The sequence below is a fragment of the Panthera tigris genome, chromosome C1 (assembly GCF_018350195.1).
Source record: "Panthera tigris isolate Pti1 chromosome C1, P.tigris_Pti1_mat1.1, whole genome shotgun sequence".
NCBI lineage: Eukaryota > Metazoa > Chordata > Mammalia > Carnivora > Felidae > Panthera > Panthera tigris.
Window position 1 is genome coordinate 44,973,111 of NC_056667.1, and position 72,089 is coordinate 45,045,199.

At 41.9% G+C, this 72,089-nt stretch overlaps 1 long non-coding RNA gene across 1 annotated transcript; it reads right to left on the reverse strand.

Annotated features, from left to right (window-relative positions):
- Window positions 1-2,412: 2,412 nt before the first annotated feature.
- Window positions 2,413-57,684, reverse strand: LOC102971812. Its single transcript, XR_006221486.1, has 4 exons — window positions 57,596-57,684; window positions 6,491-6,650; window positions 4,228-4,338; window positions 2,413-2,584 (listed from the first exon to the last, which is right to left on the reverse strand). It is a non-coding gene; the product is annotated as an uncharacterized LOC102971812 (long non-coding RNA).
- Between the last annotated feature and the right edge of the window lie 14,405 nt (window positions 57,685-72,089).

Consider the following 72,089-nt stretch of genomic DNA (forward strand, 5'->3'; position numbering starts at 1 on the left):
TGGTGGTTTCAACATGAGTTCTGTTTTCAAAGCCTTTGCTGTTTCATTGCATCTCAGGGGTAGGTTAGCGATTTGTGTCAGTTTATACACAGACTCAGGGATCCCCTTTTCCAGAACTCTTCCTTCCATGATCTCCCACACACTCTTTGGTTTCCATGGAAACCAGAGGACTCCCTTTCTGAGTCCTCTGGCTAGAAAATCAGGGTTCTCCTTGTGCTATTGAGAAGTTCTATAGAGATGGACCTACCCTCATGACAAGGTGCTTTGAGAAACGAGGAGGGAAAGAACCAGGATTTCCTCTATGTTCTTTCGGCCAGGGGGGTCCTTTTTCCCGTTTATTTGGCCAGAAAGACAAGGGGACTCAGATGTCCACACCATGATCACCATTGCTATCATGCAGCTGCCCAAATGGAGCCTGCCTCAGGGAAGAACAAGGACGAAAGAAAAAAGCCAAAAAAAAAAAAAAAAAGTAGGACTATTCTCCTATACTCTCCAGCTCATAGGAGGCCCCTACTCTCAGTCCTTTGGTTATAACACAGGGGAATTTTTTCAGAATTTTGGTATAAGTCCCTACTCTGCAGTATGGAACTCTGACCTACCTTTAGGTCAAAACTGGGAGAGATAAGAAGGAAAAACCCTAACCACACCCCAATTATAGGTCATTATTCAACAATGGACCTCCCTCCCAATCTGCCTGCTGTTGTTAATGTTCAGAGTCTTTAAATCCTGTTTTTTTAATCTGTCACAAGTTATTAGCTGTAATCAGTGAAAAAGAGAGGCTAGAGTGAACTTACTCCATCTTGGCTGGTGCCCAAATCCATATATTTTTATACATTGAATACTACATAATACAATTAAAAATTTTTTAAAAATGGTCTATCCCCAGAGGATCTCATAGTTCACGGGAGAAGACAGACTCTAAACACACTGTTTTAGGGAATTTGGCTTGAATAAGGAGAAAAGAAATAGAGTCAGAGGTAAAAGGAGACAAAGAGTAACCCTGAATGAGGGAGGTGTTTTGTGGGTTCTTTTAATTTTTTTTTGGTTTTTTGTAGTAAGACTTCGCTAAAGCGGGGCTTATAGCTTCTCCTGCCCAGGAGTTAGCACACTTTAATTATTTTATATTTATTTAGAATAACTTATTTCTGCCTTCCTCCTCGGATGCTAAGCCACATGAAAGCAGGTCCATATCTGTGGTTCACCCTTGTGCTATTCCACACAGTAGGTGGTCAAGATACGTTTACTGACAGATTACGAAGTATTGGCACTTATGTGTTATACCACGTGCTATCAGGGCTCTGCCATATCCTCTTGCCCGTTACGTCAGTGTACTCTAACCCAACCTCTAATTGCCAGCTCCCAAATTTCTCCGCTTGAGGTCTTTCTCAGGCTTCTAAAGCATGTTTTGTCTACCTGCTTGCAGGTAGTCAGTGCCAAGAAATTACTATCTGCTAGGAGAAGACCTCAACCAATGACTGACAGAGCTGGTTTATAAACACTCCAGGCCCTCACCCCTTGGGAGGGTTAACTCTGTGTCCTGTATCCTACAAGGGCTCTCAGAATTTCCCCAGCAGAGTTTAGTTCCACCAGCCCACGGTGATAGCTGGTTCGATGATGCACAATTGATTGGCTGCCTTTTCTTCTCTGACTCCCTTTACCATCCTCTTTTGGTATCTCTTTATCCTCTGATAATAAACCACTTTCACCTAAACCCTAATTTCAGGGTATGCCTCTGGGGCAACCGACATTAAAACAGCTGCATATTCCACCTACACAGGCATGGTCTTTTATCAAGAAGTTTCCCCGTAGCTGGGAGAGTGGGCAGAGCACTGGACTTCACGCCCGACGGTCCTACTTCATCCACTTACCATCTAGGCAACCTTGAACAAGTCACTTGATTACTCTGAGGCTCAGATTTTTTTCATCTGGGAATGTGGAATTGATAAAAATCTACCTCATTATATTCTTGTGAGGATAAAATAAAATAATTTATGTGCAGAAAAAAATAATATAATATAGGTGCAGAAACTTAGCACAGATACCAGTGCACAGTGAGTGCCTAGTGCATTCGTGTGAGCTGGCTGAGTGTAAGTATAAAGAATTCTTTCTTGTGCTGTGAATCATCATGCCTGCTTTATTTTTTTTTCCTGATGTAGAGTGGGGGGTTATATTAACATGCCCAGTCAACATCAGGAATTGCTAATGGTGGGGAAATGTTGGAAAGCTTGTATTGTTTCATCTTGAGAAGCATGCTTCTAATTAGCCAGAGCCTGTTTTATTTCAACATAAATGAGCAATGGCTCAACGGATGGTCCCACTATTCCTGAGTCCCAACGTACTCCAGAGGAAATATACAACAAACACTTCAGAGAGAGCACATCATCTTTTAATTTATGTGGATTTCTCTTTTATTTGAGAATTGTTCCATGAAGTTTTCATGGCTTCATAGACTTTTAGGTCATAACGAAACCCTAGTGATCGAGAACAGTCGGACCCCATTGTTTTACAGCTGGGGAATCAGAGGCTCCAGTAGCTTCTTTTCTCTCACGGTATTTCAGAAACAATGACAACTGTCTTCAAATATCTAAAGGATTAATCAAGGAGAGAGGAGGTAGTCTTATTAAAGTGGCTTCAAAACTTAAAGATGGCGGGAGCATTCGGAATTCTACAGAAGAGGGAAGCTTCTACCAACGAGAGCAGTTCAGCAACAAAAGAGATGACTAAAGAGATAAGCTCACCATCACTGGACATATGCAAGAGGATATTGAACCTATATGGAATGCTCTACAAGGAATTCTTGCTCGTGAAAGGGAGAATTACCTGGGTATTCAAGTACCTTCCAACTTTATGATTCTATAGTTTTGGGTTTCCTACAGGAAATACTTACACAGTCCAGAGCTTTTAGTATATGCTCCGTGAAAACGACAATTGATTTCTACCAAACCCCAGTGGGTCCTTTTATGTTGCCCGAGAGATCATTAATTCTCACCTCACTCCTATGAGCCCCTTGTTTTTTTTTTCATATTGACACTGTATTCAGGGCCAGTTGATCTCTTTTCCAAGCAATCTGGAGGCTCAGGTTTGACACAGGATGGGGATCCAGGAGGCCCGGCCTGGCCCATGGGAATGAAGATGGCTACAGCAGCCATGCAAGTGCACCTCTCAGACCTCCCTTCAAGAAAGAACCTGCCATTCAGCTGTCAGGAGCAGTGAGCCGACAGGCTCCAGCCATTAGCACCTTTAGGATCCATCTTAGCTTTTAAGCTGAAGTCCTATCATTTCCAGGGAGCCCTCACTGCTGACTGAGCATGGCAAAGGTACCAGGGCCTGGCCATGTCAGCCTGGACTGGGACTCGTCTTTCAGGCTCTTTGCCCTGCAGCTCGCATTGGATCTGTGACTTTTCCGATCTGGATCTGCAGCTCTCCCAGCCTGGTCTTGTTTCTTCCCTTCTTTCCTTTCCCGGGTGTCACATCTACATCACAGTCTGAGGCTTTCCCTACCCAACGCTGCTTCTCTTCCTATTACCTCTCACAGACACAACCCTCAGTAAAGCTTTTATACTCCTAACCCCATCTCCGCCTCTGCTTCTAGAAACACCAGTCAACTCAATGGTTGCCCTGCAACTATGGAGACTATGGCAAAAAAGGGAACAAAAGTCCACATTCCAAAGAAGGAGAATCTGAATCATCAACACATCTGAGGAGACTGAGAAAGCAAGAAAGAGACCTGAAGATAGGGTGTGCCACAAAGACCAGAGGGCAGCACTGAGGCTTTAAGAGACAAAGCCTGGAATGATCCCTTGAGAAAAAGAGCTGGGCGGGGAACTGTGCCCATAGGGACCACCCCCCTCCCCGGCCACACTGTTGCTGCTCTTCAGACAGATACCACCTACTAATGTTTGGCATTTAAAGGGGCCACAGAAAGGAAGGTAAACTGTCCATGCTCGATCCATCGACACCGACTGTTCCAAAGCACAAAACACGGACATCAGCAATGAGCTTTATAGACGTGGAAGCGCCAGTTTTAAGGAAGCAGATGATAAAGACAGTCAATATTTATTGCATGCTTAGCATGCATCCGGCACTGTTCACTGTTGTAAGGGCACGGACTATCAGTTTCTGAGGCTCAAGCATCTGGGAGCAGGTTGCTGGATCATTTCGACTCAGGGTCTTTCTGGAGGTTGCAGAGAAGCTGAGAGCCAGGGTTGCAGTCATTTCCAAACTTACCTGGGGCTGGAAGATCCACATCCAAGATCATTCCTGTGGTTTTGGGCAGGCCTCAGTTCCTCACCATGCAGGCGTCTCCACGGGGCTACGTGACCTGGCAGCAGGCTTCCCCTGAAGTGAATGATCCAAGACAGAGAGGTCACCAAAGATAGAAGCCATAGTCTTTCATAATTCAATTTCAGAAGTGCAACGCCTTCCTTTATGCCATATGTTACGGCCACACAGCCCAACCCTCCTATAGTGTAGAAGAGCCTTCCACCAGGGCATGGACACAGGAGACAGGGGACACCCAGACTAGACTGTCTTGGAAGCTGACTGCCACAACCTCTAGAGGAACAGTGTGAAGTAGATATTTTACCAATGAGGCTCATTTACCAATGAGGCACGGAGAAGCTGTGAGACAAGTGATGGAGTCACAGTTTGAACTGAGAGTCTATGTGCCTCACCATTATGCATACTGTCTCCCCAAGAGGAAAACTGGGAGGCAGAGAAGGAAGAAGACGGATGTGGTTAAACTTGATCATTGTGGGTGGTTATGAACGCCATAGGCAGTTCTATACAGGAGTATAGAGCTATACAGAAGTATAGAGTAAAACAGAGCAGTTCCTCATTATCAAGGATAGTCTTTACTCCAAATGCACAGATAAAGACTTATTTTCCCATTTACCAGATGACACAATAAAATTCAAAAAGATTGAGTGCTTTTCCCCTAGTTGCACAATAAGTACACAGTGGAGTTAAATTCTGCTCTTCATTTCTAAGTACAGGGCTCTTGTCTATACCTCGGCTGTCCTTTCCACTATCCCAAAGGATAAATTGGTGTTTCAGATTCTCCGGAGTAATAAACAAGGTAACTAAAGTGGAGGAGAATACCTAGAAATCTATAAATTGGTTAGGTATGAGGTAAAGAAGGCCTGAAATAAAGAAAGAGCACTTATTGGGTCTTTTTCAGTGTCAAAGTATAATCTACATACAGAAAAGTGCAACAGAAGTGTGTGGCTAGTGGAATTTTATACACTGAACAAACCCAATGAAGAAGCAGCCATTACTATTCACCCCCAAATCTCCTTTGTTCCAACTCTCTGTCACCAGCCCTCACAGAGTGAACACCATGCGGACTTACACGATCATACGTTCATTTCACCTGCTTTTGTAATTTATATAAATGTAATCTTATACTTTCTGCAACTGGTTTATTTCGTTTGATCTTATGTTCATGACATTCATCCATACTGTTGCGTCTACCCGTCATCTATTCCACTGTGTGACTATATAATTTATTTATCCACTGTACCAGAGGTTGGCAACCTACATTCAAATTTGGCCCACCTCCTATTTCTATACAGCCTGCACGGTAAGAATGATTTGTGCATTTTTGAAGGCTTAAAAAAAAATCAGTAGCATTATTTACAACAGCCAAGATATGGAAGCAACCCAAGTATCCATAATCGATGAATGGATAAAGAAGATGTGTCACGCCCACCCATGGACGGGCACACACACGTGCGTGCGCGCACACACACACACACACACACACACACACACACACTGGAATATTACTCGGCCATAAAAACGAATGAGATCATACCATGTGTGACAACATGGATGGACCTACAGGGCATTATGCTAAGTGAGATAAGTCAGGCACAGAAAGACAAACACCATATGATTTCACTTACAGTGGAATCTGAAGACCAAAACAAATGAACAAATAACAAAAAAACTCAGGTACAGAGAATAAACTGTAATATAACCTTCTATGTTAATCACACCTCAATAAAAACAATTTAAAAAATGAGTGTGCTAAAAATGCAAAAAAAGAGAAAAGAAATAATAAATACAAAAAATAATATTGCATGACACATAAAAACCACATGAAATTTAAATTTTTGTCCATTGATAACATTTTATTGGGACAAACCATGCTCAGTCTTTTACCTAAAAGCTAGGGCTGCTTTCCCACCACCAATACAGGTAGGCAGTTGCAACAGAGACCTTATCATCGCTCTACTGCTTTGCACTGTTTTGGGGGCACTCCAAAGAGAAATGAAATAATTATAAGGTGATTTTTTGCCTCTTGGTCTGCGGAGTCCGAATATTGATGCCCTGGCCTTTCACAGAAAAGTTTTGCTGAGCTCTGGGCTACTCTAGCTATGGGCATTTGAGCAGTTTCCAATTGGATGCTATTATAAACAGTGCTGCTTTGAACATGCCGGTTGGTGTTTTTGCTGAACATCTGAGAGCATTTACTCTGGGCACATACCTAGGAGTGGACTCGCCAACTCGTTGATTAGGTTCAGCTTGCAGGGTACTGGCAGAGTCGCTTGTACTCATTTGGCACTCCAGCTAGCAGTGTATAAGAACTCCAAGTGCTCCATATTCTCATCAATAATTGATATTTTCTGTCTCGTTCATTGAACCACCTGGTGAATGGATAGTGGGAACGTGAGCGTGGCTTTGAAATAAAAATTACAACCTCTAATGGTTTAGGCTATGCCAAAAGCTGTGCCAATAATTTCACCTACGTTATCACTTTATAGACAAGCCCATTTTACTGACGTGGAAACAGGATTCAGCAAGGTTAAGAAACTTGAAGGTCACTCTGGTATTAAGTGGCAAAACCAAGACTCAAACTCAGATCTGATGGCTCCATAGCCTACATCTCCTCTACTGCACCACCTTGTCCCTCCATGTGACCATGTGATAAGACATTATGCCCTTGGAAAGTATCAGCCACTGCAGGGTCTTTACCTAGACCTTTGTTAGGAAACAGTTGTTAGGAAAAGGGATACAACAGAGACACAAAATGTGGATATGGGGGAAGTATGGGCAAATACACCCTCATTTCTGTTGCCTCCTGCTACAGTGGTTAACTGAACACTTTTTGCTTCCCTCCAGCCCTCTGGCTGGTTATGTGTATTACATGTTCTGACAGCTGAGGCCCGTGGTGAAAAATGATAACAGATTTGTATTCTCAAGATCATCTCCAGATGCTGACCAGGAGCACCTCTGGATTCATGAAATATTTGCCTTTAGTATTTCTCAAAGATGGATGTTTGGGGCGAAAAAAAGTTCTAGGAACATTTCAGTATAAATCATGGGGAATTCCTTCCTTCGGCAATCTGGAATGCATTTCTCTATTTCTTTAAGAAGAATAATGTGTGTATTAATGACTTGGTTGGAATGGAGTCTGGGCCAAGATGAGATGATCACGGAAATCATTATTGATGGTTTCTTGTAGCCAAACAATCTGTTCCCCAAACCTGGAGTCTGTCATCTGCAGGTGAAAGGCCACACTGGAGTCACACGCATGAATCCCCTCCCCTCTGTCCCTTCTGCCATTCTTCCACCCAGTTTTAGGATTTGGTTGTTATTGGGGTTTCGGGTTATGAATTGAAAAACGCTCATAATCAGGTTTATTAATGTGCCTGCTGCTTCTGCACAAGCACTGAAGCTGACACTAGAGCTGTCCCGCTGATCTGGTTATGTCATTGCCTTGATCGAATATTTCGGGAGACTCAATGTGACCCGTAGCAGTGCTTTCCAATCTTTTTTGTTTAACTGAGATATAGTCAATGTGCTAATCTTTTTGACTCTGCACTGCCACGCAGGAAAACTGCATTGATTTATGAATATATGTTGTTTGCACTTACGTATCAGATGTTAATTTATGAATTTATATATTTCACATATAAATTATGAAAATACATATTTCTCTTTTTAAATTTTTAAAAAATGTTTATTTATTTTTGAGAGAGAAAGAGAGAGGGGTGGGGGAGAGAGAGGGAAACACAGAATAGGAAGCAGGCTCCAGGCTCCGAGCTGTCAGCACAGAGCCCGATGCAGGGCTCGAACCCACGAGCTGTGAGATCATGACCTGAGCCCACGTCAGACGCTTAACTGACTAAGCCACCCAGGCACTCCTGAAAATACATACTTCTTAAAGGATGAGATAATACATACCAAGGGTCAGCAAACTTTTTCTGCAGAGGGACAGAGAGTAAATATTTTAGGCTTTATAAGCTATAAAGTCTCTGCTGCTGCTACTCAACTCTGCCACTATAACACAAAAACACCCATAGGTAAATGAACGGGCTCGGCTGTGTTCCAATAAAACTTTATTTACAAAAACAAGCAGCAGGCCAGATTTGGCCTATGGTTCATACCTCGCGGATGCCTGGTATACACCTTTGGCCACTCCAGATGTGACGCAAAAGTGAATTCAGCAACCAAATACTTCTGACTTTCTTGTTCTATCCCTGTCGTGCATCAACTCTGTTCTCCCTGGAACTACAGCGTCCTGTACTGCAGACGACCCCACTACAACTAAGGTGAACGCTGGCCCACAGCAAGGCCCAAGTTTGACCTGTACAGTCCAAGCACCCACACAGACAACCTTATTCATCTCTCTTGGCTCCAGAAGGAATTCCCTGGTAGGGAAGCACCGGCCCCACTTTTGTGTACCCCTCTCATTCCAATAACACTGTATTACATGGATCTGCTCCGGCAACCACTCAAAGGGAAAGAAAAGGGGAAGTTCCCCCCAAAAGCCGTATAAGCAAACAACCTCCTCAGGTATCATCTACCTTAAAGGTAGCACCAAGAAGGAAGTGATGAGCACAACCGCCAGGGTCACTTGCAGAAAGGAGAGCAGCTGTAGTTATAAAACAAACATGAGAGATACATTGTCATATATTGCGAAGCACCTACTATGCACACCGCACATTTTAAAGGCTGCCTCTTCCAAACTTCTTTCAGTACCTTTGTCAGAATGAAGGAGTTATTTTGTGCTGTGACAACAACGCTAAAAGCTCAGTAGCTGAGGGAAACAAAGACGAATTTCTTATTCACACTGCATGGCTATCAGGAGCTGGCCCAGAGCTCTCTGCTCCACCCTTTCCATCACGGGTCCAAGTAAACTGAGCATCCCCTGACTTTCCCCCCATAACGGGGAGAAAGGGAAGTGCTGAGTCATGCAATGGTCTTTAAAGGTTTCTTCCTGGAAGCGACACCCACAGCATTCACTCACATCTAATTTGCGTAAGCAGTAAACTTCAAAGGGTTTGATGTGTGATTAAGCTGTGTGCTTGGATTGTACTGCTGGTACCAATTACATGCCCCCCTCCTGTAAAAGGATTACACGTCCCCACCCACTGTCATCTGACCGCAGGTCAAGTGTTCTTCCCCCCCCCTTTCTTGATACGAGGCTTAGCCAATGAAACAGAAGCGGAAGTCATACGTGTCCCATTGGAGCACAAGATTTACAGCCACCCGCATGTTTTTGTTGTTGCTGTTTTCTCTTTGTCACAAGAATGATGCGTCCCAAATAGAAGCTGTTCCTGCAGCATGAGTTCTGGAATGAGGACGATGCCTGGAGTGGAGCCACGTTCTACCTATAGCCCACAGGTAACGTACACGAGAAATAAATGGTGGCTGTAAACCACTGACAGCGTGGGGCCATTTTGTTACCAGTATAACCTAGAAAAAGATGACAAATACAGAGAAGCACCAGAAATATCAATAAATAGCCCTAATGACTAACATGCCTGCCAAAAATTTTATTTTCCTCTTCTTTGTGTATACACACACACACACACACACTTTTTCAAAGGGTCACCCCAAAAGTCTGTCTAAACATTGCAGCAAGCAAAGTTCAGTGCATCTGGACATGCCTAGTTAGCTAGGGCGACCATAACAAACAACAGAGACTACATGGTGTGAACCATAGAAATGTATTTTTTGCACAGCTCTGGAGGCTACAAGTCCAGATCAAGGTGATGGTAGAGTGAGTTTCTCCCAAGGCCTCTCTCTTTGGCTTGTTGGTGGCGGTCTTCTCCCTGTGTCATCACATGGTCCCCCCTTTTGCCAGTCAGTGTCCTAATCTCTTCTTATAAGGATGCCAGTCATCCTCGATTAGGGCCTATCTATATGATCGCATTTTGCCTTAATTACCCCTTTAAAGAACTCATCTCCAAATACAGTCACATTCTGAGGTACTGGGAGTTAGGATCGCAACATACGACTTTTAAAAGGACACAGGTCAGCCCATAACAGTGGGTAATGTGCAGCGATCTCTTCATCAGAGGTGAAAGATGGTGTCTTTATTAGGTCCAGATGTGGCTTCTCTTGATCCACAGACCTCTGTACTATAAAGACAAATTATCTATCCTCCACACACCCAATATACAATAGGATAGACAAACCACAATACATAATCCCATTTAGAAAGGGAAATTACAGGAGACACAGGGCAGACAGTGTCCCATAGCAAATCTGAAATCCTACTGGGCAGAAGTCCCTGCTTGAAGGTCCCTGCTTATGAGTGGGGAATGTGCCTAAACTATAACCTGACTCCACACCTGAGAAGTAGATCCCTTGTACTTTGTTCTCCATTGTCCTTGGCTCGGACCCCTGCCGATTATTCCCTTTCTGTTATTCTTTTGGGCCACATCTGAAGTAGGTGTTGGGCAATATGTTCTGAGGTTGGTGAGGGGGCAAGGAGCCTAAGCTGTTTTTATCAGTCTACTGTCTGCCCCAAAGAACTTGGCGATCTCAGGGATTATTTTAAGTTCAGATAGTCAGAATCCCTTTTAACACAGGCAAGTTTGTTGTTGTTGTTGTTTGGGGTTATTTTTGCCTGTTTTTTGTTGTGTTTCAATTGGCAGCAGAATTATATCAAAAACTTTGTCAGTCTCCTATTTCTCTGATGGCAGTCAGCTTTATATGCAAGTAATCCACAGCCATCACACTTTTGGAGAATTTATTTTGCCTGCAAAAAGAACATGAATTCGGGGGGAGGGTCAAAGAGAGGACCCTTATGAGATGAACTGTGTCCCCCTCCCCAAATTCCCATGTTGAATTCCTAAACTCCTTGTAAGAAGAGCAGATAAAAACACAGAGGACCAACCAAGCAAAGACACTGGAAAAGGATGCTCCTCTACAAGCCAGGAAGAGAGGCCTGAGGAGAAACAACCTTACCAACAACTTGATCTTGGACTTCTAGCCCCTAGAACCGTGAGGGAAAAAAAAAATGTTGTTGTTGCTGAAGCCACCCAGTCTGTGACACTTTGATATGGAAGCAAACTAATGCAATAAAATATCAGCAGAAGATCTGAACAGACATTTCACAGAGAAAGAAGAATCAACATTACGTGCATGAAAAGATACTCAACATCTATTAGTCACCAGGGAAACGTAAATTAAAAACACAATGAGATGCCACTCCTCATGAATCTGAATGGCTACAGTTATAGACTGCCAATGTCAAGTGGTGGTGGGGAGATGAGAAAGGAGAATTCTCGAACATTGCGAGTGGAAATGCAAAATAATAATTCTACCTTGTTAAAGTATTGAGCAGTTTCCTAAAATGTTTAACACCTTCCATAATCTCCAGCCATTCCACTCCTAAGTATTTACTCAAGTAATTAAAAAAAATTTTTTAATGTTTATTTATTTTTGAGAGACAAAGAGTGCAAGAGGGGGAGGGACAGAGAGAGGGAGACACTGACTCTGAAGCAGGCTCCAGGCTGATGTGGGGCTCAAACTTACCAACTGCAAGATCATGACCTGAGCTGAAGTCAGACACTTAACAGACTGAGCCACGCAGGTGCTCCTTTACTCAAGTAATTAAAAAGGAGTGAATTGCTGATATACAAAACGACATGGGTGAATCTCAAAATCAATATGCTAAGCGAATGAAACTACAGACACAATAGAATGCATATTGTATGATTCCATTTATATAAATTTCAAATCAATCCATAGGGACAAAAATAATATCAATGGGTGCCTACGGTAGAGGGGTAGAAGAAGGGATGAACAGCAGAGAAGAATGAGGAATCTTTGGGGGATGACGTAGATGTTCTGTATCTTCATGGTTGTGGTTTCATAGGTTTATACAATTTTCGGCATTCATTAGACGACAAAGTTTAAAGAGATGCAGGGTAATGTATGTAAATAATTCCTGAGTAAACTTAGTAAGGAAAACATTGAAATTCTCCCTACAATTTGTCCAATCAATGTCATGAAGCTTTATTTCTATATTTTCACCTAAGAGTTTTATAGTTTTAGTGCTTGTTTTTAGGTCTATGATCCATTTTGAGTTAATTTTTGTATATAGTATGAAGAAGGTGTCCAACTCCATTCTTTTACATGCAGCTATCCAGTTGTCCCACTTGGGGAATTAACTCTCCTTTCCCCATTGAGTGGTTTTGGCACTCTTATCAAAATTCAATTGACCATAAATTTAAGACTTTATTTCTGCACCCTCGGTTCTATTCCATTAGTCTATATATCTATCCTATATTAGTATCATTCTTCATTTTCTTGCCTAATTGTCCTGGCCAGAACCTCAAATACAATGTTGAATAAATCCAGTAAGAGTGGACATTGTTGTCCTGTTTTTGATTTTAGGGACAAGGCATTCAATCTTAATTATGATCTTATGTGCAGGTTTTTGAAGATGCTCTTTATCAAGTCAATGATGATTCTTCCCATTCTTAGTTTTCTGAGTTTTTACTACAAATGAATGTTGAATTTTATTAAATCCTTTCAACTGGTTCATCTGGTCAAAACAACGGCAGGGATTTCTATCAGAATCTTTGTCACTTGGTGCCACCTATACATGATTGTGGGTACCTTCAAAATACAGCCACAAATAACAAGGAATGCCTCCCATGTGGTTCCCTCATCTCAAGTTTCAATTCTCTTCTAAAATCTGCTGCTTTTGTTCAGTCTCCAAAGCTTTTGGTTCCTGTTTTATACATTTGTTAGAGTTCTGTTATTTGCAACAGAACACTACTCCATCCTGGAGGTGGACTTTTAGTTCCATTTTTTAAAATTTGACAATTTTCATACAGTTTATGTTCAAATGTGCAACTTAACTTTGATGAAGTCATTAACTGAGAACAATAAGGATGTTTTCCTAAACACATGAAGTCTGAAATTACATTTTACGATTCCCAAGCTGTCATCTGATTTCATCTTCAGCATCCAATTTAATTTCCTATTTTGTTTTGGTTTCACAGTATTGAGAAATCCTGATTTATACGGGTATACAGTTGCAAAAATACAGTTTTTTAAAAAACAATTTATCTTAGGATATCAGTCAATAAAATAGAGGCTTTATTTTGAGGTCTGCATAAAGAGGAGTTAAATTGGCAACGTGATCCCCTAATCCAAGATTTTATAAACATTTCATGAAAAGCAGACATCTGCTGTCAAATATATTTGGGAAAATTTGGCTGGCACATTTCACTAGAGATATTCCAAGGAGAAATCCTTCAAAATTAACATATAACTGCCACGTTCCCCAAAATTATTTACCACAGAATCTTTATTTCAAGCATGCTTATTAACAGAGGATAGAACTGGTGTTCCAAATTTTGGAAAGCAGAGCTATATATAATCCCAAGGGAACAGAGAAAAGGAACTGGCAGAAAGTAGGTACGTACCACATGGTAGGCACTGTATTAGATGCACATGATTTTATTTAATCCTTATTACACTCAAATGTGGAGGATCTTATTTCCCATGCAGATGAGGAAACTGAGGCTCCCTTAAACTAAACTGAAGTTTCGTGACAATCCGTCACCTCCCATAGTTATAATTTTTTTTCTCGTGATGAGAACTTTTAAGATCTACTTAGCAACTCTCAAATATACGACACGGTATTGTTAACTGCAGTCACCGTGCTGTACATTATGTCTGCAGGGCTTATTTATTTTGCGTCTGGAGGTTTGCACCTTTTGACAACCTTCACCCATTTCCCCAAACCCTGTCTCTGGCAACCACCCATCCGTCCTTTGTTTCTATGAGTTCAGGGGTTTTTAGGTTCTACGTGTAAGTGAGATCATGCAGTAGGTGACTTTCTCTGACTTATTTTACTTAGCATAATGCCCTTCAAATTCATCCATGTTGTCACAAATGGCAGGGTGTCCTTTTTTACGGCTGAATAATATTCCATTGTATACGTATACCACATTGACTTCATCCGTTCATCCGCCAGTGGATACTTAGATTGTTGGCATATCTTGGCTATTGTGAATAATGCTGCAATAAACATGAGAGGTGCAGATGTCTTTTCAATACCGTGTGTGTGTGTGTGTGTGTGTGTGTGTGTGTGTGTGTGTGTTATAGAACACAGACTCATACCTCACAGGGCTTGCAGTGTCCTGGCATAGCCAAGGTCTATTACCCTTAGTCCCACCCAAGCACAAAAGTGGACTGAGTGGTAATGGAGCTAAACACGGTCAGAAGTTCAAAAATTCTCAGAGTAGTAGCCAAGGAAGCCACCCAGTATTGTTAAGGAGAACAGCCTAGGTAGTGGCCAAAAAGATGGGGCTGAGCAAAGAAATAAGAGAGCTGAGAAAATAAAGAGGGAATTCAGCAGCAGTATGAATAGTTGGGGAGATCAGGAATAGACAGACTGAGGACGGACAAAAGTGAGAAAGAAGGTAATCCAAGACTTAAGGTCATTTTACAAGAGGATTCGAATCTTGTATAGAAATGAGTGTAGCTATTTTAATGGACTGTTTAAGAAAATATATAGTATAATAAAAAAATAATTAATTTTCAAAAGAGAGCTAGGGGAAAGAAATGCTAAATGATGTCATAGGAGGGAGTGAAGGCTTTCAGCTAGAGCAGCCATGGGGGCCTCCTTGAAGAGAGGTAGCATATAAATCAAGTCTTGAAATCAGGAGAGGATTCAAATGGGCAAAGGAAAGAGGGAAAACATTTATACGATAATAGTTACACAGCTGTCAATTTTGTCCTTAACTGTCAGATGCTACATCTGTATCCTCACCAGTATAAAACTTCCAAGGACAATAATTTGTGGTTTTCAAATTTTATTGAGGACCTACTACATAAAAATTCTCAAAAAACATAATTGACGTTTCAGTATTTTAAAGCATAATGATTCATTTTACTTTTACACTTCAAGGAAGTTCAGCAAACATCTTTTGCATTGTTCGGTTTCTTACGGTTTTTATATATAAAGTAGACTTTGCAGGGTGGAGAAGAAATTAGACACAGTGCACAAGTTCCTGGCTGCAGAATCACTTTCCACTCTAGAATCATCTTTGTGAGACAAGTGACAATTTATCTCACTAAAATTTTTCAAAGTGGAAACCTGATTTTTTTCCAAAGCATTTTGACTTCTAGTGAAATGTTTTCTCAGCCTGGACATTTAAAGACCACAATCTACTTCCAATCATTAACTTTGCACCAGAAATCTTTGCAAGTTTTTCAAAGGAAAACCCATGTCCTATCCATATTTCCCTTTAAAGTAAAAAATCATTTATAAATCATTTATAAATTATAAAGTAAAAAGTCATTTATAAAGTAAAAAAAACCTTATGAAGTGATTAAATTCAGAAAAATAGAGGAAGTGGCATGTAGTCTTAATATCCAGGGATAATGTGTGTTAAGAGTTTACTGTATTTCCTTCCAGACTGTTTCTATGGCATATATATATATATTTTTTTTTTTTTTTACAAAATTGTGGTCAAATATTATATTCAAAATATAATATGGAGATTTAAAAATATTCCATCTACATTTTCTGATTACTATTACAGGCTAATTTTAGGGAATTCAGAATTTTTGAAGAGTATAAAAAAACATAAATGATGTGAAACCCATTTATCCCAAGATAAAATACATATGGTAGCATATTTCTTTAAGATTTTCTTTTTGTAAACGTAGTTAAATTTATGTTGCGTTCTAAAGATTTTTAAGCATAATTAACACTGAAACACTTCATGGGGAGAACTTGGACACATGATTATTTGGAAGAGGTCTTGGTGAACAACGAGATCTAAAACTAGCTCCTTTCTCAGTATTTCCCAATATTTTTTTTTAAAAAAAACTTGAGCCATTTAATGTGAGTTTTTAACTTCCAGAGAAAAATGTAAAATGTCATAACCAAGAAAAGACATATATACTTATGTGGGGCAGCATTAAACCATTTAGTTGGTATCCTCCTTGCTTCCTATGGAGCAGTGAAATAATTTTCTTCTTATAGTAACTTGCACACCTCAAGTTACCCAACATGCAATAGCTGATCTGCTCTTACTGTTAATTTAAGGGAGTCAATTTTAAAGATCTCCTTGACTTTATTCAATGATTCATAAATCAGGCAGCACCCAATCTAGCAGGTAGAAAGGAGCTGAGGAGCTGTACAAAATGAAAGACTTTTATAGGCAGAAGAGAGCAGGAACAAGGAAGTTATACTAAGGAAAAGCAGATTGGTTATGGTAAGGTTACTTTCCTTTAGAGGTTGGCAGGGGTCTAACAGGCAAATTATCTAACTATTCTGATCAGGTGATTCCAGATTGGTTTAAGACTCCATTTCTAGGAGAGCCAAACCGTAATTAAGTCTCAGTTTGCTGACATAGGGCTCAGCATAAGTGACTCCATTTGAGCCTGTTGTCTCGTGTGTAGCATTAGCAAATGCAGAGCTGCTTTGTGCTCCATGATTATAAGAAACTTCTACTGAATTGTAGAGTCAAGATGAAGGATATAATATGAAAAACACATTCCTAGTACTAGGGATTTATAACAACAAAAATAAGAATATGTTAATAATATCTACCATTTTGGAGTGCACACGGTTTGCCAGGGACTGTGCTAATTACTTCATACGCATGATGACTTCTACCCACTAATGCATTCAATATATGTGGCTACCTGCTGACTCTGGGAATGCTATAATGGGAAAAGAACCAATCTGAGAAGGACCTTAATTTGCTCTCACAGAACTTAGAGATTAGTGGGGAAGGCAGATGTAAGGTAATGCTGGTACAATTGAGGGTCACAGGGCAGAGGGGACAACTTATACTTTGGGTGCCAACTGTTCAAAAAAGGTTTGAGAGACTTAGTGAGAGATCTACTTGGCAAAGTGGGCACTGGGCTTCATGCAGAGGGCATGACTCACTTAAGCCAAGGTGTGGGAACCCCAGCAGCTTCAGCGTCTGAACCCCTTGGCCTGGCCTAGTTGTCACTTCAAAGGAATAAACAATTCCCACAGGAGGACTGGGGCTGGACTGGGCTGTACTCAGTCCCTGGGATGTGGAATGGGGAGACCAGGAACCAACGTACAGGAGAACTGCAGTGAGCCATGGCAGATGCTACCAGCCAGCACAGAAGGACAACTCAGGAGAAGCCAGGCCTTTGACATTGTTATCTTAAGTCCACAATGCCTCAACTGCAATTGTGAAATTCACGAAGCTTCGAAAAATGGAAGGGGTTGTTTTGTTTGCAAGTGGCAAACTCATTTGGCAGTAAAACCCATCCTAAATTTATGTGAGGCAATTTGTTGTCTTTATATATCCCACATAGAGCAACAATTCAAACATTTTGCTTTGGGGGAAAAAAAAAGAATGTATCTCATTATAGGGTGTTTCCTAGACCCAGTTGAACATATCTTATAATATTAAAAATTCCAAGTGTTTGAATTCTAAGACACCAAGACCTAAAGGTCCCAGGTAAAAGACTGTAGACATGCATTCTAACTGTTACCTTCATATTTAATATTCCTAACCCCAAGGAGGGTAACGCTCTTACTATTATTCCCATATTACAAATGAGGATTACCACAAAGCTATTATTATTCTTTCCATATTACAAAAACTTAGAGAAGACTTAGAAGGGTAAGTGGCAGAAACAGAATATGGACACATGTCTGTGCTTCAAAATCCAAGCAGAACTTCTGTTGGTATTGCTCAATGAGAAGTATATTGACCTTGAAACCTTTCTGTGACCTCTTAGGTGTTGGTGGAATTACCTTCTAACCACATTATCTAAAAAGCAAATTGATAATTCATGGCTCTCAGGCCAAGTGTAGTATAAAGCAAGCTGGACTGGGACCTTCTCCTACTCCCACACTCTGATCCTGATGGAGCAAACAGAGAACTCAGGACCTTACAGGCCCCAGGAGGCCTCCTATTGGCCCTCATTATCTCTAATTCTTCAGAGAGGATGTACTATGCTACCACCGGCAATCTCCCCACTACTCTTTCAACCATAGCTGTGGTCTCAAAAACAGAAGAGATCTACTCCTAGGGTTGTGCATTGATTTGTTTCCAAATTTTTGGTCAAAAGTTAACCGTCTATCTAAGTTTCAGTATTGGGAGTTTTCACCTAGCTTTGGGCCACCTCACTTCCTTTTTTAAAATTTATTTATTTACTTTGAGAGAGAGAGAGGAGAGGAGGGGAACAAGAGGAGGGAGAGAGAGAATCCCAAGCAGGCTTAGTGTGGAGCCCGATGTGGTGCTCAATCTCACAACTGCAAGATCATGACCTGAGCCAATATCAAGAGTTGGACACTTAACCAACTGAGTCACCAAGGTGCCCCAACTCCACTTACTTTAAATTAAGGAAAGTCCTATCCACGGCGAAGCAGATGGTGTTTTAAAATGGTAATCCACTAAGTGTTAGTATCCAAAGTATATAAAGAACTTCTACAACCCAACACCAAAAACACACAAATAATCCAATTAAAAAGTAGGCAGAAGACATGAACAGACATTTCTCCAAAGAAGACGTATAGATGGCCAACAGACACATGAAAAGATGTTCAACACCACTCATCATCAGGGAAAATCAAATCAAAGCCAGAATGAGATATTACCTCACACCTGTCAGAATGGCTAAAATAAAAAACACAAGAAACAACTGTTGGCGAGGATGTGGAGAAAAGGAACCCTCGTGAACTGTTGGTGGAATGCAGACTGTTGCAGCCACCTTGAAAAACAGTATGGAGGGGCGCCTGGGTGGCTCAGTCGGTTGAGTGCCGACTTCGGCTCAGGTCACGATCTCGCAGTCTGTGAGTTTGAGCCCTGCATCGGGCCCCTGTGCTGACAGCTCAGAGCCCGGAGCCTGTTTCAATTCTGTGTCTCCCTCTCTCTGACCCTCCACCGTTCATGCTCTGTCTCTCTCTGTCTCAAAAATAAATAAACGTTAAAAAAAAAATTTAAAAAGAAAAACAGTATGGAATTTTCTCAAAAAGTTGAAAACAGAATTACTGTATGATGCAGTAATTCCACTACTGGGTATTTACCCAAAGAATATGAAAACACTAAATCAAAAGATATATGTACCCCTATGTTTATCACAGCATTATTTACAATAGCCAAAGGATGGAAGCAACCCAAGTCCATTGATAGAGGAATGGAAAAAAAAAAAAATGTGGTGTGTATATAAAATGGAATATTATTCAGCCACAGAAAAGAATAAGATCTTCTCATTTACAACAACATGGAAGGATCTAGAGAGTATAATACTAAATGAAATAAGTCAGAGAAAAACAAATACCATATGATGTCACTCACATGTAGAGTTTAAGAAACAAAACAAATGAACAAAGGAAAAAGAAAGAGACAAATCAAAACACATAGTCTTTCAAAAAAATTATTTTCAAGTTAATTAATATACGGTGTAGTCTTGGCTTTAGGAGTAAATTCTAGTGATTCATCACTTACACGTAACACCCAGTGCTCATCCCAACAAGTGCCCTCCTTAATGCCGATCACCCATCCCCCCCCCCCACATCAACCCTCAGTTTGTTCTCTTTGTTTAAGAGTAAACATAGTCTTAACTATAGAGAACAAACTGATGGCTACAGGAGGTGAGGTGTGGGGGGGGGCGGGGTATGGATGACACAGGTGATGGGAGCAAGAGTATACTTACCATGATGAGTACTAAGTAATGTATTGAATTGTTGAATCACTATATTGTACACCTGTAACTAACATAATACTGTATGCTATCTATAATGGAATTAAAATAATAAAAAATAAATGAAGAAAACCCAAAAATTAAATGGGTATCCTACCCTACACTTTCTGATACCTCTTTTTTCCAAGTGTTTTAGCACAGTGCCTTGGATAGTGTATCTTGAATCAGTGCTACTTAATCCATTACATAATTAATTAGGGGACAGATTCTTCTGAAAAAGGAAGCTTTTATCTGTCCAAATCCCTGTTTTCAATCTTCCCAAGCCTCCACCTTTATGGCCTCTAAGTAAACCAAAGTCAATCAAACACTCTAAGAAACAGCAAAGCCTAACATTTACCTAGAGAGCGTTCATCATTAAAACAACATATTCGCCCCATGGCTTCAGTGTAGGGTGATGGGAACATTGAGTGTGTTGGCAGATGTAACTGAAACCGGAGGACTGAGGCAGAGTGGCTCAGGGAGCTGACCCTGGTGCCCACGCCAGTAGCTCGGTCCCATCTAAGGACTAGCCCTGTGGCTTTAGACCGTCATTTGACTCGGGCTTCCTCATCAGCAATACAGGAGTAATAATAATAATTTTGTCTATGTCATTGGGTTGAGGATTAAATTGAGCTAATGTACGTGAAGCAGCTGACTCCCAACACATCCAAACTCAGCTACACGTATTTGGTGCAAGTGCATTCTCCTCGTGGTATCAATCCAATCTCATTGGGTCCAGCCATGCATTTAAACTCTAGGTTCAAAATAAGCAATAGTAACACAGTAATTGTAAAGACAAAAACACAAAATTTGAATCAATTCAGTTTCATCATTGTATGTGACCACTTGGAGATTTTATTTGCACTTAAAATTTAAAACACTGAAACAGTACAAACTGAGAGGTATAATATTTTTGTTGACGCTAGGATATTTGTTTTTACTTTTCCCTACCGAGATAACGTATACCAAATTTAATTTTAAAAATTTTCATTGTCTGCATGTCTGTTCTCAACATCATGATATGTTTTGTTTCATATCTCTCACTGAAAATGATTTTGACATTTTGGGGCAATGGGGGTCTTAAATGATCTGTTTCAGGTGTCAAGTAGGCTAGGGTACCACTCCCAGTAACTGCTAAATGCCTCTGTGATGTTGAACTGGTTCACCATAAGCACAGCATTCTCTGGCTGCCTTTGAACCTTGACTCTCTGCAGAGTCAGGGGCGTGGCCCTGAGCAACCTTACTCTTCCCTGTCAGTTCCCACTTGGAAAACAGAAGCAGAGACAGCTATCCCACAGAACTGTTTCCAGGTTAAACGGAACAGTGAGGCACAGTGGCCACCCAGGGTAGGCACTCCTCACAAGGGCTGCTCCTGGCCTCCCATCTGCATAAGAAAGGCTTACACTTGCCCAGCTCTAAACTGCACCCCCTTTCCCTGCCTTCTCCCACTAGGACTGTCTCTGAACCTAAGATCACCACACTCAGATGGCTTCCAGGCTAAATCTCCTGATGTCCTAAGTAGCCACTTCCTCCAGCTTGGAAAACCTCTCAGTCCTGAAGGTTCAGATGTGCTCAGCAGGTCTTTCACATTCATTCCTGGTTCCACAGTGATAATATCCTGTGTGTGTCTTGTGTGTGTTAAATACCATACCTGCTCCGCCAAATATGCTGCTGCCATATTATTACATGGCCCACATAAAATGGGATAGAGGAACTTGGCAAATAAAAGACGACATCTGCAGGGTATGGTCAAGATTTGGGGGGTGGACAGTTCTGCATGAAATGAGATATCTGCTCTATTGCCAAGCTGATATTCTATATTCCCTGCTTGCTATATTAAGTTCTCTATTCTAGGAACCTTGAGAGCCCTCCCCACGACTCCAGATCTCCCTACTGAGTCCTTAAATTTAGCGGGCTTTGTTTTTCAAAATTAGAGCCAAAAATATTTGGTTTTATGGATTCATCTTTTAAAAGCTGAGTAAATTCATTTTGACTCTTGTTTGAAGATCATTTCCCTTTTTCCAACTCTAAGACGATGGTGGGTCCATGAAGAGAAGGATAAATGTGTTTACTGTAAGTAGCATTCTAATTATAATGGCTACATGATTCCCTCCTTACTAGTAACAACATGCTTTTCTTACATTTCATTTAATCTTTATGTACACCCGCATGCACACAGAAGGCTCCCAATGCTGGTATTATTCCCATTATATATGAGGCCACAGAACCTCTGAGAGCTGAAGCAACATGCCAGGCCACACGGGCTCTCAGGTCCATGCTCCACACCCCGCAGTCCCCCATGATTTCCTGCTGTGATCAGTTTGTGGGTCAGGGCCCCACCCCCTCCCCAGGCTATAAACAAGGCCGGGATACAGTCAGCATCCAAGTACCCTATATTTCCCCAGAATTAATCCACATAGTCACTTCTCAAAAAAAAAAAAAAAAAAAAATATATATATATATATATATATATATATATCTGCCAAAGAACGGGACAAAGTTCTGCTCTGACCAACAATTTTTACAAATAACATTTTCTTAATGTTTATTTATTTTTAAGAGAGAGACAGCAAGAGAGGGGGAGGGGCAGAGAGAGAAGGAGACCCAGAATCCAAAGCAGGCTCCAGGTTCTGAGCTGTCAGCAAAGAGCCTGACACGGGGCTTGAACCCAGAAAGGGTGAGATCATGACCTTAGCCGAAGTCAGATGCGCAACCAACTGGGCCACCCAGGCACCCCTACAAATTACATTTTTAATCAACATATCAGTTCTTTCTTTAATACCACCATATAATCCTCTTGGTAGAGATGAAATGGAAGTGCAGCGAGCTAAGTAATGACTTCAAAGTCCCACAGCTAGAAGGAGGGAATGAAGACTTGAACACAAGTCTTCTAGAACTTACTTCCAAGTTCTTTCCAATAAACTCTACTGACTTTTTCGAGTGTGGCTGTACCTTAGAGAAGCATAAGTACCCTGGCTACACTGTGGACAGGAGTCCAGAAATTCCCCTTATTCACGTTAGGGGATACTGGAGTCCTGAGAGAGCTCCAGGGTCACAGGCAAAGGACAAAAAGGCCACAGACAACTTGACCTGAGTGATCAGAGGTAAACAGAGCGAAGGATTCTAGAGTGGTGCCTGAGAGATCCTCCAAAGAGCCAGACTGAACAAGTTCTACCTCAGTGAACACCATTGAAGAGGCAAAGCTAGGACCAACCACTGAGCCACAGGCTCCAGCGAAGGGCTCTTTCCAGGCCACAGTCGCCTCATTACCTAGAGAGCCATCTGAGAGGGGAAGAAGGCAGAGGGAGTTCTGGAAGACTAAACATGTATGAATAAGAGGCCAAGTCACTCAGAAGAGGTGAAACAGAGAGAACTTTCACTGGTAGTCCCTCTCCCACACTCCTCATTGCCAAGCACGAGGGTGAGGGTCGTGAGCAAGATTAGAGTCACTGCAGGAAATAAAGCTGCATTTTTTTTAAAAATAAAAGCTGAGTCTGTGATAAGCTGAGTAATACAGAAGCATATAGAGTCCAGTTCTCCACACTTCAAGATGAAATTTTTTAAACCCCATTTAAAAGTAACTGGTTAACCTCTACACCCTGAAGAGGCAAAAAGAGAAAATAATTTCTGTAGAAGATCTGTAGATATGTCTATGGCAAACCATTGCCTATTCCTTCAAAGAATAGTTTTGACTGCCAGCTATAAGGTGTGAGGAATGGAAGAGTGAACAAAATAGAAGAGGTAGTGAATTCACTACATAAAGTAAAGCTGAAAAGTTTGGTAACTGGTCCAAGGTCAAACCACAATTTAAACTCTGGTGGTATCTGATTCCAAAGCCCATATTCCTCTGTCTCCCCTTACCAGTTAAATATGAACTAGAAAAACATAGAATTTCATGCTTACAGCTTGACTGCTCTTTTTTTTTTTTTTTTTTTTTAAGACCAGATGTACAACTTGTACTATTTAATAATTCTCTTACCTCCCTTAACCTCCCTTAAAGAAGTTTGGGGCCCTACGTCTGTGCATTTCTGTCAACCAGCTAGTGATGAAGCTTACACTGTTTCAAGGAAACCAAACTAGGCCATAATAAATTAAAAACTACAGTGGTCATTCTAAAATGGGGCCCCTGGACCCACGGCATTGACTTCACCTGGGAACTTGCTAGGAATGCAAATTCTTGGGTCATACCCCGGGCCTACTGATACAGAAATTCTGTGTGTGGGACCCAGTGCTATGTGTTTTAACAACCTCTCTAAGTAAATAAGATGCCTGCCACAGTTTGAGAACCACTAACTTAAGGGCACGGGGGAACACGTTGTCCCAAACCTCAGCACACCTCAGAATCCTTCTCAACACAGAGACCCAAGAAGCCATTCCTGGCGGTCCTGAGTTAGTGTTTATGAAGAGACCTATTTGCCATTAGGAGTAGTTCAACCAACTAATTCCACAGATGAGAAGATGAGGCCGAGGGAAAGGAAATGACGCTCACAAGGTCACAAGAGCAAAACGGTGGCAGAAATAAAGTAGGCTTCAGTTTGGTCCTTCCAAACTCCACGGTGGTTTGGTTGATGCAGTATTTCCTGATGAGCAGAACGTGAAAAGGTGGGGTGGGGATTGGGTGGGAGTTAATCACTTTTATTGGCCAAGATGCAGGATCTGGTTGAGGAACCAGCACACTGTCAGGGACTGACAAGGAACCTGACACCCAGTTTGGGACTGGAATAGGCCAGCATGAAGCAAAGGAGGCAAAGGAGAAATCTGAGCTGGAAATGGAAGGGTATCTCTCCCCCTTACCCTGCTTGGGTCGCATCCAGCTCCCCCAGACTCCGCCTCTGTTTTGCAATTTGGATGAATTACCATGCTGGGCTCCTGTTTCCTGGACCCTCCTTCACCCACAGCTGCGGGATCAGATCTCCATCCATCTTCACCCAGGCAGAGAGCCCAAAGGGGGCTCCAGGGAGACCGCAGTCTCCAGCAGGAATGAGAAGCAGGACTTCTGGGAGCACCGCTGTGGTGGACGAGTAGAAGCCAGGAACATGATCACCCAATCCTTGTGAAATTACCGGATGTGATGGAACAGGTAAAGAACATTTCGTTTAGGGAAAACAAAACAAAACCCCTCCATGACTCTGAGTTCACCAACTTTTCCTTTGGTTGTGGCTGGGTTACTTTTTGTGAAACCTATCCCATCTAGAATATTCGTTCAGTGTATATAGCACCCAAGTGTCCCAATTGGTGAAGATAATTGGATTTTTTTTTTTCACCTTTGGTCCAGATGCTAGCGATTTCATCCCAGTTGGAATTTCCATCCCTTAACCAGCCTGGTAAGATACTTACTATCCTCAAGCCTCAACTGTTTCATGTGTAAAATTAAGATAATAATTGAGATAATTCCATCTCGGAGAATGAGGTCAAGTGGGATAATAGTTTTGAAAGTGATTTGCAATCTGTTAAATATCACAGATGTGACTGTATGTTAGTATTATCACTTCTGACCAACTTCTATAGCCCCAATTTACTAGCGTATTTTTATGGCTACATCCTGGAGCTTATCATTAAAAGGAAGCGTTCCACCCTTGACATCTTAAACTTTAATATACCGATCTCTGACTCTCGCTTCCTATCAGCCCAGTTTTCCCTTCCTTAAGCCTACCACACATATTTTTTGACCTCATCACAACCCTCCAGTTCTTCGGTCTTTTATTTTCACTATCAGCATCTTCCTGCTTTCACTTCCTTCCCTGTTCCCTGAAACCACACGGTCCATCACTATAATCGTCTCATAGGAAATGCCTTCTTGCTGTCAATCTCTCACTCCTCCAGCACACTGGACTCAGATCCTCAGCCTAAGCACCTGCCTTTTCCCCTTCTCCGTCCCTCGTTACTGAGCACTGTTGGAAGAAATGACACAAGTAGATGGATTGCTGCCACCCCAAATTTATGGTCTCCAAGCTCACTGGGCCTTATTGCCAGAGCAAACATTCCACTCTGGTCAAGCCACCTTCCTAACTGCTGCTCCCCTTCTCGGAGCAGATAAACTGGTGGACTTTTCAGAGAGAAAACTGAGGCTATCAGATAAGCCCTTGACAATTCTCTTTCCAAAACCACAAACTTAAACATCTACATCTAAATCCAGACATAACCTCCTGGGATCCTGTGCCAGACCGACCGACATCCTTCTCCGATGCCAGGTAAATACCTCCATCTCTTTCCCCAGTTGATCTTCATCTAACTCTTCCAGAGATATTCTCTCTCCTGGATATTTAAACTCTAAAAGGTTAAAGGAAAGCTGCCCCTATTTCTTCTTCTTGCACCCAGGCCCATCTCCCTTTCTCCTCACAATCAAATTCTCCCACGGAGTAATCCATAACCACTGCCCTCAACTCCCCAATCCCCATTCGGTCTTCAATCAATAACAATCCTTCACTGCTCTACTGAATCTACCTTGGTTGAAGTTACCAATCAGTGCCTAATTTCACGTTGCCTGATGGCCAGTGATTCTCAGACATCAACTTGGATGACCACATTGCTACATCTTAAGACTATCATGGCTTCTTCTTCTAACTCTCCCTCTCATCGGCTTCTAAGATGTGACTCCTCACTGAGTTCCCTGACTCACACTGACATTTCCTTCTTGCTGATATATATGCACACGTACATATTTCCTTCTTGGTTATATGTATATTTCCTTCTTGGAGATACCTATATACTGGATTCTTCATATCCATCTCTCCGGAAGTGTCAGGTTTCCCAAGGCTAATTTGACTTTTCCTTTTTTTTTTTTTTTTTTTTTTTAGCTATGAATATATTCTGAATAATTTCATCTGCTCCAGGGATTCATGCTGATGCTTCTTTTATTGAGGATGATTTCCAATTATGAAACTCCAACCTGAAGTGTGAAGTTAACTAACTAGTGGACATTTCCACTTAATCAATGTGCCCAAAAAGAAATTTAGTATCTTCCCCCGTCCCCAAATCAGGTTTTCCTCCTGTGTTCCTTAACTTGGAAATGGCATGACTAGATATCTAAAATTCTGGATAGAATTTTGACCTGTCTGTCCCTCACTGTAACATCAAATTAGCCCCGAAGACCTGTTTATGCCTCTCTCCATCTCATCTGCCTGAGTTCCGGTTTTCACTCTCTCCCCCATGGATTGCTGTCCTCATTTCCTGATCAGTTTTCCTGCCTCCAATTTTAGGTCCTTCTGATACATCCACCATATCAAAGTAATCTTTCTATAACAAAAACCTATCAGTGTATTCCTCCATCTATTAAGCACTTGCTACCTGTCAGGTATTGTGCTAAAGCCTTTACATTCATTGTCCCATTGTCGCTTCACATCAACCCTATGAAGGAAATACTGATGTTCACATTTCCAGAGGAAAAACATGCCATGAAACTACTAAATGGGCAAATCAGCAATTACACCAGAGCCCATGTGCTTTATGTCCATCCACTAATGTGCTTCTCCATGGCGCAGAGAATGAATCCAAACTCCTTAGCATGCCATGTCCCCAGAAACCCACCTCATACTCTAGTTTCTCACTGCCTGTACATGCAATCTTAGCCCCTCCCCTCCCTTCCCTCCCCTCCTCTCTCTTCACACCTGAAGGAGTACCTTTCTTTCTTTTGCACCCCCACTAAATTCTGTGAAGACTTCTAACAGGGCACCAATCCAACTTTATCTCATTTGTTAATTTCCTTCCCACAGTATTGTGTGTGAGCATCTTGAGCTCTTCTTTGTCTCCAGGGCCTAACACCATCGTTGGCCTATAGCACATGGGTTGGCAAACTACAGCCTGTGGCCCAAATCTGGCTTGCCAATTGTTTCTGGTAAATAAAGTTTTATTGAAACAAGGCAACTTCTGGTAGTTTACCTATCATCTATGGCTGCTTTCACACTATAATGTCAGAGTTGAGTAGCTGCAACCAAGACTATATGGACCATGATCCCAAAATATTTCCTATCTGGCCCAATAGAGAAAAAATTTATCAGCCTCTGATATAGTCGATGCATAATTAATGTTGGGCAAATCAAAGAATGCATGCAAGATTGGCTGAATGAATCTCTGAATGATTGAATTATTCCTAAGGATAGTACCTTTTAGCATTAGAAAGTAAGAAATAAGAAAACGTAGATTTAAGCAAGCATTTCCTAATAATTAGCAATGATCTTGTTTTAACCACAGCCCCCTGAGATGAACAGAATAAGTGATATTTCCCCTTCCTATCTGTCTGTCTTTCTATCTATCTATTTATCTTTTATATATTTTTAGATAGACAGAGGCTCTATCTCTATCTATCTATTTAGAAAGTAGAGGCTCACGGAAGTAAAGTCATGAGCGCATGAGCCTATAGTCCAATGACTGGCTCAGGCTGGAGCCAGGATATGGACTCTATGATTTATGGGAAGCCAGAAGTCATGGGAGCCCCCTAGGTCTTTAGAGATCAGTTTCCTGGGGCACAGAGCAGGGCAGTAAAGGACGGGAGTAGACCCCAGAGGGGCAAGGGGAAATATCCAACATTAATAATAATCACTCCACTACCCTCTCAAAGTGTTTTTGAAAGAGCATTGTCATTTTTAAAGTACTGAGAAAATGTAAACCATTGAATATTTAGAAGATGACAAAAGGACTTATCTTGTTCATTTCACCATTCCATCAGCCTACAAGAATTCTTTAATGAAGAAATACATAATTAAGCTCAGAAAGATTAAGTTTCACCCAACCGATCAGTGTTCAAACTTTGATGTCTCCAGCATTAAAATCCTTGCTCTCTTTACTCCTCCAGGACACTTTCCTTCACTTGCAAACACATCAGTTACAGCTTGAAGGAAGACCTCATTTCCAAAGACTTTAGGGCTTGCTGTACATCCCTTTGTGCCCTGCTATCCTCGCAGGGTGTTACATGGGAACAAGATTTACCAGGCACTTTTGACAAGCTTTGGTTGTCTGCGCTTATGTTGTTGTTGTATTTATTTATCTGATTGCTATATTGTTGTCCTTGCAGATCTCCCAAGGACAAACACTGAATTTGTTTTTCAAGCACTCCCAATGGCTAGAGCTAGCCAGTCTATTTGGATAGAGGGTGTGGAGGCTTCCCTAGCCACATCATACCCGCCTAGATAAGGAGACAGGATGCCACATGACCTTCCAACATTTGCCAAAGGGCAGACTAGCAGGGGGATCAAGAGAAGGTGGGTGTGCCTAGCTAATCGGGCAGAGCAGACTAAACAAGCCTACACATTCTGACCTTTTCCTTCCTCTGGGTTTTTAATGAAAGTTCTTTCTACCCAAGAACAAAAACAGTCATTTGTTCATTCATTTAACATTCCCTGAGCACCTATCCCAGGACAGGCCTTCTTTTCTGCAAGGAGCCCGCCAACTGGTGGACAAAACAAACAGGTAAATAGACAATCGGGTGGTGTGCACACAAGGTGGTGAGTGAGCCCTCTGAGAACTTGGGAGAAAGCTCTAAGAAAAAGCAAGCCCTGCTCTCTGGGACTTGGAGAAGCCTCACACGGAGGTAACACTGGAGTTGGGTTTTAAAAAGTAGGAATTTACCAAAAAGAGGATAATAATTACAATAATAATAATTTTAGAGATGTACTGACTACCTTTTAGGAGCCAAAAACCAGGCTGGGGATCTAGCCCTCATCACTAAGTCTCACTTAGATCGCATTTTAGAAACGGTGGAACGAGTTCAGAGAAGGAATCCGGCATGTTCAAATTCACAAAGGCAGTAAATGGCAGAGCTAGGTCTGGTGTGGTCACTGGAAACCTGGAAAAACCAAGAAAACCTGGCCCTAAAAAGTGCATTATTTTGGTACTTCTCTTTCATATGAAGGTCAGAGAGGCAGAATGTAAAATTTTACATTCAGGGGAAAGTGAGGTGTTTAGATGGGCTGAAACATACAGCCACAGAAGAAAGGCATGGAAGCTGGGGATGAAAATTCAGATTTTGAAGGGCCTGTATGTGTCATCCACTCAGGCTTTTTCCTTCGGATTGCTGGGAAGAAGCCACGATCAGAATTCTAATTTAGAAATGTCATCCCAGCAGAAGGCAAGAGAAAAACTGGAGGCACACGGAAGGCAGGGAGACCAATCGAAAAGCTGTTGCCTTCATGCAGGCCGGGGATATTTACGACCTGAATGAATAATGTATTTTATGGGGATAGCATTTTCAAAATCAATGTGAATGGGAGCAGCATTCTGGAACGGGTCCCCCAATAAAGCACAACTGTACGTTCACGGAAGAGCCCTTTGAGATCCACTGCATTTTGTAGATGGAAAGTTGAAGCCCAGAGAGGGGAGGAGGAAGGACACAGAGGGCGTCGAGCCCATCTCCTCACCTTTGGAGTCCTGTGGCCTTTCCCCCTCCCTGACAGCACCTCACGGGTGCTGTAACCCAGACCCTCCCCTCCCTCCACCTCGTATGGGCTGCAGCCGTTTCTCTTTTCCCTCAAGTCATCCTGGACCATCTCCCAGTACATGGACAAGAGCCAGCCATCTAGGAAGGCTGGCGGGAGGAAGCCCCTAACAATGAACAAATGTTCAGGGAAAACCCCCAGTGATTTCCTAAGCAAGACAAGGCAGAGCAAACCTTCCCAGAGCTCCTGCTTCACTGAGCAGGACCAGGTGATAAGGAAAAGCAGGATGGTGGAGCCTGTAATGCCCGAGACAGGCTCTGAAGCAAGAAGCCAAGTGCAATCAGTTTTAGGAATATTACTTACCTTCCTCTGCACGCCAACAGCGGAGGGGGGTGGGCGGGTGCGCGGAAGGGAACACGGCGCAGAGACGCTTCCTTATTTGAGAATGTGGCTTACTCAAGATTCTGGTCTGTGTTAAACAATGACCACACCAATTCCAACATCCTGCACAGACTCCTCCTGACCTCCCGTGGGCTACGTGTCCAGCATCCCAGGAGGCTCTTTTGGCTAGCTCTCATTTCCGCTAGCCGACCCACGAGCTCTGTGACCCTCAGCAGACCCTCCTAATTAGCCCCACTCCTCAGAGGGAGAACCCAGCAGCAGAGATACAGCTTACAGACCAATAATGGGTGCCCTTCCCTAACTAGTCACGATCCCAAGAGCCTTGTTCTTCACACAGGCAGGAGAGCGAGTCTACACTGGGCAGCTGAGTGAGTAGGCCTGGTGAAGAAAAGAGGAAAACGTATGAAGCTACAAAACAAGGGACTGGGCAGCTTTGAGGACAGACAATGGAGAGGTCTGGGGGACTTTCAGTCGTAGGGTGTAAACACGGGCAGGGTGTTCATCTGCGTTCTCAGTGCCAGCTTATTGGAATGAGGCAGCTCCTTCTCCAGAGGCCAAGAAAGGGAACAAGGCTCCCTTTATGGTGTTCTCCTACCACCAAGAACCTTCCATGAGAGCCAGCAGAAAATGTTCTAGCCAGTTCCACCTCTCTGCCTTTGGTCATTTCCTTTTCCTGGACTGGCGTCCTCTCGGCACATTCCCTTAACCCATAGTGAATGTTCCAGTTCATTTCACACCTTCTCTCCCAGAAAGCTTTCTACCTTAGGTTGGTTTCCTCAGAAAACAAAAGCCCAAGTCAGAGACTTGGATGCTGGTAATTTATTTTTGAGATCGATCCCAGAAAGCAAGAGTGAGGAGGGTGGTGAGTGAAATGGAGAGGGAAAAACCAGCATAAGGCGCACTGTCAAGGTCACCGGTGCCACCTCCTGAGAAGTGCACCACAGAATTGTCCATCGGTTGGAGGAAAGACTGGGGTGCTTCTCCCCTACCTCCCTACCCTAGGCCCCAGCCCCAGATGAGGGTTACTGAGAGCACTGTCTGCGTATCGAAGTTCTCCTAGAAGCAGATGCTGAGACAAGGGTTCAAGTCTAAGTCCTGTGAGAAGTGACACAAGGAAGCACCTGTAGGAGAGCAGAAAACTGACCCTGGGAGGGAAGGAGGCCAATACAGGTGTGTCAGTGAGCAAGCGCATCTCTAGGTGCCAGTGTAAAAGCGTGCCTCCGAATGATCCCTGCAGAGAGGAGAGGGCACTGGAGGGACTTTCTCCACCCCTTCCATCAGCCAGTTTTTGAGGTTTGAAGCCTGCCCCTTAGGTTGAGGAAAGAATTTAAAGCCCTTCCAGCATTCCCAGCATGGACCCAGAGTGGGGTCTGGCTGTGGGGGAAAGCCCACAGGCAAAGAATTATAGCTGCTGGCTTTGTAATTCGGGTCCATCCAGGTAGGGGATGTGAGTGTGGCAGCACTCCCAGGCTGTGCTTGCCAGCTGGCTGAACAAGCTCCCCAGCTCTAGAAGGCCCTGAGGTAAGGAGCTGGAAGGCAGGAACTCTGCCCCGGAGGTGAGTCTGAGCCGTTCACTACAACAGTGTCTGCAGCGGGAGGCCAGCCCTGCGCAGAGCACCAATGCGGTATGTGCTGAATGTGACCGGCAACGCTGCCTTTCTCTTCCCCTCTTTTGAATACTTATTAAGTAATCATTGGACACGTGTAAGCTGCCCTATACGTAAGTGTCAAATGAATGCTGGAAGTAGACTGCCAATTTTTGGCGGGCAGGGTCTGCAGCCTAGGCTTTTTATCTCCTTTCGTACTTAACACAAAGCTTTGTACCTAACTCCGATTTTGTCTTCTTTTGCAAAAAAAAAAAAAATAATAATAATAAAAATAAAATTATATATATATGTATACACACACACACACACACACGGAAGGCTTTATGCATGAGTTCTCTCCCTTCGCCATCTATAAAGTTATCTTGCTGTATATATGCCAGGCCCTACATCTATTCTCTCTGTCTTGGAAATAACAAGAATGAGATTTCTCCTTTCCCTCCTGATGGTAAACTCGTCTGCTCACACTTTTCGACACCACTGATTTTGCCTGTTTTCTGGAATCCTCACTCCTTCAGTCCTTCCTTCCTCCCAATTGTCTGCATAGCAAGGATTTGGGCTGGGTGGGGATCCTGAAGTCTGGGCCATCCCAAACCACTTATGCTTTGTGTGATGTGTCTAAGGAGGTCTCCTAAGGAGGCCTTGGGATAAAGGTCAGGGTCTGGAGTAAACCATCAGCTCTGGGAGCCCCAAGGCTGCTATCCTATCTGGCTTGGCAAGAAACTCCATTCTGCATGATCAAACATATAGTGTTAGCCTGGGAAAGGGGGCACCTGCTTTCTCCTTCCCCGCAGTTCGCACAGGGTGAGGACAAACAAGGGGATCTTGCAGGACTGGAATGAGGAGTGGAAATGCCTGAGTCATGCCCGACACACGTAGTGTCCTCAGCTTTTCCCTCTAATTCCAAAGTCTGCCACTCCCTAAGACTCGGCTTTAGCCTGCAGAAAATGAATTTCTCCTGGTCAAAATCATTTAGATTCCTTTATGATAAAAAGTTCCCCCCCCCAAAAAAAAAAAAAAGTTCCCGTTGACCTCCTTGGAATCTAGAAAATCAAGTGGCTTAAAAAGTGGAATATAGATCTGAGAAGTCCAAGAGTCCTTCTGCCTCCTCCAATCCTTTTGGGAATAAGGCTGGGAGTGAATGAATAACCCTACATAACTTTACCAAATTAATTTACACGTGATACTTTTTTCTTGCCTCATTCCATTCTTATCCCCAGTCTAAGTCCTATTCCCTTTTTTCCACCGGTACCAAGGTGAATGAGTGTGAATTATATCTTTAAATATTCGTGGATACTTGTAAAATACGCAGTGTTGGTTGGGAAGCATATATGTCTTCAATTTATACATAAACCTCACTCTGTTTCTTACTTTTGTCACTCAGCAATAGGATTGGGGGGGGGAGGGCAGAAGGACGTTTGTTTTGTTTAACCTGTTTTTTTCTTTTGAAGCATATCACCCATACAAAAGAGTGCATGGTCTTTGAAACCTGCCATTCGACCCTCTCCGATATCGTGTCCCTCTCCCACTGAGGGAATCCTTGCAGTAAATATTATGTCAATTACTTTCCCTTTGTTGTTACTTCCTCTCTGCACAATATTCTATTTGCCTGGTTTGCCCTTGATGTAAATGAGTCATATAGAATGTATTCCTGTATGACTGGCTTTTTTAGGTCAATGTTATTTTTCTTTCTTTTTTTTTTTTTTTTTTTTTTTTTAGTTTATCCATGTTGGTGATGGAGCTGTAGATTATTTTCATTGTCACAGAACATATTGTAAACACAGAATATACGATGATTGTTTTTCATCTCTCTCTCTCATAGGTGGTCATTTGGATTGTTGGACTGTTGGTAGGGATGCTGTTCTGAATAATGTTGTTATGCACATTTTGACCACGTTTCCACGTGCACTTGGGCAGGAGTTTGACAATGAAATACGTCTAGGATCGGAATTGCTGAGTCATAGGGCACAGACATACTCCTGTTCTAAGCAATGCCAGACTACATCACATTAGCTCACAGTCTTTCCCACAGTATGATGGTTTCCTTTCCCCACATCCTGGGAAACACTTACATTGTCAAACCTCTCACCGCTGTGAATCTGGTGAGCGTGGAAACATATTCCTTTTGGTTTTAGTGTGTGTTCCTTAACTGCCAGTGAGCTTGAACATCTTCGTGTAACTTTATGGGACATGTGTGTTTTCTATAAAATTCCTATTTAAAATTTTGCCCATTTGCCCCTTAAGTTGTCCATCTTCCTCTTATGAATTCACAGGAGTTTTAAAAGATACATATTCTGGATCTTAATCCTTTGTCATGTGTATGCACTCCAAACATTTTCGCCCAGTCTTGGGTTTTAATTTTAGTTCTGTTTAGGGCATCTTTTGATCAACAGAAGTATCTAATTGTAATGAAGTAGAACTTATCGATTGTGTGCGCGCTGCATCTTGCATAAAAAAATTATTTTTCTTGTGGTCATTAAGGTATTCTTCAAAATGACACATCATCATGGGTTTACCTATGTTATCTACCTTCTCTGAACCTTGATTTGAAAAATATTTGTGTCCTGGAGGTTTTATGAGGGTTGCATGTGATAAATGTGTGTGAAAAAACTTAGCAAAGCACTTCACACATAATCAGGACTCAGTATGTACAGTTCATTCACCGGAGCACGGTCCTAGTACTATCTTTCACAGATGTTAGATTTTGCAAGTAATTTCATTTTAAGCAGTGAATATTTAGAGTGTGTTATTACATGCCATGCATTTGTTAAATGTATTTGTTAAATATTTTATTGTTCACCAAAACCTTGTAAAATAAACAATATTATCATCACCATCGAGCTGATGAGGTAATTGAGGTTCAGAAAATAAGTGATTTACCTTGGGTATGGCTACTAAATGGCAGCGCCATTATTATATTTCTTATCTAGACTATGAAATACTTTATGGGAGAATTTATGTTCAGAGAATGGCAAGAGTCCTGTAAGGTGGAAAATAAGTTATATCTACAAGTACATATTTGGAGATGTGGCAGAGGGAAGAAGGTAAAGGTGGTCTACGTATCCTTTTGCTTTTCACTTCACAGAACACATGATATAATTTGCCCTGGTCTGCATCTTCCATCGCCCTTAGCTCTGACTCAGGCAGGGTCTTTTGAAACCACCCATTCCCCAAAGTGACTGCCTTGAGCCTACAGCCCTCCTGATCTGCATCATAAAGATGGTGTCCACAACTTAACTAACCACATTGTTCCTCTCCAAGGAATTCCACGTCAAGTGGAACACTGCTCCAGTCATAATGTAACTGGACTCAGGCGATTATCTTTCTGTCAGAATCTGAGTCACCCAGGATACATATGTCAACAGGGTTTAGAGCTTGGTTTGTTTGCCTCCCCGGACAGATCTTGAAACAGGATCTCCCACCACCAAACTGGCCAGGCAACCAAGCAACTCAGTAACCACTTGTTAAAGCTAACGCGATCTTGGCATTCCGTTTCCCACCAGATGAATTATAACATGGTGCACACTGGGTCCATTCAAGTCACTGAAGGTTAGATCCAAAAGGACCTTAACAATCATCTAGACGCCTCGTATGTTAGAGTGGAAAGGGAACCAGATTCAAAGACTGAATGCATGGGAGTAAATCCCTTTACATTAAATGTACATCCTTAGTTGATTATATGATTATTATATGAATGGCCCTCGTATATAAAATGAAGATTTAAAAAAGACTCCCCCTTCTTACACACTAGGTTTGTTGTGAGAATCAAATCAAATATTATACATGCTTCTGTGATGATCTACTTTAATCCAAGTATAAAGTTGTGTATGTAAGAGAAGAAAAGCAAATACAAACATTTGTGAGTTTAGTTCAGGCTTTTATCAACTCAACTCTAAATAAATTGTCCTGTAAAATGTATAACTTACAGAGATTTAGAAATGTTTTTCTTTGTGTCCAGATCAACACAAAGCATGCAGCAGCTTCCAAAGAGATAAGGTCAGTTATTCTCATTTTTAAAGCTGTGCCTACACAGAGCATAGATGCCATTATTCTGCCTTATCCTTGCCTATGGAAGACACTACTAATTAATAACAATTATCTTTCAAATGAGCACCTAAACAGCTTTAGAATCTTCCTCAACACAGGAAGTCATTCCAGGAAGTCACTGACAACTATTTCTTGAAACTAAGCTTTTGATATTGTTGTGAATCAGTGAGTTCAACTATACTCTATAACAAATCCCACTGAATAAAGTTTGTTACAGTTATCTTTTGCTGCTTAACTTACAGCCCCGAAACAATGGCAACTACTTTGGTAGGTGGGCTTGAGGGTTCCTCAGATGGATATGCACAGGTTTGCTCACACAGCTGCATTTAGCTAGGGGTCTGGCTGGGCTGGAAGGTCCAAGATGGCCTCGATTACAAGGCTGGCAGCTGGTGTTGGCTATGGGCTGGGTCTCAGTTCTCCTCCACATGGCCTCTCATCTTCTAAAAAACTAGACTGACTTTCCCTAGATGACACTTCAAGGTAGCATTCTAAAAGGTCTTATAAGGTTTAGCTTCAAAAGTCATGTAACTTCACTTCTGCCATATTCTACTGATAAAATCAAGTCACTAGAATACCCAGATTCAAGAGCATTATATATCTATATCTATATATAATACATCTTTCTTGAAATACACACACACACACACACACACACACACACACACACGAGCATGAGATGGGAGGAACAGCAAAGATATGTTGCAAAAGAAGCAGGTACACTGGGATGGGAAGAATTTGTGGCCATTCAACAATCTATTAGAGTCTTCCCTCTTGCCACAAGTTATTCATATTCCCCCTACACATAAAATGCTGTTACTTCCAAACTAAGACCTCTAAGAGTCTCATCCTAATTGTTTTAGTTATCTATTGCTTCACAAGTTATCCCCAAACTTAGCTGCTTAAAGCAAAAACAAGCATTCAATATCTTGCACAATTCTGGGAGTCAAAAATTCAGGAGGTTAGCTGGATACTTTTGTCTCAGGGTCTCTCGTGTGGTCTTAGCTAAAATGTCAACCAGAGCGGTAGTCATTTGAAGGCTTGAAGGGGATCAGAGGATCCACTTTCAAGATGGCTTGCTCACATGCCTGTGCACAAGAGGCTTCAGTTCCTCACTACAAGACTTCCTCATAAGGTTGATTAAGTGTTCTCACAGGATGGATGTTGGCTTTCCCCAGAGCAAGTGATGCAAGAGAGAGTAAGGAAAAAACTGAGGTGCCCTTTGTGACCTTGCCTTGGAAGGTATATGTAATGTTTATTTATTTTTGAGACAGATAGAGACAGAGCATAAATGGGGGAGGGGCAGAGAGACAGGGAGACATAGAATCCGAAGCAGGCTCCAGGCTCTGAGCTGTCAGCACAGAGCCGAACGCGGGGCTTGAACTCACGGACTGTGAGATCATGACCTGAGCCGAAGTTGGACGCTTAACTGACTGAGCCACCCAAGTACCCCTAAAGGTATGTGCAGTTATTTCTGTAATATTTGGTCTATTACTCAGGCTAGCTCCATTCAGTACGGGAGGGGGGCCATTTTGGAGGCTGGCACCACACCAATTATGGTATTAAACTTGAAGTCCAGAATTTCAATCTGCTTCAATCTGGATGTGAATGAGTCTCCATAAGTGTGGCTTTCAGGTGCAGCAACTGTCCAACACCGGCAACTCCAAAGACAGGGGAACTAAAAAGACAATATATCTTCCCAGGCACACTCAACATACAACACTGAGATGGGGAAATGATCGACAATAGACAATCACATTCGGAATGGATCAGGGGCACGAACACAGAAGTCCTTTATGCAATTGTGAAATCCAGATGTCACATGTTGTCAGCTCCCTACCCTGGTGACTGGAAGTATTCCTGGATTAGGAACACGTTCTCCTACCTGAGAGTTGTCTCACTGCTCCTCTCAGCTCTTCACTCTACCTTCTGAGCTCTTGTTCTAACTTTCTAAAAGGCTCTTCTTTTTAACGAAGAAATGGTTTGTACTTATATCTGAGTAACTTTCTCAGGATCTTGTGCTGCTTTCCACAAGCTTCTTCTAATCTGAACCAACTCTATCTCTTTCAGTTCAAGTTAGCAGAGTTCAAGTTACCAATGCTACTGACATGATAATTCTCTTAAAATCTTTGTGGGTTTCCCATTATCTCCTCAGCATTCCCTCCATGCCCCCCAAAGCCAAATCCATCATTCTTTTTGCAACCTCTTTATATTTTAGAAACATTCACTTCTTTGAGACAATGCCACTGAGACTATTAGAAGCCCCATTTTGTAGTAAAAGGTGCTTTCTGGGCACCTTAAATCTTACGAGATCTTAACAAAAGGTATTACAGCCATATATTTTCTCTTTGCCTAGAAGCCATTTTTCACTTTGGTAATCTTTTGCCAGCTGCAGATGCAGAAAATACAAAGCAGTTTTACTTTCCAATCTACAAGTCCTTGTTCTTCTTTTTTTAATTTTTTTTTTTAATTTTTCATTTATTTTTGAGAGACAGAGCAGGAGCATGGGAGGGGCAGACACAGGAGAGAGGGAGACACAGAATCTGAAGCAAGCTCCAGGCTCTGAGCTGTCAGCACAGAGCCCAATGCGGGGCTCGAACCCACAAACTGTGAGATCATGACCTGAGTCAAAGTCGGATACTTAACCAACTAGCTACCCAGGCACACGCCCCCCCCCTTTGTTCTTTTATATTTTCTCCAAATTCTGCTTGCAAATGCTACGGTTATCTCATTAGGTCATCTCCCTTGCCATACGTTAGTATATGCAGTTGAAGACATTATTTGGTGATTTTATCCTTCTGACTTAGTATCTCCTTAGCCAGATCCAACAAGTTTATGAGGCATATTGCACTTTTCTTCCAAGTTCCTACAATTCTGCCAGCATACACCAAGAATGGTCTTCTCTTTCTTTGTCTTCAATAATCATTTTCTTTCTGCTCCTCTACCCTCTCTTCGCTTTCCAGCCTCTACCCACCATCTAGGTCCAAAGCCAATGCCACAGATTTGAGGTTTTTCTTATGGTACCATCACACATCTAGTTACCAATTTGTTTCAGTTTGCTATTGCTGCATAACAAACCATCCATGATTCAGTGGCTTAAAATGACAGTGCTTTACGATATCTCACAATTTTGTTTTGGCTAGGTCATTCTTCTGATGATTTTGGGAGAGCTCACTCCTTCCTTTAGTTCTGATTTCCACATTTTTAATTGTTACAATTGGGTGGGGGTTACTTGCATGTCATGGTCTGAAGCCAGGGATGTTGGTAAACATGAGGCAGTGCACAGGAGAGCTTCCCACAACAATAAACTTTATGACCCAAAATGTCTATAGTGTTGAGGTTTAAAAACTCTGTGGTAAGCATTTCTATATGCATTATCTTCTATAATCTTCACGAGAGCCCTATGAGGTAGACAAGATCCTCGTTCTTTACAAAAGAGAAAAGTGAAGCCCAAATGAGTTAAATAATTTGGACAAGATCACTTAAGTGTCAGAGGGAAGAGTTAGAGCTTCAACACACAATATATGTCTGAGCTCTTAACCACTATACTGTATGAGGTGCATTCCACTTGGATTGTTGATCTTCATAAAAGCATAAAAGATCAGATTTCCTAAATATGAAACTCATACCAGGCAATACCCTAAACTCTCCACCAATTATTTCTTCTTTGGGTTTTTCCATTCTATCTTAGCTACTTTTCCTAGAAATGGAGCCTGAGGCAAGGATTAGTGTGAATGCAAAGTGAGCAAAAAGAGAGGTGAGGCAGAAAAATGGAAAATAATGCAAGGTGATGATGCATTCCAGCAAGGTACCTGTAAGAGGCAGCTACATGAGATGTCTCTAGGCTATTCAGAGGGAGGATGCTCCTTGGTTCAGTCTACTGCAGGGAAGAAGGGAGAGGAAATTTATTTGCCAGATCCTTCACATCTCCCGAGTTCGACTGCTCTGAGTTTGCCTTTCAGGGACTGAGCTCCTCCACACTCCCGGATTGCATTACTCAGCCCCTGCAGCCACTGCTCAGGAAGCCAGGTTTCACACCTGCAGCTTGGTCTTCATCTGAGTCCAGAAGTGCCATGAGACACAAATGCTTTCAGGCCTGTTGTTGGTTGACCTCGAGTAGTTTAACTCCATGGGTCAGCACAGAGTCAGACAGCTGCCACAGTTGGAATGGAACAGGTAATCAGAGGTTCAGGAGATGGGGAAGCCACGAAAATCTGAGGTAGGACATAAAATGTGTTTATCTACTCTTCAACATGCTTCCCCATCACTGCAAGGAAACCCTCTGGTTTTGGATGATCCCTCAGTTGGGATTAATTAAGTTTTAAGAAGTAGACAACCCAGATTCAACTAGCTAAAATACTAAGAAAAGAAGGGAAGGCATTGGCTCACATACTTAAAAGTCCAAAAGGTCGGCAAGTTTCATATTTTGACTCATTTGTGTGACTTCAGCTCCATGGCCCTCAAGTTCTCCTGGCTAAGCCTTCCTCTATGAGCCAATTTTTTTTTTTTGTTAACGTTTTTTTATTTTTGAGAGAGAGAGACAGAGTATGAGCAGGGGAGGGGCAGAGAAAGAGGGAGACACAGAATTCGAAGCAGGCTCCAGGCTCCGAGCTGTCAATACAGAGCCCCATGTGGGGCTCAAACTCAAGAGCAGTGAGATCATGACCTGAGCCAAGTCAACAGCTTAACCGACTGAGCCAACCAGGCACCCCATGAGCCAATTTACACTCAGGCTGATAGTGAAGTGACTTCAGTAACTCTAAGTCTCTTACCCACATATGACCACATCCAGATACCCAGATGAAGAAATAAACTTTCTCCATTAGATTCTCTCCCATAAATTTTCCTAAAGGGCCCCTCAGCAAACACCGCCCTGCAGTTCTCATTGCCCAACTTGGGCAATGTGTCCATTCCTCAACAGTCCCCATTAAAGGGACGTTATGCACACTGATTGGCTGAAGCCCGGGTTCCCGGACCAATCACTGGCAAGAAGGAGGGATCACCACCACTTAATACAACCAGGGCCCACTTCCAGCATTGGGATAACCTTCAAACTGCATCACTATAAAATGGAGATGGAATGAAGAGGCAAACTTGATGTTAAAGAGAAAGCCATAATGTCTACAAGAGACAGCCTTCCAAAGTTCCTAAAGACACAAAGGCCAAGCTGCTGTCTACATTTCTTACTCAGACAATTGTCATCAGGTCCTGACTCACTTCAAATGTACACTTCTCCATGGCTCTTGTTCTTACCCCAGGGGCCATCTCTGCACCATCCCTGCCTTTGATGGCCCATCTTATTCGCCAGCTAATCTCAAAAGCTCTCCCTGAGGTTTCACATCCAGGAAACATAGGCTACAGAAAATCGAAGGTTTTAGAATTAGCAGGGATCTTAGAAACCTAGATCAGGTTTGGTCATATGGCAGGCCATGGGGTCCCAGAGGCTCTCTAAGGTGCTCTCGGGTGCCGCCTTAGAGGGCTGAAGGGAAGAGATGAAGAGATGGGGCCCTGGACACACTCGGCACTCACCCCACCAGAGCACTGATGTGATTTAGTTTCAGCTGCATGATCAAATCAAATTTGAACGGATTTATTTTACCTAGTTACATATTTTGTTTCAAGATGAACTTTCCTTTGTAGAAAGGATTTCTTGAGGATGGGGAGGAAGCTTACAGATAAAATCCATTTATTACAGAAGTGAGAAAATTGGAGCTCAGAGGGGGGTTTGAGGCATCTGTTGAAGGTCATGGAGCTGATCTGACCCTCTTCCTCAAGACCACTATGCCACATTTGAAAAGATCCGTGCTGTGCCTCCCGAGTCCTCTTTTTTCCAGAACCGATGGCCTGAGCTCTCGCAAATCTCACCCAGAGAAGGACATTCCAAGTCATCCCACCAATTCACAGCTCAGCTCCTTGTTATGATCACACGTTAAGAGCCTAGTGCCAAGAAATGAACATGATGATTCAGAGGCGTCTGAGCAGCAGAGAGGAGAGTAGGACTACCCTGTTCCCCGTCAGAACGCTGCACTCCTAACAACACAGCCAGGGATCACATTAGCCTCTTGGCAAGCACAGAACACCATTGCCTCATACTGTCCATTAAAACTCTTAATACTTTTTTTCATAAGCTGCTGCAAAGACTTTTCTTCCCACTCTGCTCTCAACCGCTTTTATTTAGACCCAATCTCAGGACTTAACACGTATCTTACTTATTCTAAGAATCAGCAATTCTAAGTGACCAACCCTGTACATTTCTGGGCATATTCCATAAAGGAATGAGAATTCGAGGGCAGGAGTAGCAAACTCACCTACCTACAGGGGCCGGGTAGGGAGGGAGAGAGATCATGTTAGTAAAGGAAGGTGGCCAGGTATAATTGAAACCTGTGAGGTGGGAACTCTGGTGAGCTGGAGAGCTCAGCCCCATCTAAAGGGACTCAGCTTCTACTCAGCTTCAGGTCACCATTAAAACGCAAAAATCAAGCCCAGTGTTGCTCTGCCTTCTGAGTTTTTAAGAGAAGCCAGAAATGTGGATGTTTACTGGAAATATCCAGTCTTAAAGGTTGGCCACTAATTTGCAAAGCTCTAATATACTCTGTAGGGCCAAAGAAAATACATCTGCAGGCTGGGTTCAGTCCATAGCTGCAAGCTTGCAACCTTTGCCCTGTAGGGATGAGGGAGTGGGACAGCACTGCTGATCGAGACAAAAATATAAAATGCTCTGTATTATCTTGGATTTAATAGCATAACATTTATTTTTAAAATTCCCTGGTTAATCACAGGCTTGAGCATTTTAAACCTACGAAGACTCTTGGAGATCATACGGTTTAATCCTCTTGCTTTATAAAAGAAGAATCTGTATCCAGAGATAAGTGACGTGGACTTTAACATATTTCAGTGAAATGAATAAAAAATTAGATTCTCAGAAACGGAAGGAGCTGTATTTGTCCCCCAGTCCAGGTTTCTCAATCGCATCACTACTGACATTTTGGATTGGATGATTGTTTGTTGCGGGCGCCGTCTAGTGCGTTAGAAGATGTTTAGCAGCATCCTTGGTCTCTACCCACTAGACACCGATAACACACCCCACAGTCATGTGGGGCAAAATAGAGGCAAAAATGTGTCTAGACAGTACCAAAAACCCCTGCGGGACAAAATCACCACTGCCATTCACCAACCTCTGTGTCTTACAAACGAAGAAACGAAGACTCAGAAATCTGAAGAGTTTCATCAAGGTTACGAGGAGTTATGGGCGCAGCTCGTACCAAGACTCAGGCATCTTAATTCCCCACAGAGTGCTCTCCCCAGCAAAGCCTGCAAATCTGAACTACAATTTCATCAGCAAAAGAGCTGTCTAAAACTGCCTATTTTAAATTAAGGGGCAAGATGGAAGAGTGGTGAGGACCACCATTCTAAGACTAACAGATATGGACTTCATTCTTAGTTCTTCTACTCACTAAATTTGTGACACTGAACAAACTAACCTCTCTGAGCCTTTGTCTCCTCATCTGAAAAATGGGTGATTCCAAGAGACAAAAGTTTATTTTTTTAAACGGGTGGTAAAATGTATATAGTAAATGGTATAATGTGGTAAGTGGTAAAATGTATATAGTGCTTGCCACATAATAGGTATCAGACACTGGAAATACTTGTTACTATTATTATTATTATTATTATTATTATTATTATTATTATTATCGTCATCATCAACTGGGCCTGAAATCATCAAATACAGCCCCCAATCAAATCTGTCTTATTTTTATATAGTCTGTGAGATGAGAATGATTCTCACATTTTTAAATGGTTTTAAGATTTTTCTAATACTGTTTTGTGATACATAAAAATAGTGTAAAGTCAAAGGTCAGATAAGATTTTATTAGAACACAGCCAGGCTTATTCATTTACACAGAGCCTATGGCTATTTTCACACAGCAGAGTTGAGCAGTGCAACCTAGATCACATGGCTGGCAAAGCCTAAGACAGTTACTGGCCCTTTACAGGAAAAGACTGACAGTCTCTTAACTAGCCCTTCGATCTACAGGAAGAAAACAGGCAGCCACAATTTGCACAGAGCCCTCTGGTGTACAGGAGGAGATATAGCAAAATAATCCATGCTTGCTTTTTGATGGTTCATTGCTAGGCCAGCACCTCTCACCATGGCGTTTAACTCTGCTCACCTGAGGCATTTCTCAGCAACTGTGTACATCTAGTACTTTCAAAAATAATCACCCAGGAGACATGAGAAACCTTTACTCTTTGTATATGCCCTCTCTTGAATAAATCTCCTTGTAGGCTTGATATTTTTCAAAATCTGGAATATTTATCAGAAAGAAAGGAAATGGTTTTCTCAGTGTTAAGCCAACCACATATTTTAAGTATTGCATGATTTGGACAGGACAATAAAGAAGGATATCCGGTAAAAAGGAAAAATAGATAAGAGCTATCTGCCAAGACTAAAATTTAAGAGATGTGTCATGTCACCTTTAAAAAAAAATGTGTGTGTGTGTGTGTGTGTGTGTATACATATACATATACATATACATATACATATACATATACATATACATATACATATACCTTGAGCATCTTTGCTTTCATTTAATCTGACTATAGGCCAAGGGTTTAAAAGTCAGGATACTTGTTTACAGCCCTAACCTTGCCACTAACTAGATTTGTGGTCTCCGGGATTCTTTTCTAACTCAATATGACGCATATACATTGACTGTCTAATGTGTGCCAGAAGCTGGGCTGGGCATCGGAAGTGCAAAGATAAATCAGACATGGTCTTTGTCCTCAAAGATTTCACTGAGGGTCTGTTTAAGTCATTGAACTTCTTTGAGAGTCAGTTTTCTCATCTGGAAGTGTAGGGCACTGAACTAAATATTTCATCCACTCAAGAAACTTTTTGAGTTCCTCTGTCTTGCCATATACTCTAATAGATAAGAAGAAATGAAAATAAGACTGTTTCACTAAAATCATTCAATTTTCAAGTATACCTAGTCACCGCCCTGTGAAGTTCACAGGTAATTATAATACAATATAATAAATGCAGAATAGATATATGAAGCACATGAAATGAAGCCACCAAGTTTTTGCTAATGAGGAAGCACAGACTTCACAGGACAAGTAATATTAGTAAGTCTCAAAGATGAGTTCATTGATGACATGGTACGTTCGGCACTCTCTTCACTGAGAAGGAATGAAGCCAGACCAAAACAAAGTTAGGAGCTGAGGAAGAAGACCATGGCCAACAGAGTCAGCTTCTTCTCCATTAGAACTGTGAATTAAAAACCAAGTCCAAGGAAGATGGGGAAGATTCACTATAATCTAGTCTAAGACCAAGGAGAATCTGAATGCAAAGAAGTGAGGTGAGGTCGATCATTCAGGTTTCAGGGCATTTAGTGCTCTTGGTGCCACATGTAAACTAAAAAGGTTCATTCTAAAAACGATGATGGGGGCACCTGGTGGATCAGTTGGTTAAGCGTCTAACTCTTGATCTTGGCTCAGGTCATGATCTCTCGGTTCGTGAGTTTGAGCCCTGCGTCAGGCTCCATGCTGACAGTGTGGAGCCTGCTTGGAATTCTCTCTTTCATCTCTCTCTCTCTCTCTCTCTCTCTCTCTCTCTCTGCCCCCTCCCACTCTCTCTCACTCTCAAAATAAATAAACATTTTTAATAAAATAATAAAATAAAATAGATGACAGAAGTCAGGCATAAGGTTCCCCACAAGAAAGGAGTGATGAGTACTGAGACAGCATCAGGCCAACAGACAACTACTCAGTTTTTAGAATTTCACTCTCAACCAGTAGGACAGAAACAAGCACCCAGGCTCAGAATCAAGAGGCCGCCTGGGTGGCTCAGTGGGTTTAGTGTCCAACTGTTGATTTCAGGTCAGGTCATGATTTCATGGTTCATGAGTTCATGTTAGCACAGAGCCCACTTGGGATTTTCTGTCTTTCTCTCTCTCAAAATAACTAAACTTCAAATATTAAGAGAGAGAGAGAGAGAGAGAGAGAGAGAGCATAACACCGTGCTTATGGGTATCTGGAATAAGGGATGCACATGTAAAGGTAGAGATTATTCCCAAACCTCGTGTTCACGTGGCAAGGGAGCTTTACATGTCTTGTCCATCCTGGGGATCATAATCTTGCTAGTGTGGGTACCATGGCAGGAAGCTCAGGCATGGAAGGGGCAGGCATGATTGGTTGCAAAGAGAGAGAAGGATGAGAGGTCTTTATAAATGGAAGCACAACATGTACAAAAGCACAAACATGCACTTCTAACTCCTCAACCACCCAAATTCTCCCCTTCTTGCTGTCCAACCTGCCATCTGCAAATGTATCTACAATGCCAACGAGAGAGGCCCCATCATGACTCTCCATTTGATAGGTCCTAAGTAATTTGGCAAGGGATGTAGGATTCACACACATTGTCTAATGCTTTTCTGATTAAACTTAACTAAATTCCAAACATTCAATCCCATTGTACAAGGCATGGGATACAGCCAGACCTGGCTTCCTCAGGAAGGATCCCTCGACATTCAGACCCTTAAGGACTCTCCAGAAACTTTGGATGCCTCTGCCTGACTTGACAACCACACCTGCCCCTTTTCCCATTATAATATCATTCCACTTACTCCTCCATTTCCCAAGGTCCCTGATAAAGGGCTGTCCCACTACAGCCAGTTCGGAACACACCTGGCCACAGCTAGTTATTGACCCCCTGTCCCCACCCCACCACTTCTCATGGGACCCAGGTTTCACAAAGTTCCCCGGTGTGCTGTGCCAAAGCCTTCCTCTCTACTCACCCCCACACCCGGCCTCCAATCTACTCCTGGGCCACAGTGCACTTGGGGGAAATTCAATCCATATGTTTCCTTTTCTTCCTACAGAACGCATCCAGCCATTGTTTAAAGAGGGAGGCAACAGCCAAGAAGAGCCACGTGAGGCCTCTCTTAGCCTTCCAATCCTTCATTAGGGAGCAAGGAAAGAAGGACTTTGCCAAGAGCAAACCTGAAACATTCCTTTGGGCTTGGTTCAAAGCCCACAAGTCACGCTTCCACACAAACATGTCCCTAGGACAGAAGACGCAAGGCTCTGTTCAAGGAATCTCTCGGGCATGAAGAGATGGGAATAGCCACCACCACCACTGACCTGGCTCTGAGATGTGTGTGAAGGGGATCCATTGGCAGGAGGCTGTTTTACATTATTATCTCCCAAAGCTGATACAGACCCTCTCTGAGAGTATCAATTCTCCCTAATTATAAGCACACACTATGACAGATGAACAATTTTACAGTTCAAAGAAACCTGGGATATTCTTCAGGTGTCTCAATTATCTCATTTTAAAGTAAGAGAAAAGTCAGGCTCAGGGACTTGTCCAAGGTCAAACAGCTGGCCAGTGTTTTGTGAAGAATCCAGGACTTCTGATTCCAAATTCAGAGCTTTAGACTCAGTGGTCCATGCCAGACCTCACACAGATGCTAAGTCCCAATAGAGACAAGATCCACGGGACCAATCCTTTTTAAACAATCAGTTAAGCATCTGACTCTTGACCAGCTCAGGTCATGATCTCACAGTTTGTGAGATCGAGCCCCATGTGTCCAGCTGCACGCTAACAGCACAGAGCCTGCTTAGGATTCTCTCTCTCTCTGCCTCTCCCCCTGCTTGTGTGCATTCTCTCTCTCTCTCTCTCTGTCTCTCTCTGTCTCTAAACAAATAAACATTTTTTTAAAGTTTTCTTTCTCCACCTGTCTACTTTTTTCTGTATTTTGGGGGTGAGGGGATTCTTTGAACCCATGAGCTAGGGACTCTAGGTATCCTAACAAATGTCTATGTGGGCTTTCCTTAAATAATTTTGAAGACAGGAAGCTAAATGCTCTCTATATTGGCCCATTCCATCTTTGGGCAAGCTCTAGTTGCTGCAAAGTTCTTTCTCACAGTAAGCAGAAGTTTGCTTCTCTATCATTTCCCCCAAAAACTCGTTTGCTTACTATGATCTCCCAGAACTGCTTTCAGTAGAGGCCAAATAGGGGTCCTCCGGTGCTCTTATGGAACCAGCACTGCTTTGTGGGTGTAACAGTGCCTTTATCACAGTCACCCCAGGTGGCTGCTGCCTTTACCCATAATCCCATCAGGAAGGGTCTTCTTTCTTTCACTGAGATGTAGATGACATACATTACAGAAGTTTCAGGTATACAACATAATGATTCAATATATGTATATATTGTGAAATGATCACCACAATAAGTCACGGTAACATCTGTCACTATACATAATTACACATTTTTGTTCTTATGGTAAGAACTTTTAAGATCTCAGCAACTTCCAAATATTCATTACAGCATTATTAACTATAGTCACTAAGTTGAACACTACAACCCCAGGACTTATTTATTTTATACCTAGAAGTTTCTACCTTTTGACCCCCTTTACCTTTTGCCTACCCTCCACCTCCCACCTCTGGTAACCACCAATCTATTCTCTGTAGCTATGATCTCAGGGGTTTTGTGTGTTTGTTTGGGGGAGGGGATTATTTAGATTCTACATATAAACATAGTATTTGTCTCCCTCTATCTGACTTATTTCACTTAGCATAATGCCCTCAAGGTCACTCCATGTTGTTGCAAATGGCAGGAGTTTCTTTTTTATGGCTGAACAGTATTCTACGGTGTGTGTGTGTGTGTGTGTGTGTGTGTACACACACATACGTACCACATTTTCTTTATCCATTCACCTGTCACGGGACACTTGGGTTGTTTCCATGTCTTGGCTATTATGAATAATGCTGCAGTGAACATGGAGTTGCAGGTATCTTTCTTAGTTTTTACATTTCCTTCAGATAAATACCCAGAGGTGGAATTATTGGATAATATGGTATTTTTAACTTTTTATCGTATTTTAAAAATTTTTTGAGAGAGAGAGAGAGAGAGAGAGAGAGAATTCCAAGCAGGTTCCACACTCAGAGCAGAGCCCAATGCATGGCTTGATCCCACAACATTGGGATCATGACCTGAGCTGAAGTCGAGTCAAACGTTCAACTGACTGAGCCACCCAGGTGACCCTATTGTATTTTTTAAAGAAACACTGTAGCAGTTGAAAAACCAAGACTCTATTAACTAATATACCATCAGAATCTAAGAAAACACTAACAAGCATTATAGTAAAAATGTAATTTATGATATTGATATAATGATTCATCAAATAAAATTTTAGGGGCACCTGGGGTTGATGAAGCATCAGACTCTTGATTTCGGCTCAGGTCATGATCTCACAGTTTATGAGATGGAGACCCGTGTTGGGCTCCTCACTAACAGCACAAATTCTGCCTGGGATTCTCTCTCTCTGCCTCTTTCCTACTTGCACTCTCATTCTTTCTCTTAAAATAAATAAACTTAAAAAACTTTTTTTGAAATAAATAAAATTTGAAGATTCAAGGTCCTTGTGTGTTTTTGAAAATTGGTATATTTAGTGCATTGTTATTTGGCACCTCATTTACCAAGTACTCTTCTAGAGTGCTGGGATATTACGAAAAAACAAGATTAATGTGCTCCTCCCTTTGTAGAGGTTCTTTCTGGTAATATCTCTCTGTCTTAAATATCCATGGCTATAAAACAGAATCTCAGACTAGAAGGGAGGCCACTGCTGAGAGAGGCCGATGACGAGCAAAGAGAATGGGGCAGCTGAGAGCATACCAGTAGAGGGGAAGTTGGAGATTTAGAACGTGGGTAAGAGACAAAAGTATGGGGGAAAGGTAGAGAGGCTGGATTCCAAGGGGCCCTGTGGATAATAGTGGGTTATGGAGCATAATGTCATAGAAAAATCATGGACTTCAGAGTCAAGCCATGCAGGTCCAAATCCCAAAATCCACACCATTCATTTGAGAAGGTATTTAGCCTTCAGCCATCAACCAGTCTAAAGCCTTATCTCTTCATCTACAGAATGCAGATAAAACACATATTTCCAAGGATAAAATGAAATCACAACAATTTTTTTTAAGTTTACTTATTTTTTTTAAGAGAGAAGGAGCACGAGCAGGGGAGGGGCAGAGAGAGAAACCTAAACAGGCCCTGCACTGTCAGCGTGAAGCCTGATTCAGGGCTTGATCCCATGAGCCATGAGATCATGACCTGAGCCGAAACCAAGAGTCAGACGCTTAACCAACTACGCCATCCACGTGCTGTGAAACCACAACAAATTTCAAGTATCTGACACACACTGACCAACAAACATAAAGTTCCCATCCCCCAGAAAGGAGAGGAAGCCTAGAAAGCAGACCATTGCTTTGACCTTCACTAGTCTATTTGAACACCTGATGGCCCTTTTCCTCTTGATGAGGGAGTTCTGGAAATCAGAACCTCGAAATAATCGAATCCCATGGGCTTAAGCTCCAGTTTGACTATTATGAAAAGATATATCCCTTTCCCTCAACCAGTAGGCATGGTTTCATTCTTCCTACATACACCTTGCCTTGGGCTAAAGTGGAACAAACCCAGATATCAAGATGTTCATAGGGCAGGATGAAGGGGACACCGGTATCCCAGTGTGCTAGGGTATTTTCACAGCTGCACTCAATTAGATGAAACTGTAATTGTTTTATACTTTTGCTCCACGCTTAATCCTGGAGAAAGAAGAGTGGATTGTTGGTTTTCCTTTTTCATCTTCCAGTATTTTTGTTTTGTTTTTATTTCTCACCATAATATTTAGATAGTATTTGTGTAAGGGAAAGCAATCATAATGAAATGGATAATCAAACAGAGTGCTCTCAGGCACATTTACAAAAGCCTTCATTTCAGAAATGCTTCATTTACCCAGACAGTGGGCAGCCGAGGGCATGGGAAAGTCTGTTTCTATGGACAGGGAAGTGATTCATGCCAATCAGCTAGAGAGTTCCTCTTTCAAAATGCTCCATATGTAAGACATAGCATAATAAATCACATCAACAAGCAAACAAGAGGTACCATACGCCTTCCAGGTGCTGACTCCATGCTAAGGACTAGAGGTGCCAAAATGAATAAGACATGAGCCCCAGGGCCAGGATGAGGGTAAGAAGAGTGAGACACTCGCCTCAGGAGCAAACTCTAACGGGATGCCCAAACACCCAGTTATCAAGATAAAAATAACACTGTAAAGCAATATTTCAAAAAATAAAAATTAATGCAACAAAAGCCCATGGTGAACCAAATATCACCAACATGCATTTAGACTGCAAAAAAATTTAGGAAAGGCACTATTAGAGTAAGAAACAAGAACGTTTACCTTACAAGTCATAAAAGCTAGCTTAGTGCTGAATCTGACATTTGAAAAAAAATGATGGAGAAATACCAAGAAAAAACTACATGAAAGCAAACACCATATGACACAAAACCAATTATAAAAGGAAATATAAGCGTTTTACATCTCCCCTTTAAGAACTGAAGTTGATACTAACTTCTAAAATAAAATCCCTTGATTTGAAATTTGGGAATAATATTGCAAGTCAAAAACTATTCATTTCCTTTGACCCAAAAATCATACTTCAGGGAATTTATTTAAGTACAACTGAAATATGGAAAATGCATCATTTGTAACCAAGAAAAAAAATAAAAGAACTCTCCACAGAATATTATCCAGTCATTGCAAATAATAGTCATGAGAACAAAGCAATGATAAAAAAGATAGAAGAATGTAATAAAGTGAAGAAAGTAGGAAGCATAAATACAGGTATACCACAGGAACAGCTACGTTAAAAACCGCATAGAAAACAAAAACTGAAGGTAAACGCACCAAAATTACAACAGTGATCTTCTTTTGGTGTTCGAAATCTGAGTTTATTCCCCTTCCTTTCCTCCTTTCTTCTTTCTTTCATTTTTTTTCCTTCTTTTTCTTCCTCCATTCCTGTTTTCAGGAATTATATATTACATTTTGTATTGTATCACATCATTCAGGGCCTAGGCAGGAAACAGGTGGCAAACTCAGAGATAACTGAAAAGTATTTAATTACAGGACTCCTCTCAGAGGTGTGAGCAGGACTGAAGGGAGTGCCAGGAGATAACATACAACGTCTAGCCACAGCTCCGAGCTGCTGCTATTTAGGTCAGAAGACGAAAGAGGAGGGAACAGTTTCTAGAACTAGGAAAGAACTGAAGTTATAGGAGAAAGCTGTCCCAGGGGCACTTGGGTAGCTCAGTTGGTTAAGTGTCTGACTCTTGATTTCAGCTCAGGTCATGATCCAGGTTGTGGGATCGAGCCCCACATTGGGCTCCATTCTGAGCATGCAGCCTGCTTGGGATTCTCTCTCTCTCTCTCTCTCTCTCTCTCTCTCTCGTTTTGTTATTACTATAATCATTATTATATATACGTTCATGGTGACGATGGTGGCCATGTTGGTAGTGACAGCACGGCCATGATGGTGGCGATAATGACAGCAGGGACGGTGACGACGGTGCACATAATGGTGGTCGTTGCAGTGAAGGAGGTGCCAGTGGTGGTAATGGTCATCGTGACAATGCTGTGAACATATCTCCTATGAGATCAGGTATGCTCAAATGGTAAAACAGGGATCCCTCAGGCCCATCTCCATGACACTCCTTTAATCCAGAGAAAAAATTAACTCAATCCATAGTGCGTTCCCTAGGAAACGACCATGTGGCATCTTCAGAAAGAAAGTTTCTACCTTCACCGTCTCTAGAGCTAAGAGCAAGGACAGGAAGCAGATGTACAATACCGTGAACACAGCATCCTAGGTTGTGAGCAGTGCCTGGTAGAATGACCAGCACCAAGTAATCCTGAAATTATTTACTTGAGGAGTGAACGAAAGCTCTATGGATTATTATGAACTCCGAACTAGCTTGATTGTATAAAGAGGATGATATTGAGCATTTAACCATTCTAACCACTTAACTCAGTAAATCTCAACAGTCTTACAAAATAGATACTAATGTTGTTACCATGTTAACAGATGAGACAACTGAGGCACAGATGACTCGAATAGTTCTATGTTGCACAGCTAGCAGGTAAATAACTTAGAATTCGAACCTGGAAATCGCTGTGCTAGAGCATGGACTCCTTCCCCTAATGTCCTCAGACAAGGCTCCAGGGTGGAAGAGGTACAATTAGAATTGAGCTGAGGGGAAGGGGTAATGGCAGGAAAACTCTCAAGAGGGCCATTCAGGGCCTAGGAAATAGTGTTCAGAAGTCATCTGAATGATATTCTCAGAGATAACTTCCAGGAAGACAATCTGGAACTCAAGTCACAAGTGGATTCCACGGACTCATGTTTGGCACAATGAAATAAACAGAAAGCAAGTCAGAAAGAGTTATCCTGGACTTTTCAGGACCACGAAAGATGTCTTGCTTACCTTCAGACAGATCTCTGTCCTGCATTCCTTGCAAAAGGGAGGACTCACGGTGGAGATGGGGGAGGGCACCGTTGTAAATCTGATGCTCTTTAGCCAGTGCAAGAAGCAGGAATGAGCTCAGTGATGACCCTGACCTCTACGTGGGAGGCAGCATTCAATGTGGGCAAAGAGGGACTACAACAGGGAACAAGGAAGGTCCAAGATGGGAGCAGCGTCTCAAGCCCAGGAGGGAAGTGGGAAGGAAACCAGAGGCTGGCCAGGTTTCACAGGAGAGTATGGCCAGGCTCCAGCACAGGGCAACTTGGGGAAATTTCTCTGCCATTTCCGGTTTCCCAGCTGTACTTTATTGGCTCGGCCCACCTGCTCCAACCCTGCTCTCTGCCCCAGCACCTAAAGGCACAGCAGCACCTCCGACTGTTTCTGCTACATTAAGACTGGCTGGAAAAGGTGAAAATTCAGTCTACCTCAGGACAAGAAGATGAATGATTTACAGGGAAGTTATTTAAAAATCTCCTCAAAATAAAAACTATACTGTCAGGGTGGTCAAGAATACAAAAGAAATATAGATACAGGCAGAGAAACGCACGAGAAGAAACCCCATGCGTGTGTTTTCATTTGGCTAGGTTTCTTTCAAATAAAAAATGTTGTCGGGAAAACATTCCGAGTGAGAACTTCTTTCTTGGCACGAAGGTGGCAGGGTCTGGGCTCCCTTCTCAGAACACCAGGGCCCTTCAAACCAAGTGCAGGATTCTGAGTGTGATTACCTGCCATAGGCCTCGCCGCCAGCCTGGGTGAGGCGCGTGGTTTGAATCCCTCTCCACTTTCCCTGGCCATTTCATCCATCTTCTCCGACACATGCCTTGGGGGCCCTGGTTTAGCTCAGCCACGTGATTTCATTTCCTCTTTGCCTCAGTCTCCTCATTATGAAATGCGGCTAAAATGGCTTGCCCAACAGCCCTCACCAAAGTGAAGAGCCCTGCCGCCATTTGGGATGGGGGTGGGGGGCAGGTAAGTGCAGGGGAAGACCACTAACAGGTGCATGGATAGGAGGTGGGACTTTTTCAGATGGATGCTTCTCATAAATGGGGCAGTTGGCACCTTTCAAATGCGGTTTGGTGGGCGGGGGGGGGGGGTGAGAATCAAAGGAAATTTACAACCAGTGGGAATTTTTATTTATTTTTGTAATATTTATTCATTTTTGAGAGAGAGAGAGAGAGAGAGAGAGAGAGAGCAGGAGAGAGGCAGAGAGAGAGGGAGAAAGAGAATCCAAAGCAGGCTCCAGGCTCTGACCTGTCAGCACAAAGCCCAATGTGCAGCTCGAACCCACATACTGTGAAATCATAACCTGAGCCAACGTCAGACGCTTAACAACTGAGCCACCCAGGTGCCCTCCCCCGCCGCCCAGTGGGAATTTTAAAAAACATGTTTTGGTTACCTTTACTCGGGAGACAGACACTAAACAAAAATAAGGGGCCCATTCAATAGTACTGCTGTGATAGTCATATTTTAAGACTTTTGTTTTTATCCACTTATTCATTTATTTGATTTTTATTAAACATTTAGTAAATGCCCTCTATACTCTCAGGCACTAACTTAGTACTGGATTGTAACAGTGGAAAAAATCGAACGGATGTATCTCGTCCCCACAAGTCTTGACTTCCAGGAGAGGAGGTAGACATTAAGCAAATACATACACACATACATGTGATTTCTGAAGGATGCCATAAAGGAAAAGAAATATCATCCTCTGAAAATCAGACACTCAGTAAAGCCTGCTCCGCGCATGCCACATTTGAGCTAAGACCTCAAGGGCAAGCAGGAGCTAGCTTGGGCAGAGAGACCATTCTAGGCAGAGGCAGGAGCACGAGGCGGAAAAGCACTTGGCAGGACACCTGGCTGGCTAGGTCAGTTAAGCTTCCGACTTTTGATTGCGGCTCAGGTCAGGATCTCCTCGTTCTCGAGTTTAACCCCCATGCAGGGCTCTGCAGTGACACTGCAGAACCTGCTTAGGATTCCCTCTCTCTCCCCTCCTCTCTCTTCCCCTTACCAGTGCGCTCTCTCTCTCTTTCTCAAAATAAATTAACTTAAAAAAAAAGGGAGAAAGAAAAGCACTTGGCAAAGAAAAGGCTAAGCTCTTTGACAACAGAGGGTAAGGATACAAGAGGGGGCTGGGGTTGGGGGAGGAGCCAGGTCACGGGGGGTCCTGTAAGTGGCCTTCCAATCTTCGGGCTTATTTTCACAGCAGTGGGAATTTACTGAATGGTTTCTGGACCACAGGGCAATGACATGAGCCACAAGAGTGGGAGCAAGAGACTAGGGAGGAAGAGGACTGTCCCCAGAGCCTGGAAAGAACTACAGTGACTGCAGTGCAGGCCAGAGGAGTTAGGAAGCATGGGGTGGGGGGGCAGGGGTAAATGCAGAGGACGTGGTGGCTCACTGATGGGGAATGGAAAGGTAGCAAAGGTGGCAGGGAAGGCGCCGGGAGTCCCAGGCTGAGCAAGCAGATGGGTAAAAGAGTTATCTGTGGGACAGGGGAGTGACAGCTTTGGGGAGCCTGCAGTCCAACAGACAGCAGAGCTCCTCATGCGATGCCATTGCTTCCTGCCGAGTTGGAGGAATACACAAAGCCTTAAGGGAGCAGAAAAGAAGGAGCCTGTGAATCTGGCCAGGAAAAGGAATCACAGAGGAGTGGTCATTGGAGTGGGCTCCTGAATGTGAGGAGTGTCTGATAGACTGAAACGGTAGAAAGGCTTCTAAGAAGAAGAACGGTATTTTAATACCTTTGAGTAATAATGCCAATCCTATGAAACATTACGAGGATTAAATAAGATAACTTACGTGGAAATACCTGTAACGGTTCTAGAGTTTACTGATGGCCTTTTTACATTCCTGTTACCAACCCATCCGCCAGCCAGCATTGTACGTGTTCATCTTGTTCTTCACCAGCCAAAAGGAGAACAAAACTCAAATTGCCTTCCCTGCCTCTTCCTAATATACCTAAATAAGTATATGAAATGGGCCACACGTGTGGCCCTACCTGCCGTAGTGGTAACTGAAGGGCGCAAAAGAAGAGCTCAGTTGTAAGGCTAGCTATTTTTACGCATTGCCTTTTCAATTATGATCTTGTAAGATTTTAAAGTAAAGTTCTTTTTGAAAGCTCCTGCTCTCTCCATTTGTCTGTCTGCCTCCCGTAGCCATTAGCACAGGACCTAGCTCAAAGAGGTGCTCAACACAAGTAACTGAGACAATAGGAACCAGCAGAGTATTTATGGGGTACCTCCCACTTTCCAAAACGGTATGAGGTCTGGGGGCACAGAGATAGTTAAAGCAAAGGCCCTGTCCTCAAGAAAATCAAAGATATAAATCGAAAGGAATAAAAACACACGCATACATACTTACGTACAGTATGATAAATGTGTCCAAATAAATACATATGCTCTCCTGCCCCCCAAAATTCAGAAGTTCACAGAATACAGCCAAACCAAAATATTTTTCAATCCATCAGCATTTGCAGGCTTGAAATCTCCAAAGCAGAAACTTAAAGGTACAAAAGCAGACTAAGGTACAGTCAGTGGAACTCCTTGAAGTTACCCATAAATATTCGCCAAGCCTTTCCCCCGTCCTACACCCAGTCATAAATCCCCCTGCTTCTTTTCAAGAACTTTTACATTTGATCAACGAGGCAGGGTGATGTTTAAACCAGGCCATTTGGAATATTCGATTTTCGTACATAGTTTTAAGATTTTAATTTCCAGTCTGCAAGCCGGCTCGGATTTTCCCTGTCCTGAAATAAATCAGGATTTCCAAGACATGAAAGCAGGCTCCGAGCACAGAAGGGCTTTCTGAACGTTCAGCCTGGTTGCACTGCTCAGTCAAGTCATACTTACAAACAACTTACCTCTCACCTCATCTCAGTCCTGGGGGGATAGCCTGGAAAACTGGCAGCTAATGTGGTGAGCGAAAAACACCCAGCACTCAAGATCAATCTGTCAAAAAGAGGCAAGAGCCATTCATCAAAGGAGAGAGGGACAAACTCAAAGATGTTGTGAAACATTTACCAACCAGTCCAAAACTAATTGGCCCCTCTACTTAATCTCCTTCTCCCCTCCACGTCAAGCCAGTGGCCACAGAGCCATAGAGGGATAGAAGCTCGTAGCTGTAGAATGGATGATGTAAGCAGGATATTGCTAATATATCACAGAATCAGAGCGTGGTAAAGCTAAACGGGTCTTTGGAGTTCATTTAGCCTGGTTTGGATAGATAGCACTAAGGAGCAAAAAGAGTCCTGAACTTGGGTCAGACTGGACTAGGGTTCTAGCCCTTCACTCGTATTAAGTTCAAGCTATACGACCTTAGGGAAGTCACTTCAACCTGTGTGAAAACTGCCTCATCTGTCAAAAGGAAAAAAAGGTCTCACTCATAGGGATACCAGTAAAGTCTGATAATATAAGTAAATGCACTTGGAAATGCCATTGAACATTTAATGGGGTGAAAAAATATTATTATTGCAAAGAACCCAATAAATGCTACCTGAATCCATTGACTAGTAGACTTAACTGAAGCTTTGCCTCACTGATATGATGGAGTTGATAGCTTCTATTCATTTTGCAAAAGATGGAGTCATGTCCCTGGCACAGAGAATGTCCAGTGCTATTGTCCTTGTCTCTCCAGCATGCTAGAAACTTATCTCCCACCAGGTCAGTGATATGATGATCACAAGTCACTTATATTTGGTTACCTACTCTTTATTCTGGTTTATCCTGGTTTATTTCTGAAAAAATAATTACTAAACTCAATTACATATTGTATTTCTGAAAAATAATCACTAAATTCAATTACATATTGTGTAAACTACTGAAGTATGAATTTTTATAAAGAGATTTGTTGTTTATATGAAAATACAGGTGATTGCCACGTCAACATTTTAAAGACACCATGGCAAAAGTCATTATTGCAAATTAATAGTGAACGAGATGATTGTAAAAGACTAGAAAAAAAATCACAGAAATCTAAGAGGCCTGGACATTAAAATTTCTTCCAAATGTCTTTTATACCTTGCATCACTTTAAAGAAACTTTAAAGTGCAGACACAGCTTATGAACATAACCATTCAAGAGAGTCAACGGGGCACAGCTAACATCCATCAGGGCACACATGGACAAAGTAAAAGCCTTAGCCCTACTTTGCAAGATAGTTATATGAATTTTGCACTAATAGGATTCTCATCCTAACTAAATCAACCACTGATGAACCAACGACGAGTTTTAAACGACTTGTAGGTAATGATTTATTGTCACTTACATACCTGACTATCTCCTGATCTGTAGGAGCACTGAGTATAAATCCCATTTAATCAGAACTCCTTGCCACTGAGGAGCCCACAGTCTAGTTACACCCTAGTAAAATGTGAAACACTTGCAGTTCAATTATTGACATACAATTTAACTTAAAATTATCCTTCAAGTGCAATGGTATCAAGAGAAGAAGCTAGATTTTTAAAAATGGTTGGAGGGGTGCCTGGGTGGCTCATTCAGTTAAGCGTCCAACTCCTGATCTCAGCTCAAGTCTTGATCTCACCTCAGGGTCGTGAGTTCAAGCACCACATAGGGCTCCTCGCTGGATGTGAAGCCTACTTTCAAAAAAAAAAAAAAAATAGCTGCAACACTATTGTTCCTATCTGCCACTGCCATAAACTACCTGACTTTGTTATCCCATCAATTCAGGGATAATGTTACTTTATTATCAATTCACCGCGAGGGCTTCGAACAGAGTGGGTTCTCAATTGATCTGAGCAACTGGCATGAAAGGTCTGAGAAAAATATACACCATACTTTGAAGGGGGATTAAATAAAGGGCACAATCCAGGAGGCAGGAAGAGATTGAGCGAGAGCCCGAGAGGAAACGCATCCTGGATCCATTTTTTTTCGTAAATATTTCTTGAGCCTCTTCTTAGACGTCATAACCTCTCTACCTGTGTGCCAAATCTGACCTGCAGCCTTGTTTAGCTCAAGCAATAGGGATTTTTAAATGTGAACTACCTGCCAACATTAATGTATCAGTAGATACCATGTGCAGATTAGCATCTTCTCTTAAAATATGAGAAGGTCCACCAACACCAGCATATTCCCACATGGAAGCAACGAGCAGGCACTTTCCTAGGCAGCCACTCTTGCCGGTAGATGAGACATGACCTCCGCATTATGTCATGGCCGCCATTGCTCCCTGGTAGGCTTCACTCATTTACGTTCCCGTGTGCCCCTTCGGCAGTTAAGGTTTTGACCCCTTCCTGACCACGTGCCTTGCACTCCGGTGATGCTGGGCCCCTGCCTGTAGGGGCTACAGAATAACAGGGAGTGGTCCAGAAAGGCAGATGACATGAACCTGAACAAAAAAGTGGCAATGGGAAAGAAAACAGAAATATGTGCATTCCAGACATCTGTCAAAGACTAAAATCGTGGAGATCAGTGAAAGATCTTAGCTGGCCCTACGGGGCCATGCTAAGTGATGAAGGGACGTAGGAAGCTAATATTTCCTGTGAGCGTGGTCATGCAAAAGGTGTGGGGTTTTGTCCTTTAAGTAATGGGGGAAAATGAAAGAGCAATATGCTCAGATCTGTGCCTGAAAAATGTCCCTCTAGCAATAAGGTGGACATTGGATTGGAATGGATTGGATTGGACTGGATTGGACTGGATTGGGACACATTGAGAAGGGGCATTTAAGAGAACGTGGTGATGGCCCAGGTGGAAAAGGATGAGGGACCCCAGCTGCAACAGTAGAGGAAAAAAAGGATAGATTGAAGAGAAATTTCTGAATTCCAAGATTAGCAGATTATACAGACATATCTTTTCAAGGTGAACATAACCTCTGGCTTAATATTAATCATTTAAAAGACAACATGGTGACAATATAACTTCTACTAACTCAGTTCATTTTGGCTATGCTGAATAGTCTGTACTCAATGGAAAGGGAAATTGCTATTTTTGTCTCTTTATATTTATATCCACAATTCACCTCTTTCCACGAAGGATTCGAGGTGCCTGGAAACTCACTAAATGAAATGCAGCATCTGACAAGTGGCTTCTTCCTAAGAGAACTGACCTGGCAGCATAAATCAGCCTGTCCTGTCAAGTGAGACAAGTTCAAGTTGAAGATAGCAAGAAACATCCTCTACGTCAGCTTGAGTCTGCCAGTTACGGTCCCTTCCTTTGTCTGGACAAACATATGGTGAGAAAGTGTCCAGTTTGCTTTACTAAGTTGAGTCTTTCTCCGGGAAAAGGAAGAAATATTGAAACCGGCAGTGAGTTTCAAACAGAGCTTACACACCCTTTCCTGAGGACACTTAAAATTATATAAAGAGACACATAAATAAATCAAAACTTTAAACAAGGCAACACCTTAATCTTAAAACAAATGGACTCTAAGGAAAGTGCAGCTCTCCAAATATATGTGTGTGTGTGTGTGTGTGTGTGTGTGTATCAATTCACATTTGTGCACAGAGCATTTTTGCATTCTAAATCTCACTTAATTTTTTCATAACAATGGGCAAATAGGCTAGAAAAGAATTATTATCTCCATTTCACAAATGAAACACTGAAGGTCAGAGATTTAAGGACTTCTGGAAAGTCGTACACCTTTAGTTCTTAGTGACAGAATTACATCTAAGCATCAGTTTTACTAATTCTCATTTTAAGGAAAATGGGGTAGAAAAAAAAAAACAGGAGGAGGAGGAGCTAACATGGAGTTGCTATGGGTTCCCTGGTGTTAGCCCCAAAATGCACATTACGTACATTATCGCATTTAACTCTCAAACCCCCTATGACAGAGGCAGTATATGGTTCCCATTTTACAGATGAGGAAACTGAAGCTAGACTTGGTGATTATGTCAAGGTCACACAGATAATTATTGGTGGAGTTGGGATTCAAACCCCAGCGTTCAGTGTCAAATCTAGTTCTTAACCAAACAAACATCTATTTAAATGCTGCCTCTGCTAGCTATTAACTGTCTAGCCTTGGACATATTATTGTACGTTTGGAGCCTCTGTTAAATAAAATTGGGGGGAGGGGTTGCTGGTTCAGCATCTTACTCTTTGTAGGCCACCAATAAACATTAGTTTCCCTTCTTTCAACCACAATCTGCTGTCACTGGTCATTTTTATAACAGAAATGACCATGTTAATCTAACATCATAAAATGGTAGTGCTTCTACTGACAGGCAGAAAATAGAGAGTGTATCTTAAGCTCATCTTAGAGTCACATTTCACCGCTATTCCCAAACTTTTCTCCCCCAGGTTCTTCTTAGGGTAGAATTAAAATGAGGAAACAAAACTACACTTGTTCATAAAATTAATTATCTTGCCAACAAAAGCCCATTTGTTCTGGAATTCCCAAATGACCGGAGCATATTAAGTCTGGGTTGCTTACTAATAGTATAGCTTAAATAAGTAAAATCTTGTTAATCAAAGACGCGTTCCAGAAAAATCATCCTTTAAACCTGCAGGCTTTAGAACTTCAAGACTGAGGCACTGGAATTCGAAACTATGTCATGTTTGAAATGGAGAACCCTAGTATTGTGGTTTCCGACCCTTTCAGGTAAATATGCCCCTTTTTAAACATAAAAGAATTTGTGGATTGCCCCCTGTCATAAGAAGAAAAATAGTATTACTGATTTATTAAACTACTGATTTTTAAAACTGCAGTTATAGAAGTGGCTGTGTTCATTAATGCAGAAATTAGTTTGTATGTTGCCAATTCTAAGTATCTAATACACTTAGGTCAAAAAAATAATAATACTTTGAGCCGCTTAGGTATTTTTTGCAGCATACAAATTCTTATGCCTATATGGATTTATGGATCCCTTTCAAAAAAATCTGTAGCATCTCACAGTAATCTACAGGGTAGACTCATTATTCTAAAAGATTAGGACTAGGAAGGGTATTTAAGGTCATAGAAATCATCTCAGTACCCAATAAATTCATCCCGGCTTTAACATTTTGAGTGCTAGGCACATGCTATGTAGGTGAACACACTCAAAGAGGTGGGAGTCCGGGAAGCTGGAGCAGAGGAGGCGTGGCCAAAAAGACAGAGGTGTGCTAAGCACCTCTCAGATTGGTCTATCCTGCTGCGGAGATATTAGGAAATTCTCCAGAAGGAGCTTACGTCGACCAAAATCTCTCATGTCCCCTGTATCAGTCAGGGTCTCCTCAGGCATATCAAAACCACACTAGTGATTTCAAATGGGAAGGGGAGGGGTAATACAGGCTCCTGGCTCTAAAAGGACTTGAAGGCAAAGGACGCCAAAAGGGGGTGGTAAGTAATCCCAGAGATTAGTAACTGCAGGAAGCTGCAACCACCCTACCAGCTTGAGGCACAAAAGGGAGGCAGTGTCAGCAGAGACCAGGAGCTCACTGGCGGCCCACACTGCAGCCGCCTAAGGACATGTAGCCACCACACCTGCTGCTCCAGCCAGGACCACCCTTCCTACGGACACCACTAAAGCCATAACCTAGCAGTCACTGGCAATCAATTGCCACCAGGTCTACTGCTACTAGACCTACTGAAGGCAGCCACCATTCACAGCCACCTGTTTCTGCCTGACAACAGCGAAAGCAGACACAGAAGAGCAATGACCTTCCCCCTTCCTATCCTTTTTCCCCAATTCTACTCCTGCTTTATAATCTCATGCACCTTCCTCCCACTGGTGAAACAGAGAAGGACGCCAGCCATCAGGGGAGTTTGGGGCGTGCTGCCTGCAGAAGCCGACCCCTGTCCTACAGGCCTGAGCATGGAAACCCAGGAAGGGAGCTGAAAGCATTGCACAAATGACGTGCGTAGCCCACACCTTCAGCTATCCATTTAGTGCTCATGTTTTTAGCTACATTTAACTCCCACCAATAATAGAATCATAATACGATCACTTCCCCATAATACAAAGATCCTTTCATCTTTTTCAAATACGGAGAGACATAAAGCCCTGTCAACCACCCAGTCCATGAGTCAATTCCACCTGGAAATTCTGTAACCTAAAAACTCAATAGAAAGAAAACTACCAATAAAACTCCTCATAGAAAATATCAAGCGTAAGGAAAAGACAAAAAAAGAAAGGAAGAAAGAACTGTATAATAGGTACATAAAATATAAGAAAGAACACAGATACAAATCTTTCAATCTTTGTTCCTGTAATGGATCATTTATTCCAAATTTGACATTTATCTCCATCTCCTTGCTCCTGGCTGGCGCCCCATTGGAGAGACTTGCGCTCACCTGTATTATTTCCCATCACTGTTAGCTTTCCTAAATCCTGGTGCAGCACCTTCCAGAATGAGCCCTGACTAGTTAGAGGAATTTGCTGAACACTATGCTAAATTAGGTCAGTGTGACTGTGACAATCAGTGACTATGTGATTTTATAAAATATGTTAGTAACTTCAGTTGGTTATTTTCTTTCCGAGTATGGAAACATTTTTACCATTTACGTGTAATGTGCTTATCAATATGGCTGTGTTTAAGGCCAACATCTTGCTTTCTATTTGTCCCACCTGTGTTTTTGTTTCTTTTATCCTCTTTTCCTGATCTCTGGTGGATTAACTGCATAATTTCTAGTGCCACCTATTTTATTTTTTTATTGGTTTGTTAAAATTAACATTTTGTTTTTTTATTTCCTAGTTACTTTAGGATTTACAGTACACACCTTTAACTTAAAACAGTCCATCTTCAAATAATATTAAACTAATTCACCTGGAACATAAGAAGCTTGTAACAGTGGATTTCCTTTTTTTACGTTCCTGTCTTTTACTTTTTATTTTATTTTTTATTACTTTCCTTTTATTTTTATTTTAATTCCAGGGTAGTTGACATACAGTGTTATGTTAATTTCAGGTGTGCAATATTCAACACTTCCAGACGATACCCACTGCTCGTCACAGGTGCCCTCCTTAATCCCCATCTCCTATTTCACTCATCCCGTCACCCCCTCCCCTTTAAAATAAAAGGGGAGTTAAGAATCTGTTTTCTGTAGTTAAGAATCTGTTTTCTGGTTTATCTCTTTTTATTCTTTGTTCATGTCTTTGTTTCTTAAATTCCACACATGAGTGAAGTCATATGGGATTTGTCTTTCTCTGACTGGCTTATGTCACTAATAAGCATTATATTCTCTAGCTCCATCCAAGTTGTCGCAAATGGCAAGATCTCATTCTTTTTATAGTGAATAATATTCCATTATATATATATGTATATGTATATATGTATATATACATGTATATATACATATATGTATATATGTATATATATGTATAATGTGTATATATGTACATATATATACACCACACATGTATATATATATACATCACATCTTCTTTATCCATTCTTCTATAGATGGACACTTGGGCTGCTTCCATAGTTTGCCTATTGTAAATAACGCTGCAATAAATATAGGGATGTATGTATCCCTTTGAATTACTGTATAACAGTATATTTTAATTTCCCCTTTCCCTTATTTACTCATCATACATTTTACCTCTGCATATATTATAACTTTCCCAATATACTATTATTTTTTTTTTATTTTAAAGAATCAGTGCTCTCTTAAGGAGGACTTTTTTTAATGAGAAATAAATACTGTACATTTGCCCATATATTTACAACGTCTGACACCATGCTTTCATCATGTAAATCCCAGCTTCCATCGGGTGCCATTTGCCTTCAAACTGAAGAACTTCCTCAGGGCGCCTGGGTGGCCCAGTGGGTTGAGCGTCAACTTCGGCTCAGGTCACGATCTCATGGTTCATGAGTCTGAGGGCCACATAGGGCTCTGTGCTGACAGCACAGAGCATATTTAGGATCCTCTGTCTCCCTCTCTCTGTCCCTCCCCTACTTGTGCTCTCTCAAAAATTAAAAATAAACATTAAAAAAAATGAAGAACAGGGGCGCCTGGGTGGCTCAGTCGGTTAAGCGGCCGGCTTTGGCCCAGGTCATGATCTCGCAGTCCATGAGTTCGAGCCCAGCGTCGGGCTCTGTGCTGACATCTCAGAGCCTGGAGCCTGTTTCCGATTCTGAGTCTCCCTCTCTCTGACCCTCCCCCGTTCATGCTTTGTCTCTCTCTGTCTCAAAAATAAATAAAAAAAAGGCTAAAAAAAAAAAATTAAAAAAAAAAGAAGAACATACTCTAACATATCTCATCATGCAGGCTCAGGTGACATATGCTCTCATCTTGTGCATGCATGAAAATGTCTTTGTTTTGCCTTTCAATTTTGCATGTTGTGCACCTTCTCCATTAGAGGCCTTGGCATTTTAATCAGCATTAGTTTTTAATGCTTCTTAAATTTATTGTTTGAGAGAGACAGAGAGAGACAGAGAGAGAGCAAAGCAGCGGAGGGGCAGACAGAGGGGGACAGAGGATCCAAAGCAGGCTCCAGGCTCTGAACCGCCAGCACAGAACCTGACGCAGGGCTTGAACCCACGAACCCATGAGCTTGAACCCATCAGCTCATGACCTGAACCAAAGTTGGACACTCAACTGACTGAACCACCCAGGTGCCCCTAATCAAAGTTATTTTTAAGTTCCTCCAGTTTGATAATTCTAAAATCTCTGCCATATCTGAGTCTGGTTGTGGTGGTGGCTTTCCCCCTTTCAGATTGTGTTCTTTGCCTTTTCATGTGCCTTCTAATTTTTTGTTGACAGCCAGACATGATGTATCAAGTAAAGAGAAACGGAGTAAATGGGCCTTTAGCGTGAGGTGCAGTGCGTATCCGGCTAGGAGTGAGGCTGTGTTTCCTGTTCGCTGTAGCTGTCCAAGGCAGAGGCTAAACTTCCCTCCTATGTCTTTATTTTGGTCTGCCCTGTTGCTTCTGGATTTCCTTAGAGACTCTTTGTTAGATAGGGCCTGAGGTTACAACTCTTGCAGTTGTAATCCTCTGCTATTTCTCAGTAGCCCGGCTGATGCGGGGGCATGTGGACACCAGCAGCAGGCTTCTGATCCTGGGCGTCCTCTCCAAGTCAACTGTGATTCTTTGTATTCACCTGTCTGTCCAATGTTCAGGGTGGTGGCTTGTGACCTCAAGCCTCTCATCAATCTTACAAGAGTTGCTGCTTTGCATTGTTTTGCCTTTTTCCTTGCTGTGAAATGGGAGTGTCAACTTCCAAGGTTTTTACATGTCAGACCAGAAACTGGAGGACTCGTTGCCTTCCATTTCTGAAGGAGATTACTTTTGGATGTAGACATTTACTCTGACAATTTCTTTTAGCGCATTAAAGATGTTGTTCCACTGTCTTCTGTCTCGTATGTTTCTGAGAATTCAGCAGCCGTTCCAGGATATTTCTCTTTTGTATTTAATGTATCTTTTTCTCTGGCTGCTTTTACAATTTTCTTCTTATTGCTGGTTTTCAGCAATCTGACTATGATGTGCCGGGCTGGTTTTTACTCCTGTGGGTGTTTATCCTGTTACGATACTTAGAAAACCTTTGGCAATTATTTAAGTAATTTTTTTACCACCACCTACCACCCTATCTGGGTTTCTAATTGCATGAACATTAGACTATTTTCTCAGGGTGATTAAGGCTGGTTTTTGGTAGGGTTTTTTTTGTTGCTGTTGTTCTTGTCTTGTGCCTTTTTTTTTCTATGTGCTCCCACTTAGATAGTTTCTAGCTTGCTAGTTTTTTATTCTGTTATTAAGACCATCCATTGAAATTCCATTCAAGTTTTGAACATGTTTAATCTCTAGAGTTTCTATTTGGTTCTCTATGTATCTTTTATTTACTGACTCATATGTTTCTATGATTCTTTAAATCCCTGCAAACATTTATGACAGCAGTTCTGGAGTCCTCGTCTGCTAATTCTATTATCCCTGTTACTTCTGGGCCTATTTCTACTGATTGTCTTTTCTTCCAGTTATGGGTGACATTTTTCTGTTTCTTTGTATGTCTAGTAAATTTTTACTGAATGCTGGGCATTATAAGTTTTACATTACTGAAGATCTGGATTTTACAATCTTCCTTTAAAGAGTCTGAAAGTTTCTTTTCATGGGGCACTTAATTGCTTGTGAATCAGCTTCATGCTTTTAAGATTTGTTTTTAATATGCTAACTAACTTGGCTGTAAATTAAAAAATTAAAAAAAGAAATATGTATAAAAATTAAGGATTACACCATAAATAAATCAGGTGTATTCCATTTAAAAAAAAAAAAGATTTGTTTTTAAAGGTTATTCGGGTAAGTCTAGAGTAAGACTATCCTTTACTCTGCTACTGCGGCATGAGCCTTCTTGGGTCTTGATGGAATGTCCTAGATGTCCAGCAAGGTCTCCACACCCTGGCTCTTCACAACTCCCAGCTCTTTGTGGGCTTTAGGAATTGTTTGGCTTATACCTCCTTGGCCGATATTGTCTGCTTGACCTCAGAGAGAAGCACTCTGCACCTGCACAGGATGGCATTTATCTAGACTCAAGGGGACCCCTAAGCATATTTCTGAATCTCTTTCTGGGCTTACCTCCCTCTTCTGTGGTACTCCGCCCCGTAATTCAAGCGACGTAGGCCTCCCCAAATGCTTATCTATTTCCCTGATTCAGTGAAACTGCAAAGCTTTCCTTAGGTTCCCCCTCCCTGTCCCACGTTCCAGAGAATGCCTCCAAGTTGGAAGCTGAATTGACCATGGGCCTCGCCTCATTTGTTTACCTTCTCTTGTGAAGCATAATCCCATACCGTCCAATGTCTTTAAACAGATGTATCATGTATATTGTTCAGTTTTTCTAGTTGCTTATGGCCTGTGAGCAAGTCTATTATCAAATGCCAATAGACATTTTTAGCATTTCAGTATAGCAAAAAGTATACGGGATATTCCACATGCTCATTTATGCATTCACTTAACAAACAGCTATTAAATATCTAACAAATTCCTGGCAATGTGCCGCAAGAAAAAGCCAAATTGTACCCTGGGAAAAATCTAACACTTAGAATCAGAAGGTCTTGGTTTTGATCTTGGTTCTCTATTTTTTTCACTCTGTGACCAGTCACTTAACCTCTCTGAGTCTTATTTCCTTACTGTTAGAACAGGATAATAATGTGCCTACTTTTCAGGATGATTGATATGCTTACACACATTGTACACAAAACAACCAGCCAATTTCTGGCACATAGCTTGAGCCTGATTGATTGCAATTATTATTTTTATCAAACGTGCTATGAATAGGATTGAAGGGACAATAAATCAGCAGATTGGGGTGAAAAATGCCTCCATTGGAGGCTAGCAATAACCCTATGCCTGGATGTAAATGCCTAAACTGGGAGACATCCAAGAGAAAGAAAGAACAATGAAAACTGAGAGCTTAAAGAAATAAACTTTCCCTCTGGCTAAGTAAGGGAAAGCCTCACAGTATGCAGCCTGAGATTTCCAAAGTAAGTAGTACAGGCTCACCCAAGCACTGAAAGGCAGACCAGCAGCTACTGATAAAGCAAGGGGATTCCTTAAAGACAGAAGACTGAGCACCAGAACAACGGGACCCCAAGTCAAGAAAGTTATGGTAGCACACGAAGACGGAGAGTAAGATGGCCTTCGGTGTCAGTCTCCATAACTTGGGTGGAGAGCTACAGCCAAACGTGGGATTTCATGACAAGCAGAAAGCAGACTGTGCCAAGTTAATGAGCCAAACATGAAAATAACAGTGTTTCCAGTTAATTAACCATAGTAGTAAAACCCTTTGATTTGTCTGTGTGTTCTATTTTTCAGAAATACTTAGGAGAGCTGCAAGAAATGATTACGGGTGAAGGAAGAGGGATAAATGCTACATCATAAACAACCCATGGTATTAACTAACTGGGGACTGAAATGAAAGAATGAATGATGTAGATGTGAAGCTTTCCATCAGGCCATTTCCCAATGCATGCCGAAATCTACTCTGTGCTTTCTGCTCCAACACAATTTTTTTAAAAAATTTCTTTTAACGTTTATTTATTTTTGAGAGAAAGAGAGCGAGACACAGAGCATGAGCAGCGGAGGGGCAGAGAGAGAGGGAGACACAGAATCAGAAGCAGACTCCAGGCTCTGAGCTGTCAGCACAGAGCCCAATGCGGGGCTCGAACCCACGGACTGTGAGATCATGACCTGAGCCAAAGTCGGCCTCTCAACCGAGCCACCCAGGTGCCCCTCCAACACAATTTTTGTAAGTCACCTTAACAGAAATGTGTTTAAATAAATTAACACTGTGTTAATTTCCTTGTGTTCTGATTTATCTCCTCTAATATAACAGAAGCATCTTGGATTCAGTCAATGATGACTTATTTTTCCTTAGATGCCATTAGCACCAAATGCTAACGTGTGGCCCATAGTAGGTGCCCCATTAAGTGTTTTATGCATAAAAGTCTGAATGAATTAATGAATGGAAAGAAAATCAACCACTGTGACCTAATTAGTAAGAAAAATATTATGAAGGGATGACTTTTCAAATGAAGCTGGCCACTGATCAATCAGAACTCTGATGCTTACTACAGATGGGACATATTTTTATGTAAAGCTTCTAGATGCATCATCACCCTCTCCTTCCCCTCACCCGATTTAGCCATAGAAAATACACACTCTCATGGTTATGTTGAGACAAACTCTCAGAGGCACTAACAGAAAGAAATAAACCAGAGCAATTTCTCGCAGGAGAACTTGATGAAATTTTGGAAATTTTGTCTCATATTCTCATTTTGGACGGTTTCTGCTTTAGTAAATTAAAATTCTTTAAAATACAAGGCAATACCAATCAATAAACTCAGGCAGAAATAAGACTTGTTAAGTGACATTATGCAAGGGAAACGGTTTATGAGATTTTGTCCCCCATCTCCATTAGAATCATCAAATAGGGCTTGCTTATTACCCCTGGATTCCTTGGAGCAGATCCTTCGAGAATGACCAAACTACACTCCTGAATAGACTATATATTGTTTCTAATGTGGTTAATTTAAGAACAATTACATACGATGTACTATAAATAAGAGTAGTAACTTAATTTGTATAAAAAAACTACCTGACTTAAAGCCCAAGCGTTTACTGTCCAGCCTGTTGTGACTTCCTTTATACGCACAGCCCAGTTCGATGGCACCTTATCACACCAAGGTGTCGCCTTTGGTATCAGGGCTTTTATTACTATTTCAACTGACTTCTGATTTTCATGGCTATCTATATTTGCTCAAAGTCTAAGAACCAAATTTAAATCAGAAGACCTTTAGGAGATTCGGTGCCATACAGAGATGTCCTCTGAAATTCTCACACTGGTTAGGTATTATCCTGGGGACAGTATCCTATATTTCTTTGGTGCTGCAATATCGTCCCTTTCTATTCTATGATGCCTCTCGATAGTCAGTAGCCTCTGTGATGCCTTCAAAATCCTTTTAATATGAACAGTAACTGCTTGATAAGATCCGAAGCCTTAAAAGTTTGCCTTTTTCCCAATTAGACAAAACAATGAAGTTTTTTTTAAAGGTTAGATTTATATTTTGTAAAATTATGATACTAAGTGAACAGCGGGCCAAGTTTTGACAAACGTGTGCACCTGTAAAACTGATATTTCTATCAACATACAGAATATTCCCACCGCTTAGAAAGTTCCCTCATAGACTTTACCAGGCAATCTCCTATGTCAGAGACAGTTATTCTAAAATTTGCTTTCTACAATAAATTGGTTTTTGCTTGTTTTAGAACCTCATGTAAATTGAATTATACAGAGGGTACTACTTTTTATCCACCTTCTTGGGTTTACCATAGTGTTTGAGAAACTTATCCATGAGTTTCATTCATTGCTGAGCAGCATTCGTTTCTTCTCCATTTACCTGATGCCAGACAAAAGGGTTGTTTCCAGTTTGAAGCTGCTATAAATATGTTTGTGGATGTATTTTTGTGGACATTTGCTCTCATTTCTCTTAGAAATAAACCTAAGAATAGACTTATAGGGTGGTAGGGTAGGTGTATTTTAACTTCATATGTGACTGCCATGGTTTAGTGACTGCTGTGGTATGCTGCCCGGATCCCCCTTCCAGGACTACTGCACACATTCCCTCATCTGCTAGAAATGCTGGCAACTCCCGCCAATAACGTAAGAGGTTCCCCTTTCTCTGCATCCTTGTCAACGCCTGTTGATTCTCATGTTGTTAATTTTAGCCATTCTGTCTGGTGAAAGGTAGTATCTCATTGTAGTTTTGATTTGTATTTCCCTGATGATGAGTGACGTTGAGCATCCTCTCGTGTCTGTTGGCCATCTGGATGTCTTCTTTGGAAAGTGTCTATTCATCTCTTCTGCCCATTTTTAAACTGGAATATTTGTTTTCTTGGGTGTTGAGTTTCATAAGTTCTTTATATACTTCGGGTGCTAACCCTTTACCTGATATGTAACTTGCAAATATCTTCTCCCATTCCATAGGTTGTCTT